This window comes from Sipha flava, unplaced genomic scaffold, assembly GCF_003268045.1.
Source record: "Sipha flava isolate LNK unplaced genomic scaffold, YSA_version1 522_pilon_pilon, whole genome shotgun sequence".
In the NCBI taxonomy this organism is placed as follows: Eukaryota; Metazoa; Arthropoda; class Insecta; order Hemiptera; family Aphididae; genus Sipha; species Sipha flava.
The window spans coordinates 658,472-730,560 of record NW_020273480.1 but is presented as its reverse complement, the minus strand read 5'-3'; the positions used below and the strand labels follow the sequence as shown (position 1 = coordinate 730,560).

At 29.2% G+C, this 72,089-nt stretch overlaps 2 protein-coding genes across 2 annotated transcripts; both read right to left on the bottom strand.

Moving 5' to 3' along the window:
- Nucleotides 1-13,992: 13,992 nt before the first annotated feature.
- On the bottom strand, nucleotides 13,993-14,451 carry LOC112690854 (tigger transposable element-derived protein 6-like). Its single transcript, XM_025564954.1, has one exon. It carries the CDS (start codon nucleotides 14,449-14,451, stop codon nucleotides 13,993-13,995), a length of 459 nt encoding a protein of 152 aa, XP_025420739.1.
- LOC112690853 (tigger transposable element-derived protein 4-like) lies at nucleotides 14,008-67,170 on the bottom strand. The gene is made up of 2 exons (XM_025564953.1): nucleotides 67,065-67,170; nucleotides 14,008-15,251 (listed from the first exon to the last, which is right to left on the bottom strand). Exons 1-2 carry the CDS (start codon nucleotides 67,168-67,170, stop codon nucleotides 14,674-14,676), a joined length of 684 nt encoding a protein of 227 aa, XP_025420738.1. The 3' UTR covers nucleotides 14,008-14,673.
- Nucleotides 67,171-72,089: the final 4,919 nt, after the last annotated feature.

Below are 72,089 nucleotides of genomic sequence, written 5' to 3'. Positions count from 1 at the left end.
GGAACTTTATTAAGTTCGAAAATATGAAAAGGAATTGTTAAGAATGTTAGAAAGCAATAGAATAAATGCAAATTAAATCATTGATTTAATATTAACTGACACAAAATCTATAGCAGAGACATTTTAAATTACTGTTACTTATACCAGGATTATTAGAAAATAATCACAAAGAAACAATTGTCCATGTGAATCTACCAAAATTGAGTATCAGTTTTTGTCTGTTACCCTGATTCAATAATTCAGTCTATAAACTCATATATCAAAGAAAGATTAGAAAAAAATATTATTGTTGTTCATTCACTACAACACTCTCATCCAGCATTATTTATAAAAATGAAAAAACAAGAACAAGTGCATTAAATGTAGAACTAATATTTTTATAATTTTTATAAAATTGAAAATTTATTAGCTGAAAGTAAAATTTTGTATAGTTTATGGTAAAAAAAAAAGACTTCCAAAATATGGACATTATTAATTTATTAGATAATATACCAAAATATGTTTGTTTGGCATTATAATTGAATTAGACATTTTTATGTCTTTTCCAGCTAAAATTTGTACAGTCAAAAGGTCATTTAATTCTTTACGAAGGGTTATAACATAGCGTTAATCTACAAAAGGTGAAAATCGACAAATAGTTTATGTATGTTAACTGTACATCGCGAAAGAGTTAAAATAGAAGAAAATAAAAGTTAATGAACAGTTAATAACAAGATTTTCCATAGAACAATTGCAAAGACTCTTAATAAATAAATAGCATATAATTCTGAAATATTTTATAATTAGCAAGAAATAAATTTCTTTTAATTTTCTTTTTGGTGATTAATTTCATTATGCTCATCTCAGATAAATGTCTTGCAGGTGCCAATGCGAATATGGTGTTTTTAATAATATTAATTATAAATAATAACACTAACAATACTGAAGAGTTCATCGAACTGCTGAAAATCAGAGCCACGAACGGCGTATCTATATTATTATAATATTACGTCACAGGCTTGATTTGACTCCCATCGCTTGAAGTATTACCTTACGATTTTTCCAAGAAGCGGGTCTGTAGCCGATTTCATAAAAATAAAAGCTTGATTTGACGAATGCAATAACATTTTTCGGTTAAAATATGTTAAATTTTTATTTTTTTTTTAAATAATACCACGTAATACGATCAATAATTATTTAAGATTATCATTATTATTTTTGCATCTTGAAGTTTAATACTGTTTAAAAAAATTAAAATAACCTTATAGTAAATCTGATTTTTAAATAATTTAATAATTTTATGGTAATATTCCTTAAAAAAGTTGAGTCGTTTATTTATTATGACTTATAATTTAATTTTTAATATATTTTCAAAAAAAAAAAAAAAAAAAAAACAGAAAATCAGCAGAATAACCCCTATTGTGGCTATAGGTAACAAATATTTTTAAAAACTCGTGTTTCGGAAACGTTCGTTTTGATTATATCTTTTAAAATTGTAAAGTAAATTGTTATTTTTTTTTTCTATATTTTTGTTTGAAAAGAAATAAAACTTATCTAAGTACAAAACAGTGTTTTAATAATAAAAATATTAATTAGAACAAAAGTGATTGTGTTTTTCAAATCATTTTGAAACACTCTGTATATGTCCATAGTGTCGGGCATATCGTTAGAGCTTTGCATATAGTGTAATATACACACACACACATATATATATATATATATATATATATATAAATACTATTAATGTGTAATATTATCGTATATTATTACACAGCATTGTCACACACACACACACACACACACACACACACACACACACACACACACACACACACACACACGCACACACACACGCACACACGCACACACGCACGCACGCACGCACGTACGCACGCGCACAGCTGGTGACCGTATAATATGTAAAACGCATGATGAGCTTACAATGGTAGATACATGCAGGTACACAGGTATGTACACACCGAAGGAAATCACCGCGCACATTACGTATATTTCGTTGCGTACAATAGCCGATCGACAAATTTGAATACGCGTCTGTGTCACCGGCGCCACCACGCAGCTATATTTGTAAATAATTACCGTTTACCGGAGAGCACGCGAGCCTCGAATATTATAATCACGGTGTATCATATACGCTGTGAAGCGTATAATGAATGAAATTCAGTATACTTTTGGTAGAAACGATTTTGGTTCGATTTTATACGTACAAGTTTTTTACCCGGTAAAACTATGTAGTTTTAAGACCCTTAGTAAGATGTACACATTGGAAAAAGATGCTATGGATCATATCAATGATTTATACGAACGCTGCGGTACAGGAATACGATAACAGGCGACAAGCAAACCAGATCGGTTGAAAAAAAAGGAACCGTCTCGACCGTTCAAAATCGTTACAAACAAAAATAATTGTTGTTTTTAACGAAAATTAATGTTAATTAATTAATTATATTGTTACGATAATTATTATTGTTTTGGTATACATTATATAGCATGTATATTTGGTATGAAAATATTAGCGGTTAATCATATTTTATGCCCTCTGGGGGTTCGATAAATAAAAATTATTCCGAAACCGTTATGTGTTGAACTTCGTTTACAAGCATATGTATTTTTATCCTTTTTGTTGCTTAAACCTTGCCTACACGATTATTTTTATCAATAATAATTTTTAACCGCAGAAAAAAATCCAATATTTTATGTATTTAACAAAGCGTAACTCATACTCGATTTCAACCAATTGACGTTAATTTTCCAGCTAATTTCAAAAATTAAAAAATCAAACGTTTGATTTCAAAACTGAAAAAACATTTAAACATTCCAAGACATCTAATATCAGCCAACCAATTATTATTAATTTGTTCAGATAATATTAAACGGCTTAAGTGTAATTTGGGGCATTCTGATCGCTTAAAGTTGGACGAATCGGATTTTAAATATTAATATGTATATCTCAGGAGCCTACATGTAGTAGTGGTATGACAACCGAGAGTTTTTTGTGCGCTGCAATCAAATCGTGATCTATTGAGATATATAACATTAGGTACATTTATAACCTATCCACAAAAAGTACACAAACATACACACACACACACACACACACACACACGCACACAAAATTGGTTATAGCAGTGCCGACCACAAGAGAGTAATCGATATTGGATGTTGGCCAAACGTGGAGACAAGCGAATTGTTATTTGTTATTTGCATTGTTACCCAAATTAAAATTACAATTATAATAATAAACGACGTTTTTTTTTTGTCTCTTTCCATGTGAAGTAGAATGAAATAGTACACATGTGATCAATATCATTTTGTTTTTTCGTTTGTAAGTGAAATGAGTAGTACATTGTGGATTTTCAATAATATCTTTATTTTTTTGAAAAATATATTTGTGTCTGTTTACACGATATCAACCAGTAGGATTGCTCCGATCATTGTAATCATGAAATATTTGTATTGGGAAAATTTGTCCAGTTGGTAAGAGATGTCATTTTTTTTAAATGTCCCTATAGTTTTCTCAAAATAACTTCAAAAAATTTAAGACGATTTATTAATTAAAAATTTTCAATTTTCCCAAATCGTAAATGTTTTTATTTTATGTAGCAAAATTTGGAACATTAAACGTTCAACTTACCTTATTATCAAATTCGAGTTTTTCACATTATCAAACAAACCTTTAAAAATATAAGCTAACCCATCCGACTCTCGCTCATCTACCCATATTATTATGACCTCTCTTATTCAGAATCGATTTATTCGAGAGTAATGATATATTGGTTTCAAGTTTAAAAGCCTTACATGGAAATACCATTCATCCACTCCTGTATCTCAACCGACCTAGGAGTTTTGCTCTTTTCATTTTCTTTAATTGTTTGGCAGCCATCGTGTCGGATTAATTCGTATCGAAGGTTTTTGGCGGAGTGAGTATTATTATTATTAAATTAGTCTGGTTGGTGGAATTTCGGTATCGCTCTTGACAAGTGTATTCCGCAACGACCGCGTCCCGGATGTAAATTTTGATTTCAAACCCATACGGAAATAAGTGCATCGCCATCAAATTAGGAGTACAGTCGCGTTTTGACATGTAATAACGAATGCCGCCGTCTTGAAACGCGTTACAACTGAAATTTAATTCGAGTGATGAGAATAGCGAGTAAGATTCAATCGAATCGTGTACAGAATTCAAGAGCATCTAATATTTATCACACAGTGTAAAAAAAGCTACCTCACTATTTTTGATGAAAACTGTTATTTTTAAAAATCGAAATTTGATGGAAAATTGTCGTACTAGCAACTCTTTTTATGTAATAAAAATCAATGTAAATTCAGCTTCACTTTTGCTCCACCCGGATAAACCTACTAAAATCATATTTTAACAGTTTTTTTTTTTTTTGGTGCGATCATGTTTTATAATAATAACGTATAACAATAACTATGCCAGCTTGTACACATGACAATAATAAGGTTATTTCCCGCATAAATCTGCAACAAATAATAAGAAAACAATAATAACTTTTTCAACAAATTCTAGCCGTGCAATTAGTTCACTCGAGTGACATCGATAAAATAACGCCTACGTGCGCTGTCTCATTCTTTCAGAGGTACCATATTGCAAAGCTACGTTCACTAGAATTGAATATAACCGTAAGCTTCGAGTTGGCCAATCAATTATTACAATTTATTATTAAAAACTGCAGTCTACTACTGCTGTACGTTACAAGGCGATAAAAACTCAGAACTTGTTCTAGCTGATTATATTCTATAAAATTTGGTAATTTTTTAAATTTATATGTGAAATATAATTAATAATTATAACATTTAAATATAAGTTATAATGCGCAATTTAAAATTTATATAATGTAGATAATAGTGATTTTAAGTGTATTGCTTTTCCATAGTACACTTCTATCCTATCCGTTTATAATACGTTACTGACTATAATTAATAGTGTGGTACATATAATTTTGAATTGTGATTTTCTTAAGAGCGGCATATTTTAATTTTCCCTGTGGTGGCTACATATCTTAACGCGGCACTGCCTCTTGGCTCACTGTTTTAAACGCCGGGATAAATTCTGCTCGTCGTGCATACCGCTAATAGTATATAGATAAATGAATAAATATATTTCCGCGGGGCCTTTTTCGTGCACACATATTTTATGTCTTTTCAAGTGCTATCCATAGTTCAGTTTATCGCTTTTATTACAACAAATAATGAACAATGACATGGAGCCCGCTGGTTAAACCTTTCGTACACCTCTTTAGGCGGCAATGACACGAATTATTACATAAATATTCATGATACATTTTTACGGTATGGCGTTTGCCATTTCAACTGATATTGTTATGAACATACAACTAGAATAATCATAGTACGGTTATATTAAACAAACGATTTCGGTAATGGTAGGTAATCATTTAGGTATAAAAATTTGAGTTTTTTTTACGTTGGTCACAAAAATAGAGTTAAAAATTAAAATATTGAAATCATTATACGCAATCTTAAAGAAATTGATATATTCTATATATATATTGAAATACATTTTACTATCAGTTATTCAATGTGTTTTTACATTACAATAATTCGTATAAATAATGATACTTTATATGCATTTATGTTTGTGCATATTATTATACGAGTGTTAAATTGTTATTCACACAGTTCGAAATATAAGCTAACACGAGTTGTGTTGCATTACGAATTTTTTGCTACATCAAAAATACAATAAAATCATTGTTATCTATGTTATGCTCAAGAGGTATTATTAATAGCTTAACGATAATAATAGCATAATAAACCGAATCATAGTATTGTATCTTAGCGCTCTATTTATACCTATCTCGGTCAACATTGTAGTCCTTGTATGAACGTTTATAAAACTCAATATATCAAACGTTTATATAATTTGAATAAAGCAAAATAAATGTTTATAAATGCAAACGATTAGCAATGTTCTACTTAAAAATATAATATATTGGTTAACGGAAATTAATATTCTAATACTCATCGACGAGAATATCAATAATATTTGGTCGAGTAACGTAAAATTAAGGTCCATTTCCCCAGCACCCCCACTATCAAATTTCGGATCCGATCCGGTCCCAATCGTTTGTACCTCGTTTGTACCTGATTGTACCTTTAGTCTCTTCGTTTGTACCTCAACAGTTTTTAAGTTATCCCTGTTTTACTTGGGAGGATACAAGTAAATCACACTTTTACTCTACAAAATAAAAAACATTGTGTGTATAGTTTAATTTTGTCTATGATACATACATTAACTTAGTTTAAGTTATCCCTATTTACTATCTTGTACATTTTCAACATTTCTTAAGTTCGTGCGGTTAAAATTTTTAAAATTTTGCGGAATTTTGCATTTTCCGTCTCAGATGTATTTCCATGACTAGTGTAAGCTTAGACATACATCATATTCAAATTTACAATATATTTTTAATAAAAAATGAATTAAAATACAAACGGTTGAATATAAATAAATGTGTATGTAAATTGTGACGAAAGTTATACTAATCAACTTCACTTTAATTCTGTTTTAATAAATTATATACGTAATTTTTTTTGAATTCACTATTTAAAATATATATTTATTTTATTTCTTAACAAAAAGTAATAAGTGTCTTATTAAAATATATCCAATGGTATTTATTTTGTTATAAGAACTCCAATATTGAAATATTTTATCTTGTAGTTTGTGTAATAATTATTTAATTATTACACAAAATATTTGTGCCTATTTTTTATGATTTATCAATTATCTATTTTTCAATTTTAATACTATTTTTCCTTTTTTAGATTTTCGTAATCTTTATATACCTTCAGATATTTATTGCATGTTATATTGTATCCTATTGTATTTGTATTCAAACTATACTATCTGTACTATTGGGCTTTGGCCCGTTTTATTCTACTGAATAAACTATTATTATGTTATTATAATTTTATTTAGGTTTACGTTATTTTCCGTTCGGATTATGACTTTGATCTGAAATATCTTTTTGTAACAATTTAAAATTAACACATTAAATATATTTAAGTCAAACCCCGATTTGAATCTTCTTTATTACTTATGTATTGTTTTTTATTTTATTATTATTATTATTTTAACAAAAGGACCGACGACACGGTTTTATTATAATCCGACATCATCTGATCGCCGGTAATATTATTTTATCTGTGAAAAGATTATTCCATCAAATACTAAACAAAGTCTCTATAATTTTTGGCTTTTAATTTGATTATTATTGATGTTATTAAAATTCAATAATTTCCCATTAAATATAAGGTCCATTTTCCCAGCCTCGCCACATTGGAATTTTTAATTTTTTTTTTTCATTCGATTTTACTACGTTAGTGCCTTTTGTTCTACTTGGTCCCGCGTTTGTGTTGATTTCCTAACCCTAACTAAATTATCCGAATTCATTTGAATTAATTTTTTATCAGAAATGTGTTAAATTGATAATGAATTGGTTATCACATAATATACATATATTTATTATATATTTACGTAATATTGTAATAATAATCATTAATAATAATAATAATAATTAATAATTATGTTAAGTTATTTTTTTCATATTTAAAGTATTTTAGATTTTAAGTATCATTTTAGAAGTTTTGGTGCTATTATTTGTCAATAAACATAATAATATAATGCTTTATTTAGAATGTATCATAAATATTATTTATAGTGACTGAAAAATAGTATTTATTTATGTATTATAAGAAAAATTCCTACATTTTTGTTTTTTGTCCCGATTTTTTATATTGTTAACAGAAGATATATTTTTTTTTTTCTAATAAATATTCATAAAATTATTATTGTAGATACCAGTAGTGGATTTAACGGTCGTTTAGTCAGCGAATGCCCTTCCTAAAATGTTTATTGAGGCCCAAAAAAATTAAAGTTAATTTTTTTAAATTTTACCACAAAAAAATTTAAGTACAAACTGTCATATCGTTTATAATTACCATTTTTGTTTATAACAAAATAATTTAAAAATACGGGAAATATTCAGGAATACTCCGAATACTTCAAAAATAGAAAATTTTATTTCTGAACAAAATAGAAAAGATCGAAAATAAATTTAGTTAGAAATTCTGTAAACATTGATTATAGAATTTTATATAATTTCTAATTATGAATAATATACGAGTTTATGAACAATGATTTTATTATCAGTTTCGTTGCATCATTTATTTTTAATATATCATTTTCTATTTTCGTATCGCGGAAACGCGAGTGTAGCGAGCAGCTTTGTAAAACGTGGCTAAGAATTTTAGTGATATATTTATTACGAGGCCCCTCTTTTGAATTTGCCGACTTCATTTGAACTTTAAAATCCGCCTCTGGTAGATACTAATTCAAAAAATAAAAAAAAAACTTTCCGTTAAAGATAAGAAATAAAATAAAATTTTAATTTACTTTTCTTTTTTTTTTATGTTTTTAGGGTAAAGCATATTTTAAGGTTTTTCGGTCATATTAGTCATATTATTGTGCGCATTGCAATACTTTTACATATTATGAAATATATTATTAGCCCTTGTTAACTATGATTCACAGATAATAATCATTATAATATAAAATCAAATTTTTGGACTGTGGTACTTGTTACATACTACCTACATAAATGTCATAATTTTGATAAATATTATTAATATGATTAATATGTATATCAATAATATTCTATTCTACGGTAATATTTATACATTTAGGGGATAAATAAGTATAACAATTTTATTATATAAAAACATATTTAATTATTTTCCTGAATTTTGGGAGGGATTTGAATCCCTAGAACCCCCCTTGTGTACGCGCCTGGCCACAGGTGTAGTTTAACAGATAATTATTTGCATGTTAATTTATACATTTTCATTATATATAAAAAATAATATAATACATATATAATATATATAATAATATATATATATAATATTATATCAATTTTACTGGGGTTTATTTTGATAACATAGTTATACAATAATTGAAGGGTGGAAATGCAAAAGGTGATATTGCCAAAAACCAAATTGTTCACAAATCAAGGAAAACTGTAACACATTTCTAAATATCTAATTGTAAACATTGTTTTTAATGCTTTAAAAATGTCATGTCAGACCAAAATGTGTTATTGCCGATAGTAATTTACGTAAATATAAATTTATAATAAATAGTATAAATAATAAAAAAAAATGTAGGCAAAATTGTTTATTATAAAAAATATACGATAAAATATTTCAATATTGGAGTTCTAATAACAAAATAAATACCATTGGATATATTTTAATAAGACACTTATTACTTTTTATTAAGAAATAAAATAAATATATATTTTAAATAGTGAATTCAAAAAAAATTACGTATATAATTTATTAAAACAGAATTAAAGTGAAGTTGATTAGTATAACTTTCGTCACAATTTACATACACATATATTTATATTCAACCGTTTGTATTTTAATTCATTTTTTATTAAAAATATATTGTAAATTTGAATATGATGTATGTCTAAGCTTACACTAGTCATGGAAATACATCTGAGACGGAAAATGCAAAATTCCGCAAAATTTTAAAAATTTTAACCGCACGAACTTAAGAAATGTTGAAAACGTACATGATAGTAAACAGGGATAACTTAAACTAAGTTAATGTATGTATCATAGACAAAATTAAACTTTACACTAAATGTTTTTTATTTTGTAGAGTAAAAGTGTGATTTACTTGTATCCTCTTAAGTAAAACAGGGATATCTTAAAAACTGTTGAGGTACAAACGAAGGGACTAAAGGTACAATCAGGTACAAACGAGGTACAAATTATTGGGACCGGATTGGACCCGAAATTCGAAAGTGGGGGTGCAAGCATTTCCCCAGCACCCTCACAATTAAAACAATTATAACTTAAAAACTGTTGAGGTACAAACGAAGAGACTAGAGGTACAATCAGGTACAAATGAGGTACAAACGATTGGGACCGGATCAGACCCGAAATTCGAAAGTGGGGGTGCTGGGGAAATGGACCTGTAAAATTATGTTATTAACACTTGAAAATGAACCTTAACGGCCGCCGATTTTCAAACAAATAGCATTAAAAATAATGTATATTTACGGATATATAAACCGTCTGTTGGCGATGGCGTTGATTTTATAACGTCTCTGATTAATATTTGAAAATATAATAAATATTATTAGTTGAAAAAATGAAATTCGGTTTGCGTACACGCACTTTTTTGCGAGCTCCGCGGGCACTCCAATATTTCGAATATTGTTACACTGTTCTTCATGTATATACACGACGATAATGTTATTTATCGATTGGTTTTGAATTTAATAGCTGTCATCAGTCATTATATCAAATACAAATGAAAAAAATATACCGAAAAGTAATTTACGTATTATTTTCTCTCATGATGTTCCTACAGACAACGGTTGACGAATTATTTCGTCATTGTGTCGTATTTCGCGAGAAAAAAATGAAGCACAAATATTTACCGAAATCCAATATCATGAAATGACTATCCTGTTATTATTCGCAACTCTTTATCATGGGCTAACACAATACCCAGTTTTCTTTTGTTCGCACTTAGTTCATCCACATGTGATTTATAAATTAAGTGCAATATTTTTGTTTACATTACCGCCATCAACAGCATTCAGCTTATATCGTATAGGTACGTTGATTTTAGAAAGAAATTAAAAATCGCTAGCAGAGAAATTAAGTTGTGCGACGAGTCATGTATTATTCTTAAAATCATATTTTTTAAAAGAAAACGTTTTATGTGAAGTCTCAACATCGTTTAAAGCAATCCGACGCTCTGCATATGTACAACAGGTATTGAGTAATCACTATTGTTTAGTAACAGCACTACACAATCAGTTTTAAATAAATGCTTTGGGATGATCCGTAATCCCAAGTTAAACATGATTCTTCTAAAAATATATTCGAGAATTTATGTAAATCTTTCTGTACTTGTATTGGGATCCGATTCTCCGATTCTACGACATTTGTATTAAATGCAAGTAACTGTTTTTGTTCTTCCGATGAATAATACATTATAACACACTTTCGAATTTCGTTGTACAAACTGTACATTTTGTACTACACAAAGTGTACACGATCGACCAAGTGCCGGGTGTCATTCATACGAACAGTAACGATACTAATAATAATTGTATAAATAAACGAAACGGATAAGCGATTCGAATTGCAACGGACGCGTACGCTAAAGTCAGCGAAAATGGTACGAAGTATACGTGAAATAATAACGAATATAAAGCGAGTCTTTCAAGAAAATGTGATGATAGTAATTATAACAAAAATAATATAATAATTACTGATAATTTAATTACTACGTATTATATTATATTTTTCTGCGATGACTGTATCGTCAAAACGGTATAGTTCCAAATACTACGGATCAAACAGTCCGTAGAAGATAATATATTATACGAACCGAAATCATTTCACCGCGAATGTATTCAAAAATATTGTATTGACAATTTATGTAAATAAGTAATGAATTTACCATCGTCTTGCAAATTGCTACGCCTGAAACTTAAGAATATTTCTGCGACGGATGTTGTTTTAGCGATTTAATTGATTAGGCTTAAATACCATGAAATCACCCAAAGTACGGAATTTCCTTAAATAATTACAAAAAAACAATCGTGTTTTTCTAGCAACGTTGTGGTATTATTTCACAACAAACAAACATGATATATTATGTTCACAGAGTCTCCGCCAAAGACCATCTCTGTATCGCAAATAGTTGCTTTACATGATATTTAATTATGAATTACAAAAGTTAATTAATCAAAATATATACGAGCACGTATATATAATTCATAGCATTATAAGTGTACAATCCATATTGGTAATTAATGATGACAAAACGTAATGAATTAATTGTATACAGGAATCGAACAATTAACGCGCATCTAAGCAAATTAATTAGATAAACCCGAAAATAATTTATACACAACCAGCAGTCATTAGTTATGTATAACGCTATAGTATGAATACATAATAATTACTGTTGTCATAAATCGAAAATATTGACAAACAAACTACACAATTGATTACCATTGATGTGATGCATATTACAGCAGTCAAGTGTAATGGCTAGTGGAACGTTTTCAAAACGTGTATTTATCATGAGTCTATTATTATTCAGAATCCATGGCATACTATCAAATGCAATACAACATTTCATCTGCGATCCAGTTTATAATACTGAATATAATATTTTAATTGTGTACACAAACACATTAAACTGTCAATTACGATATACACTTCATCAGTTACGCGGGTAGTAAAATATTACAATCATAATTATTGTGATTTGACATTACATCTCTCGTCGTTTTAACGCTAATGCAATCTAAAAAACGTTTTGCGTAGCGAACGGAAAATTTATTCCATTCGTGAGGAATAAATGCGATTTAGAGCAAAGTTTTAAATAACGCGAAAATTGCTTTATATAAAGTAAAAAATATATTTATTTTCTTTTCCATTATATATATATATATATATATATATATATATATATATAAACGCACGCACACGGTAAAAAGAAACGAAAGAATTATTATTCACAACTAGAGTTTTAGATTTTTAGAAATCACGTTCAACATGTTTCACGTATACCGAGTAGAATATTTTGTATTCTAATTGTGCTCAAATACGTAGCAGTAAACAGTTCATAATTTGTATATCTCCTAGTAATATCGCAACAAACAGAATTGCCTTAACTCTGTAACAACAAGTTCATTCGCATTGATTTTTCTAATTTTTTTTTTCCGTATCAAACATTTACGTTTTCAAACTTAGTAGTACTAGTGCATTATGTATATACAGTAGGATACCTATTTCATAAAAGAATCCATCGTATTACGCGTATAGTTATCGAAGATGGTGGCGTCCAAATTTGTTAAAATTTTGAATCAAAAAAGTATGCACATATGAAGTCTTACGTTAAATTATGAAACAGTGGCGTATCGTGTGCGTATGCTATGTATGCACAGCATACACTTCACAAATTAAAAAAATAAATTTTTTTATTCACTAATTATGTTATATTTTTACAAACAATTTTTCAACTTAGTATTTCTTAATATAATATTTTAAGGATTTTCTTCTAAGCTCATTCAACATTAGGACTGATAAATGCACAACACCATGGCCGCGCCCCACGCTATGGTCCTTATATCTGATGGCTAGTATCATTGATTTTAAAATAGATAGTATATAATCTATTGTAAAATCAATGCTAGTACCTACCATGTTTATTATGTACGCAGTATGCACATTGGCGATTGCATACGGGTACATACATTCAGTGACGGTTATTTATATTTCTTATCGATAATTTTAAATAATAACAAAAAAGAATGCTGGCAAAAAACAAAACGTGTATACGTATCACGAGTATCACTATCGTCAACCGTTGTCCATCGCATTATTTTGTCAGCTATAATAATTATTATAAGTTGTAACGTACGTATTAACTGTATTATGAGTGTGACATATCAATAATGAATACAAATAATACAATATGCAATTATGCAAATGAAAAATTATTTTTAAATCATTTTTTTAACCTTTTTTTAGTTCACTACATTTTTACGAGAAAAAAAGTATAATCAAGATAGGAAGACCCACGCCAAAATTATACTATTGAATTACAAAATCAAAAAATTACGTTCGAACATTTAAATACAGTCGACTCTCGATAATTCGAAATTGACGGGACTGCTAAAAAACTTCGAATTACCGAGAGTTCGAATTGTTGAGTAGTTCGAAATAACGAGAGGGCAAAAAAAAATTCGAATTATAGAGAGTTAAGAAAAATTTTTTTTTTTTTTATTATTGTACATACATACATACATATTAATTATTTTAGTAAAGTAGGTGATACGGCATACATATTAGAGTTATTTATTGTTAATATTAACATTTTTAATTATTTATTATTATTATAAAAGATTATTATTTTTTAAAGAAATCTGTTATGGTTTTCTGCTTCATTGAATTTAGTTTAATTTTTTCAATAGTATTTTCTATAGTAAATAAAGCATCAAAAACCTCAACAGTGACTTCTGACTGGAGCGAGAAATTTCGTAATTTTTCCAAGGATAAACTGGCTTCTTTTAAAGTCACAAGAGGTAGAGGACTGGTGTCATCTTCATTGTCTTCATCAATGCTTAATGTATTTTCCAAAATTTCGGCATCAGAGAAGACTCCCCATACAGCAACATCTTCATCTATATTGACATAATCAGTGAAAGATACATTTTCTTGAGTTGGCAGGGAATTCCATTGTATCGATTCAATATTTAACTGGTCGTTTTCTGTTTCATGAATTTTTTTGGTAAATCCCGATTTTTTAAAACACTTGAGTATCGTAGAAGGAACCACTTTTTTCCATGCCTTATCAATAAATATCATAGCAGTCAATACACTAATGTTTGGCGTTTGTTCACTTTCAATGCATTCCAAAACATTCTTTACAACTTCTTGACGGTAAAAAGTTTTACAATTCTTAATTATACCTTGGTCGAGTGGTTGCAACTTCGATGTGGTGTTAGGAGGAAAAAATTGAAGTTCTATATTAGTTAAAGGTGGGGGGTTATTATGAACTGTACAGTTGTCTAAAAACAGTAGAATTTTTCATTCCTGTTTTTTCATGTCTTCATTGAGTGAAAACAACCATTCATTAAATAATTCTGTCGTCATCCATGCCTTTTTATTTGAACGATAAGTTATAGGAAATGAACGTATGCCATTAAAACACCTAGGTTTGGCAGCTTTTCCTATGAGGAGTGGAGTTAACTTTTCGGAGCCGTCCATGTTTACTGCTAATAAAATCGTTAACCTGTCTTTACTATGTTTCCCGCCGTGGCATTTTTCTTCTTTAAAAGTGAAAGTTTTATCTGGTAAACATTTAAAAAATAGAGCGGTTTCATCTGTGTTGAACACGTTTCGTGGCTCGTAATTTTTTAACAAAGTTGAAAGTTTACAATGCCACTCTGAACACACGTTATTGTCAACACTAGAACTTTCTCCACAAATTTTTTTGAAAACAATACCGTTTCTTTTTTTAAAATTCGTTAACCATCCATCACTAGCTGAGAAAAACGGGATGCCCAACTCTTTGGCGAATGATTTTGCTTTTTCTTTGAGTAAGAGGCCACTTACAGGCACATTTTGCCCTCTGCATTGCCTAACCCATTGTACTAAACACTCTTCTAGTCTTGGTTCTTACCTTTACTGTTTCGTTTCCGACCACCGCTTGATGACGCAGTGATGATTTTATTTTTGTCCTTCAAAATCGTAGACAGTGTACTTAAAGGAATGTCAAATGTCTTAGCCACTTCGGTTTTTTTGTCACCTCTTTCAACCGCTTCAATCAATTGTTTTTTTTTCCGAAATCGTCAAAGATTTGTATTTTTCAGAATTAGACGCACTCATCACATGAACTTGACTTTACAACCGACCAAACGAAACTAAAATAAAACTACATTCGACTGACGGCTATCGACGACTCGACGAGTTAAATTACGATTAGAGACGATTGAGAAATAAAACGATAAGGTTCTTACAATAATATTCTATAGTTATCGACAGTAATAATCTAAATTTCTACACGATTGTATAGTATTTATTAATAAAAAGATTATAAGAATACAGATAAAATACATTTGGTGAATATACTTCGAATTTCCGAGCATTAAACGAATGATACTTCGAATTGTCAAGTGTTAGTGGCCAGTTTTCCCAAAATTTAATTTCGAATTACCAAGTGTACTTAAATGCATTGTTTTTGTTCGAATTACCGCGTGGTTTTCAAGGAACCGAGTATTTACTTCGAATTACCGAATGTTTCGAATTATCGAAGGTTTGAATTACCGAGAGTCGACTGTATATGTATTACCTACCGTACATTTAAGTGATTATCGGGTTGTAAAAAATCGAATAAACTGTATTGTTGGACTTGTATTATTTTTTCTCAAGAAGAAAATGTTTGGACGAATCACGGTTTCAACGATCTTAATAACTTTTATCATTTAAAAAGTCATCATGAAGCCTCTAAAAATTACATACAATGTGATAGATTTAACTAAATTTGATAAAACAAAACTTCTTTGATTAAAGCTTTCAGAAAAAATATCTAAAAACATAATGCTACAGTTAAAAATAATAAACATATATGTATATATTAAGTGGTATGATAGATTCAACGTATTCAAAAATTTGGCATTTAGAGGCAACGAGTCGGATTCATATTTTAATAGGGGTAATTATGTTGAACTTATTTACTTAATGGCCCAGCGTGATTAGCTGTTAAATATCCACCTTAAAACTCCACTATATTTACTTGTTTATCTGCGGTCATTCAAAATGACTTCAATTCAATCAATTTCAGACGTTCTTCTCAAACAAATTGAAAATGAAATACGTGATACTCCGTTTGTTGTAATAATTATGGACGAAACGATCGATGCTGTTTCAAAGTCATAGTTATCAATAGTTTCGCGTTATGTTAATACCGTTAATGGTAACGAAGTTGTCGAAAGATTTTTGGGATTTACTGATGTTAGTGAAGATCGATCCATGAAAGCATTATCTGAACATGTATTTCGATTTACTTTAAAGTATTGTTGTGGAGAAAAATTAATAGCCGAAACGTATGACAGGACATCTGTTATGTCAAAGTAACATAATGGTTTGTAATCGTTAGTGCGTTCGAGATATGAAAATACTATTTTTGTACATTGCACATAAACTAAATCTTGTTTTAAAACAGTCAGTTGAGTATATTAAAGAATGTAAAATATTTTTTTCAACCGTTTCTGGTTTATCGTCATTTTTTTATTTTTTTAATTTACCAAACGAGTAAATGCACTTGATAATGTAGTTAAAACACGTTTTTTATCAGTAGCTCCAACAGGAAGGAATTATATTAGTCGTTTTATTTAAATTATGATAGAACATAAACTAGATGTTATAAATCTAATAGAATCAATCATAGAGAATGGCCAAAATTGGGATTCGGAAATAAAGTCTTTTGCTAAAAAGTATGTGGAAATTCTTCAGAGTTTTGATTTCAATTTTTGCATTGAATTATTTTCTATTATTTTACTACAAACAATGATTATTTTTGAAATCCTACAAAATTTATTTTTGATATTTCTTATTGCTCAAAAAATATTGACGGTCTTATTGTTTATTCAATAATTTCAAAAACCTAATATTCACGATTTTTAATTTATTTAAAAACAACAAATTTAGACGAAAACATACCACAAGTAACAAAATTGATGTTATTGATATTGACTATTCCAGCTACTAGTGTACCAGCAGAGTGATCATTTTCGGCCCTTAAAAGGATTAAGTATTCATCAATAAATTCCCAAGAACAAAATCCACTTTCATCATTATCAATTATTTCAATAGAAAAAAAGTTATTGGTAGAGTTGAAAAAAAATTTAAGTTTTATGATGAAGTAATCGAAACTTTCCTTATTAAAAATAGAAGAATTTATTTAATATATGTCATTTTTTAGTATATAAGTTTATTTTATTCATAGGTTTTATGAGATGCGGTTATTAAAATAAAATAATTTTTAAACAGTGATTTATTATTTGTTTATTAAATATAATATAGTATTATGTACTAGGTAATGTAATATAATATATTAATAAATACGTAAGACTTTATATGTTTAAAGTAAAATTTTAAAAACAGTATAGGGGGGGGGGGGTTCCTTGGCCCCCACGATTTAATTAACTTACTATTTCAATGCATACTCTAAGCTGAAACCCACGCTACGCCACTATCATATAATTAATTCTGTACACATTATCAATAATTCTTTAACCGCTGGTCAACCGTATCGTTAATTTATTCAGTATCCATTATATAGGCATCGCTATTTCTTTTTCATTCGTAGTTTTGATGAATGCAAAATAAACTATCAACTATGTATATATATATATATATGTATATATATATATATATATATATATATTGTGTGTGTGTGTGTGTGTATACGGATGTATTCACGAAGGTTAGGTTTTGAGTTTATTCAAAACGTTTGAAGGGAGGGAGACTTTGACGTGAAAATTGTGAACAAAGTTGTTGTTTCAAGTTTTTAACTTTGTGCGTGGGTGGATGATGTGCGCTCTTCGGTAACTCGATATACGCACACCCATTATACAAAAAGTAAGAATACGTCGTAAAATTTATACATAAATCGTCCAAATTCGATCTTCTATGTTTAATAATAAATAATAATATATACCTTATGCCGGGGCGTCCGGTAGATCAAACTTATGTTTCATATATATTATTATACGGTGTACACGCGTGTGCGCAAGTAAATTTAAAAATAATCTCATATCGTATCCGTGTAATGGATGACCGTTTTTGAGCGTACCATGTTTTCTAACTTTTTTTCATCCCCGTCTTGATCACCACTCACCAGAACTTCGTGTACTGGAGCTTCGTGTATCAGCCCTGCCTACCGCGATTTGCCGACTTTTTTTTTTTATTTTGTTTTTTGTTTTTTTTTTTTTTTATTATTATCAACATTGCACTGTGATAAATAAAAAAAAATATTATAAAACTTGTTTTTATTTGAAATAGTTGTTTTAACAATTAATTTAAATAAATTATATATATAGTTAATGTGAACGGTTTTCAATTCGTATGACAGAAGTTTTTCACTTTTTACGATATCTATTGTTCATATTTCTGAAACGGACCGTTTTAAATCAATTATATTTCACGTTTCGCGGCCATTTTTTCACCCATTTTTAGTCATACCATTATAATTGTCCATCAAGTTTGAAAACGCTTGTTTAGAGAGTATCCATAGTTGTTTTTGCGGTTCTTATCGATACGATAGAATTATAATATGAACGTACCTACTTAAAATCTGTACTTAGTACAATTTTACTACCACCGAAAATATATATTATATTTTAATATCATACAAATACTGTGGCGATCGAAAACTAAGGCGAAGAAATATTATGTTGATCAATGATCTTCACGAGACACAGTTTACCTGCAAGAAAATTTTTGACATTTTTCTTGTTTTGATATATAATAAAATTGAAAAAAAAAAAAAAAACCATTTTCCTCTTGAATCTATTACCTAATTTATATTTCCCACATTTTGATATCAAATCCGAATTTCATTGTTTTCGTTCACAATAACGAACACAAATATTCCGTTTCAGTTGTTCATCAGATAACCATGGCTGCGAGCCTGAAGAAATCAACATAAATATAGAAGTTCCGCTGTACTTCGATACCGCATGATATGTTGCTAATCGATTGATTATACAACAACAATAGTCGTAGTTGTAATAATATTTATATATATAAAAACTCGCGTCAGATTGCTCTTTGCTTTCGCTTTCTATTTTGTGAACGGATGTAATTCATAACTAGGCCAGAGATCTTTTAGCTCTAAAAAAGCTTTAAATATGCAAGCACTTATGCACTTAAAAATTTTTTTAGCCTTTTTATTTAAAAGTATTAATAAAATAAATAGCATTAAAAACAAGGCAAAACAATTATATAATTTAAATGTATTATATACCATAGCCAAATAAATAAATTACATTTTACTTCATTTTCTCTAAAGAAACGACGTTAGATCGTTATCACTTCTAGAAAAAATGTGTGCCCGCGGATAGTCAAAAACCATATTATATGACAAAAATTAAAAATAAATACATTTTTATCCAAACATTTTGACTGTATTGTTTAAAATAAAAATGTCACTTTGGAAAAAATCAATTTAAGTTAAATATGTCTTAAAAAGTATAAAATAGCGTATAAAAGTGTAAAATATGCTCTAAAAACAAAAAGGACTCAAAATATGCATTTATATGCAAAATAAAATTTCAAAACTAGCTTTGTGAGAGCATGAAACGTATTTGTTTCGTTCTCTGCGCTATTTTTTTGACTGTGCAAAACAAATATGCAAATGCTTCAAGTCCTTTGCTCTACTCATAACTATTTTATAACCGTTTCGACCACGTTTTTCAGGACTATTAGAAAACCTCAAATACATTGTTGGTCAATAAATACGTTCACGATTTCGTCTAAAGTGGTTCAATGTAGCGTGCAAACATGTTCAATGTGTTTAAATATTAAAATTACAATATATTATACATATAGCATCGATAACAATGTTTCAAAAAAACCTTAATGAGCTCGCACATTTGAACAGTAACATTTGGAGTCTTCTGTTATACAACACATAAATCTACGAAGGTACAGTACGTGTGTGTGCGCGTGTGGAAGAAACGTTGTGTGTGGACGGGGTGTACTGACGAATTCAGCGCTCATATCGATTCGTCTGAATAATGCATTGGTGACCCGGAAAACGTGGGCAACGCTGTAGGTCACGGGTAACCAAAAGTCTGCTTGGAGATTTTTAATAAAACGGATTACTAGAAACGTGTTCGATATAAGATATTGCTAAGTATAGTATATTGTTGTGCGTTTCATGGATAGATTTTTATCGGTGAAAAAAATGCATTTTACATCTGAAAATGTGTATACTCTTCGCTTAGAATGAACAAAAATCGATTAGTGTTATATCACTATAAATACACATATACACACATAAATATGTATGTATATTTTGAGTATTGTGTAATGATATGTACAAATGTTGGTCTAAGTGACATTTATGAACAAACATGTTACTAAACTAAGGGTTTAACACCTTTTTTTAGAGTATAAGTGACACTAATTATAATTATATTCGCCAAATGTAAACATAAAGTGCTTGATCTGTACTATTATCACGTATTACCTTTTATAATATAGCTTGATTTGGTGCAATAATAATTGTAATTTATAATTATAATTTTATTTTTGTCGAAATATTATTTTATTTTTAAGTAGGTATAATGGCTTATAATTATATTTAATAATAAAGATTAATATCCTAAAAAAATATTTGAGGAATATTTTAAAATGCACTCTAATGATAAGATATGATCATAATTAGTTTATGTATGATAATCAACCAAATGTCACAACTTTTATGAGCAGTAAATCTATTATTGTGATAAAAGTAAAACTATAACGATCGCATTAAATATATTGCACATAATCAACATTATAAAATGTAATGAGAAATAAAAGTAAGGACCAAGTTCCATACTTTATTTGTTACTTAACAATTATAATTTTAGTTGCTGTTTGTATCGACAATTTTAAAATAAATATCTCATTACTAAATGGTCAGAAGAAAACTAGCACTTGTGTGATCGAATGCTTAACTGTCATTTATCCCGAAGTATACACCATTTCATTTAATTATTTTATTTTCCTTTTACCAGTTTATATTATTTTATATGTAACATCGGTGTAGCTTGTGATTAGACCTCAAATATAGTGTGATCTCCATTGAGTTCCCAGAGACATGGTTTTGAAAAAAATAACAATTGCTTCCAATTCGTTTTATCCAAAAGAATCTTTGAACTTAAATAAAATATTGTATTTCAAAAATAGAATAAAACAATAATTTTCTCATATTTTTCACCGTTGGAAAAATATATAACATATGTAATATTAAAAAAAAATTTTATCCGGGCAGACGGTTGGGTTACCAATACTGGATGTATGCATACATCTCCGGATCAGTGTTTAACCTACCGATTGATCGTTGCAGATGACTAAAAGTTGTCCGAGTCACTTGTCAGAATTTGATATTCTTCATAAAAATACTCTCGTACCATAATCGAATGCCAATAGCTAACAATAATACTATACTGCAGCCATACTATGCAATAATTGACTCTAACCGAATCGTATTTAAACAAAATAACTTTACGTTTAAAAATATCGAAATGTAAGGAGAAAAATAAAATCACTTGTACAGAAACCTCCATAGATTTTTGATTTAAAAAATGTTAAAATTGTGATGATTCTTCGACCCTAGCTAGTATAGGTATATAACTTTATATTTACAAACACGTTCGAGCGAGTGAGGTACGGAACGCATAATTAATCGTCTTCGTACATGAGTACACATTTAAAGTACGTGTGTTTGGCATTGATATCGAAAAAAAACGTTAAAGAACACTTAAAAAAAGTCTTATGAATTACCTATATTTATCTGCGTATTCTCACATACGCGTAATGAATACACTCACGAGCTGAAAGAAAATGTGTCGCTTATATCTGTAGCCATTTTTTATTTTTTTTTTTCATAATACATATATTCCTTTTGCACAAACACACACGCAGAGATATATTCGTGTGCGCGCTCACATCACACTGAATCACGCCAGGAAAAATCTCGTACTTAAATGCGTATACGAATAATAGTGCTAAAAGTTGTTTAATTTTCACACGAGAAAACCGCTCGGCATTTCTACATGACTAACTTACATTTACATATATTCGTTTATAGTTTATAACGAATAATATACTGGTGGTACCTACATGGTTACATATAAATACATACAATAATCAATAATGTTTACTGCAGCAGCAGCAGCAGCATTATTGTAAATACAAAGTCAAAAGAATCAGTGCAAATGTGCGCCATGTGATATATAAGAGCATGCAAAGGTAACTTTTTCCTGCAAAAATTTAAAAACATGAATCGGATATGATATATATCGACTAGCAAAAGGTAAAATTACCTAAGTGACATTTCAGTGCTTTTATCGGTAGAATAAATTAATTTTACATGCGAATTATCACATACATTGCATGGAGGATAAATAAAAAACCTATAGAGCTTATTATAAATACACATACACACACACACTTATAAAGTGGCTGTATCAAAGAGGCTATAGCCCTTGGCCGCAAGTTGAAAGTTGCTACAACGGGTTTTATAATCGTTGGTAAACAAATATAGTGTTTTATTAATTCATTGTGACTATACTACAATATAAAAACATTCTATATTAATTTTAATTAATATTTACAGCAAATAGCTTAATCTGAATAAATAAAATACTAATTACTTAATTATTAGAGACTCAAACTCCAACCAAATTGTTATCTGTCCAAAATCGTCTTTCTTGTAGGAAATTCCAGAAGGATAAAAATAAAAATAAAATGCGTCTGATTGTTACCAGATAATACTCCTTACAATAGTATTCCGATTGCACGTTCATATGGATGGTACTGTTTTATAACTAATGAAAAATTAGAAAATTCATGATATAAACATGTCCGTAAAATGGTTCATTATTATAACTCAAAACTAATTAAAATACGTAGCAACACGTTGAAGTGTACTGCACGTGAAGTAAGAATGCTAAATTCAATCCTTCGATATCTTGCTGTATTTATTTTCAAAAAATAAAAATAAAAATCATTATTCACCAACAATAAAATAGTCTTTTGATTTATTACAATTCACTATTAAATGTAACGTACGCATGAGATCAACAGCTTCTGCGCTTGTTGCCGCTTCGACGAGGCGTAGGTCTGTTCTTATATATATATATTGTATATCGCACGAAATTCGTCGTAGTCGTGTATCGCGTTCAATGACAGTTTTTATTAATAGCATCATTGCAAAATTGCCGTTAAAAATACGAAAGATCGGTCCGTTGAACAAACGATCTTTTTCCGTTCGAACACTATTATCCTCGTCGTGCACATTATTATTATTATTATTATTATTATTATTATTATTATTATTATTATTATTATTATTATGATTATTATTATATTATTCACTTGGTCCAACTCATACCACATAAATTATATACAGAGTGGTTTCTTAGGTATGCTCACTCTTTTTGATGCTTAAATTATGCGCATTTTTTCATTTTCTGATTTGTTGAAAATTTACGTGTATAACTATAAAAGTATTTTTTTTTATCTCCTAAGAAAAATCTTGTAGCAATATCAATTTTTGTTTTTTAATTGGGAATACCATACTTGTGTTGTTGAAAATAATTATGTTAGCTATTTCGATTTTTTTTTGTAACATATCCAAAATTTGAATCAATACTTTCGGAATTATTCAAATTTTAACGAAAATATTATTATTATATTGTATTATTTAATTATTCAAAAAATAATTAAAAATTGAAATAATGACATCATTGGCATAGGCAATGAAAAAATGAGAAAATCTTCCTATAACTTGTAGTTAATATTAATATTAATTTATCCATACATATATTAATATCTATATTATGTGTATATATACGCGAACCAAATTCTGCTTTCTATTATTTATTGTTTGCTTAATCTTGAAACTATACGATAAAAAAAAAAAAAAAAAAAAAACAATAAAAAATAAAAATCATCAATGTACAAATTATTTTACACCTTTCATACGCATTCTTAAATTGAAACATTTTCAATAGTGTTGGCCCAAATACTGACTGTGTTATATAAAATATTTCAGAAAAAAATTAAATATTTATTTTCGTATTAGAAAAAATAGTGTTTGAATTTGAAAGACGAGAGTTTAATAATAACACATGATAATACTTTAGAGGTACCTATAAGAAAATATTTAGACACATACATTTTTCACAAATCAGATTTTGAAAAAAATGTATAGTTTATTAGCTTATTAGCATAAACAAGAGTAAGAATACGATTATGAGTGATATTTATAGTGATACGCTAAGTGAGTTCGTATTCGTACAAAAAGGTTTTTTTCTTTTTTTAAAACTTGTAGTCCAATAATTTGTGTTAGGTGACAACGCAACTGGGGTTTTATTCTATTATAATCACAAATCATGTCTGACTGCAGCTACAACTTTGTCTTCGAACGTTAGAAAGTTATATTGTTATTTCCACGTAAACATTATAATAATATTACGGGTTTATATAAACAGGCATTCTTCAATAAATTTTAATTCGCAATATTGTTCCAATTTTCGTAGGTTAAATCACAATAGCAACTAAATTATATACGTTGAGAAATAGACGTTAAATATATTTTATTTAACTGTGATTCGAAAACATGTGAGCTTATAAAAAGTATGATATCGATAAAATTTTAAAATCACCTACTCGGAAACGTCAAACGCATTCCGTATATTTGGTAAAATATTTTTCAATGTCGTTAAAACAATAATAACATTGTTCGCTTAGAAAAAAAAACAATACAAATTATATAAAACGGTAGCGGTAGCGGTGGCGGCGACCGTTTCATTTTCGTAAATGTTTGTTTTCCATTTGATCTTCGAACGTACAATATGTGATTCGTAAACATGCATGGACATTATAATGTAATATATTTCAGTTCATTTTTTCTTAATAACCTAACAAACGGCAAACCGTAGTACAATATAAATACAACGTAGATACAAATAGTATCTGATAACGAAGGATATTTCTTACAGATATGGCACACTCTCTTCGGTTAATCACTGAGAGATATTTACGGGACGATGTAATAATATCGGATAATTTTTTTTCGATCTGTGGACAGAATATTCATTTTATTTCCGTATTTTTATATATTTTTTTTTTTTCATTATTTTCATAGACCGATCAATAGTTATATAAACAACAATTATTTTTTTCACTTTATCGAACGAGACTTTTATTTTCATCATTCACATGCAAACGGTGAACAATTGAATTTAGTTAATGATAATACGATATGAAATAATCGACGAATAATAAAGTTATAAGCTGTATATAATCGACAATTATTATTAATCATATTATAACTTTCAAAATATATATACGTATACCGTTAAAATGTAGAGCGATCAACATTTAACGACACCATTACAAGTATATTTAATGGAAAAATATGAAATCTTTATCTGCTGAGCTTGTAGAGATTGACCGTGATCATGTAACAGTGAATTATAAATCTAAAATTTGAACAATATCAACACAAATTAAAAGTAGAAGAAAATCTCTACCCAGCATTAGGACCAGATATATAAAACAACAAAAACCCTGTTATTATATTTTATTTGGTTTTGCTGTGTTATTTAATTTTACATCAAAACAGTCAACCCTCAAAATTATTAAATACCTAAAGTTTAACAATCCATACAGTAAAACATAAAAATGTGTTTAACTCCTTACTACCATATTTCCATATGTAATACTACTAATTTACAACCCATAAAACTAATGGTCTTAACTTCTATAGTTTTTTTTTTTTTTTTTACGAGATCGTTAAAAAAAAATTAAATTAAACGTATATTGTATCGAATGTGAATATTTTTTAGTTAACAAACTGACAACAACGAGTATAAACCAACAGTTCAATAGACAATATTACTAAATATATTTTTTAAAGTAAGTTTATGATTGTATATTTGATTATTTTCAAAACGAGATGTTGTTGTGCTTTGTAATCCGAGAGCGAAAAGAATAATTTAAAATCAAACTTTAAATACAACACGATGACAAGAGATCATCACCGAAGATTATTTATAAAATTGATAAAAACCGTTAAAACATTATCCATCACGTCTTATAACTCATTAATCAATTGCGTTGATTATTGCTAACTTGAAAAGTCCGTATCAAATGCATAACGTCAAAATGCATTAAGTAAAGCGCATCTTAAAAATGCACATATTATACTTACACAATGTACATACTTCACATACTTCATATAAAATATAGGTCCTTTTCTGCGGCCTTCCTAAATTAGAATTTTTAAATTCCGATTGAGCAGATCGCTTGTGCACGAATGTATATTCAGTCCTCTAAGCAAAAAAATAATGTGATTATCCTTAAATCAAATTAGGGGGGGGCGTAGAAACGGCAGTCCCTCAAATTTAGGATTTTGAAATTCTGTTTAAGCAAATCGTTAGTGCATCGTCTGTGCACGAATATGTACGGAGTCCGATCGTTTGTGCACAATTATTTACGGAGATATTGTAAAATCAAATTTTGTTCGCTCAAGTGCAAGCGTGTCACGTCAAATCATGTATACGTATTTTTAAAACGTGCACATGGTATAAGATTTAACGTGTTGTAATAGGTCAAAATAGTCAAAATAGCTAACAACAATTTATGTCAATAATTAACGTCGTTTTGTTCATAAACATACATAAGTTATAAACATTGGATAGCTCGAGAGGCAATGAAAAATATTATATTAAAATTTAGTTTATTGTTATTATTATTATCATCATTATTATCGTCATCATAATCATAATCATCATCATCATCATCGTCTATTGTATTTTTTACAATAACCTATCTGATTATCTACTGTAAGTATATCGTATATGAGCCAACATTACGCCGTAATCGTTATAATGCCATATTAGAAATTAAAATATAACTAGTAAACATAAACATTTTATTATTTGAATATAAAACGAAAAAAACCAACTCTAAAGTATTTACGATTCATACGGAATTCTCTGTTAAATTATACCTACACAACATGATATCGAATGATATAATATAATATAATAAATAATATATACTATGTATATTGAACCGTAATACAATTTTAAAAATTACTTTATAATAAATTTGCAATAAATATTAATCTTTAAAGTACCTATAATACAGGTCCTGTATATGCGTAATATAATATTAATTTCATATCTTTCAAGACAGTACGTTATAAGAATGAAAAAACGACGAATATGATATTAATACTTATATAAGATTCTAACGCAACTTCCATAGTATTGATGATCCCAAACATTCATATAATTTAAATAAGATATTACATCGTTTAAAAACTACTGTACATCTATTCAAACAGCCATTGTTTGCAAGATATTTTCTTGCGTATATTTTACGAAATGTATTATATTTTTCAAAAAATTATACATTTGGTTCGTAAGTGTATATGTGTTTTAATCACTTTTCGGATTCAAAAGAATAATGCTCCAAAAGTTTCATATAGTTTTTTACAGATTTGAAATCGGATACAGATGGTACTTTATAGAAGTTATTTTTTTGATTTTCACCGCAGTTTAAAAATCGCATTAAAAAAACTATGGGGGAAAAAACGACAAAATTTACGGCTCTCTCATTTTTCGACCTCTATTTTTGGGTAAATCCATGAGCTTTGCTCTCGAAATCGTTATTTTTTTATGTACATACAATGATTTATCGTTCCTTTCAAATTTAAAATAACAATACAATATAGAACATTCTGTGCGGGTTAGGTGATACTACCTACCTATACATAGTAGAATTCCCGGTATAATAATAATATCTTTTTTGGTGCTTACTTTTTTTTATTATTATTTTTTTTTTTTTTTTTATAAATAAAATGTGCTGCTGCCATTTTAAAAACATAGGGAACGAAGCGAATTTTTATGGACGTTGAGGTGATGTCATCTATATCCATGTATATAATTTAAAAATAATTAAATACCACGTTTTTAATTGTGTCCGTCACAAGTACATGGACAACGCAAACTTTATATCTCTGTGCACCTTTCAATGCCTATGACTGCGTAACGAGTAAATCGCGTTTAAAAACGCGTAACTGCGTTTGCGAGTAAATCATTAAAATAATAACGTATAACGAAACTATGTATTTAAACGTTTTCCGGTGTCGTATTTAAATAATTTGACTTCAATACGCACGCATTGGATTAAAAAGCCTTAAAACTGTTGGTTCCAAAAGATATTTTTCGAAAATATTGTCACTGTCATGTTTTTAATTATTACAAAGCTCTACACGTGCCCGCAGGTATAATAATAATACATATTATATTAAAATATAAATCTGCACCGGGTGCGCCGTAATTGAACGTGGAAAATGTTTGATAACTTTATCGTGGCTTTAAAATATAATACGGTTTTCTATGTTGCAGCTTGTTAAACGTGAACGTTGGTTTGGCGACTTGCCGATCGCATAAATTTCCACTCGCTCGTATAAAAAGAAAAAGTAATATAATAATAAATTGTACTCGTTCCAAGGCGAATTAATCTAGTGAGTACGCACGCGCTGTGTTTTAGTTTTGTATACGCGTGCAGAACAATATAATTTATTATTATAATAATATGTTCATCGATGTTTCGTGAATTAATCTAACACGCGTTCTTGTTGGACGTTTTTCTAATTATGATTTATCCAACTAATCGTACGCATTAATGCTGTCGTTGATTTTTCAATAATTACACGCAAATAAGTAGTAATCCTACATTATTATTAAAATTAGGTTAATTACGTACTAGAAGTAATAACCGTTAGTGTTAAAATCGATAAAAACAGGTTTGTGAAAAAAAATAATAATAAAGTAAATAGACTTTTCTATTATAATTTTTAATTTACATTAAATAGTGTACTATTTTTATAAGCCTTTTTACTTTTATTCCCATTCATGTATACATTTTGACTTTAATGACACGAAGCGTATTGATGGTAATTTTTTATTTTTAAATAACTGCAAAATTACATTGTTCCTGTTATAAGAATACAGTTTATTGGCATTTTTCTTCATAAAAAATTTCAAATCACTCAAAATGTATTATAAATTCTAAAATATCTTCTGCCCTCTTCCGCTCTGTTTTTTCGAACTGATCTTAAAAATAAACTACTAAAATTACTATTACGATTTCAAAGTCAAAAACCACTCGTGTATTCAACACGCGGTTACGAACGCATGTACACGGTGAATGTACAATAAACATTAATTTTATTCCTTTGTAACGATTTGCATAAGAACATATTTAATTTTATCACGCGAACAAAACTGAATATTTTTTTTTTTTTTATAATTATCACGTGATTAATTACACGTGTACAAAAGAAGATAGATTTAAGTCCAGGATAAAATTATGCGGTTTGGACGCGCGGTACCTGGGGAGGTATTAAGAATAAAAGAGAAAATATAATTAAAACTCTTGCAGTCTACTCTTACTGTGATACAGTAGTTAAATATGAAAAATTGCTGATGACAAAATATAGCTGTGCCGCACACGTCATCTCCGCAGTGTGCGGTCGGCAAGAAGTAGTAATTTACAGATAAAGTATTTACTTGTCAACAGAAATCACACAGCTGCGCCTTCGGGTTATTTTTTATTTCATTACTCTTTTTCCGTTAAGTTTACCCTACTCCTCCCAAAATAACTACGGCTATCGATTTGTACACGTTTTAATTAGATTTCAATTAATATTCGCATCTTTATATAAATGCGCATCTTGCCCGGCTCAAACACTTGCACGGTGTCATCATTATACTATATACTCTTGGCCGTTTTACATGTTTAAATTTCGGACGCGAAAAATAATAACACTGCATTAATTTCGTTACTCGTTTAAAAATAATAAACTTGCCAGAAATTGATTCGAAAAACATATGTGAGGGGTAGACGGAGGTGGGAATAGTGCGTGATTCAATTAAAAACCTCAGTGGATAAGTACAGGACCGTAGAGTACACAAAAAAATATTTAGCGGAAGATTTCATGGTTTTCAAGGACTAATTTGACAACAATTGTTCACGAATTACAATAAAATGATAACTACATGATTAATTTAGTTACCTTAACCTATCTATAATACATTTTACGTTGACAACAAATAAACCATTGGTCGTCAATTAATGTGGGTCTAAAAATATAAACACATATTTTCTTATAAACTTATCCAAGAGGGGGTAAACCTCTAAACCCCTCCATTGTATACACGGTTGATGGTCAACAACGTCTGCGAGATGATTTTTGGACTAGCTACAATCATTACACCGTCAAACATGTCAAATATGATGGATATCAAAGCGTCTCTCTTGACAGTGCGGCTAATAAAATATTATTATAATATAGCTACAGCTACGTAGTATATCAGGTACGCTTCATATAACCGTCTATTTTTGTCTCTCCGTATTCGCTGTACGTTTTTATTTTGACAACAACAATTAGCTCTCGATAAAATGACAAACGTTGGCGCACGATGCGCGCTCATTATAGACTGTTTGGTAAGGACTCTGTAAAAGCTATAAAACTGAAATGCTGCGATTATTTACACAATAAATTGTACTGCGCCCACACTGGTACGTTTTAAAAGCCCTTAAAACTATTTGTGTATAGTATAAACACGATTTTAGCGATTAATATTAGAGTTTGAAAGTATTTATTTACATATATAATTGTCGACGCGCAATCAATCATGGAACGATACATTATAATGTGATAAATAACTCTTAAACAATAAGGAATGATGTAATATTTTATTAGTGTTAACTTCGATCAAACGAAATATATATTGCACATTTTTCGTGAAAATAACTTTAAAATCAAATAAAAAAAAATTTATATAAATCGCAATATACAGTGGATAGCCCTTTTGGACCAGCATGAAGTGAATGTTATAATCGAATAAATCTTATAGGTGAAGTGGTAAAAAAAAAAAAAAAATTTCAATATACTCGTAATTAATAACTTTATTTTTCTTTCACTGCTATATTATATATTATGTTATACGTATAACAAAATAAATATTTTATTATTAACGAATCACATTTTTATATTTATATCATTATTATTTATCACAATTATTTTTGATATCAGTTTGTTTTTATATTATTTTCAAATATTTTGGAAATATACGGCTCGTACTCATATTGTAAATTAAAATTAATACCTCGTTGATGAGAAACTCTTTTCGAAAGATCTAGAAAGTCTGCGTTTGATGGTAGTTCAATATCGATGTCAACCTCTTCGTCATTTACAAATGCAATATAATTTGTTCTGTTTTCGGAACGTTCACTTAAAAATTGAACTCATTCACATTCACGTTCAGAGGGTTAAAAAAAACTCGTTCACGTTTATGTACATTTTTTTTTAAAGTGAACACGTTTATGTTCAAAAGTTCTATGACAAACTGAACACGTTAATTTGATCGTTTATTTAAGTTTTTTTATTTTATATCTATGAATCACCTACCTACATTCTGCATAAATGTAATCTCTACAAAATGTATTTGAAATACTTTAATTGATGTTTAAATTCTATACTTGAACATATAATCAATACTAATTAATTATACAAATATTTTTAAAATGATAAATACAAACGTCATGTTTACGTTCTATTAAAAAAAAACGAACAACGTTCGCATGTCGTTCACAAAATATGAACATGAACGTGTGAACATACGTTTACGAACGACGTTTTTTCCAAACATAGAATTTGTCGTACGTTTTCGGTTTATGGCATGCTTAAAAATCAGTATTAAGTAATAACCAACACAATAGTTTATTTACTACAGTTTTTCTTACGACATTTGAATCTTATATTCGAAGCGGAGAGTCTTATAACCGATTTTTTTTTTTTAATATATTTGGTTACGTTCTATATGATTTCGAGTCTATTGAGCGATTGAACCTTATATCCTAGAGTCTTATAAATGGCGTTTACTGTACTTATATATTAATAAGAATTGTGTTATTGTCTGCTACCTTATGATAAATAATGAAGGAATTAACCACAACAATTTCAAGCATAATAACGATTTACGTGTTTTAAAGCGTACAACTTGTTCGTACCTTGGAAATAAATTCCAGAAAATGTTGATTTATTATATTAGTTCCTTGATAAACACATCGATAGCAAAAAAGAAAAAAGCGCAATGACTGAAGTAATTATTCTGGTCCTAATACCACACGTACACTGTTGTTTAGTTTGTTGGCTTGTCGGAATATATAATGAATCTTTTTCATAGATTTCAACTGTATATAATATATATATATCTTATTCGTATTGTTAAATAATATCGTTTTATGTGAGTTCTACATAATATTTAAAATCGTATATACATTATTACCATATTATGGCGTGTTTTACGGCTTGTCGTAACGAAAATATTATATAAACAATTGGTGTAAAACCAAATCTATAAAAATAACTTTTTAATTTTTATGCTATTTATTTATTTATATATTCATCTTTATTATTTTTCACAATAATTATTTTTTATCGTTATATTTTTATAATTCAATAATTGTGTATCTATCTAACTGAGCTTTTATTTTCGTAATAATAATAATAGGTAACTAGGACTCGAAAGTTGATGAATATGGCGTTTTTTTTTTTTTTAACTTTTTAGACAATGCTCTGCTAGCCACAAATGTGTTTAATTTGCATATGAATCCGAATAACTAATTTTTATTTTGAATTATTTGGTGTTTAATACTTTTTAAATCATTTTCCCACATTTTCACACTTTTTCATTTCTTATCGTTTATTGTCGACCATTATGCCGATAATTTAAGACTTGTCCGATTTTATCTCACTGATTACATTCGTAGTTGTCATATTGTAGTGAATATTATTATACCTACATTTTATTATAATTTCCTAATATTCCTAATATTCGATTAATATCCGATTTTGTCTCATCGATTATAGTTGTCTCGTTGTTGTCGTGTTATAGTGAATAATACCTATTATATCTAAATTTTATTATTTTTTTGTAATATTTTTGAAATGACAAAAATTAAAATGTCAATTAGTGCTCGTCTGCATCTCCCAATCACTTCAGTGGACATGAAGAGAAGTTATAGTAAAATAGAGCGAAATATTTAAAAAATTGTATTTATATTAATGTAAAACAAATATTTGTAATTTTTATGTAATTTTTAAATATTTTTAAGATCATCTACTTCCGATCGCTAATAATAAACAACCGGAAACGAGATCGCGCAAAACTAAAATGTAAACCTGCATAACAGTTTGCACGTAAATAATAATATGGAAGGACGAGTAATATTAAATTCCTCGATAATTCGATACATAAGCTTTCTAGAGCATCAGAATCGGTATTTTTTTCTTTCAACAGTCGCAAAGAGAGAAAAGCATAATTTATTAATGATAGGAGCTTCGTTATTGTTATTGGTTCTGAATCTGATCCATTTAGACGGTTGTTGTCATAAAAATTACTTTTAAACTAAAATAATCGCAACAACCAAAAAAGTTATTAACGAATTGAAAAGAATGAAAGAAAAAATAATAACAATGATCGTATCTTAAGCACGTTCAGTGTAAAATATCTGTAAACACATATGCAAATGGTCGTGCTAGATTAAAAATTGAAAACGTGTCGGACTACGAGCAACGAAATCAAGGAATTCAACATTGCCCGTCTTTAGTACATCCATGTGGTCTGTTGAAGTCGAAATTCTGACGAAACCGTTCTGTGAAATCCTGAACCTTAAACATCGACACGTTGAACAAAAATTTGCACTAGTAACCACAAGACATCGAATCAACGGTAACAGCTGAATATTGCGCGTGCAAGCAGTTGAACGGTAACAATGTTTTTTGATTCAACAATCCGCCCGAAATCGAAAAGGCGAACAGATGTGTGCGTTCGAAACTGTGGCGTAGCAAAAGTATGGCAAACTGTGCTTACGCCAGGGGCGCAAAATTGTGCAAAAGTCATATTTTTATCCTACAGTCAAATCGAGATTTTCCATTATACTTTTTGAAATAAAAAAATTCATATGAAGAAATTATCGATGAATTAGCTAGTCGTAAAGCTAGAAAAAAAAATGTTCAAAGTTTAAAATTAACACTGCAACGATAACTTATAAATATAAATTGTATACTTAAGAAAACTTAGTAAAATTAAGGGTTAAAAAAAAATTATGGTGATATCAAATTTTAATTGGTTAAATAGCGTTTTTTCCAAGTTTTCCAGGGGCGCTAGCGAGTCTTCCTACCCCACTGGTTCGAAATTCACAACGTCTCGTACTGCGGGTACGCTTTTGTCGAGGACAACAGCGACTCGGCAACGTTCCGCGAAACGCGAACAGTTTCCTGGACGCGGTGTCGATTAATAACGTTTCCTCGCCCCCGGGTTAGAATTACGCGACAAGGGCTGGCAGGGCGAAAGAACCGGTAAACCGCACCACTGCGCAAGTGCACGTAGCCCGTGTTATTCGATTCACGCACCGCTCGTCGTCCTATCCGCCTGGCCCGCGACTGTTTGATGGATGCCCACCGCCGGTGCGCGTCTCACATCTCGCGTGTACGTTGGACCGTTCACGCGCGACGAGAATCGTCTAATGTTGCGCGCGCCCGTTCGATCATGTTTAATTCGCGAACGACGCGCGCTCGCGACATGACGACGATGGCCATGTGTTAAAGTTCTCATCTGCTAAGACGAAATTGTTTGTTCATTACGTCGTTCTGATACGTAACGGCCGATCACTGTCAACTGTGCGGTGTATACGTCGACGCGGTAACGTTTCGAACACGTGCGCGAAATCCGACGAGAAAATAATCATTTCCCGTGTATAATATCATGTGTGCACAATATATGTATGCGTACGAGTGTATAATGGCTTATCCTCTGTCGCCACCGCACCGCCGAGGCTATTATTCGGAACGCGAAAACAGAGAAATTACATTTTCCGATACATAATTCCTACCGAGTGTATCGCGAGCATGTTATTATATTTTACGTTATGTATACTAATATGTATTTAACTATTATGTGTTAACGCGCGTACGGTTGTATTCCGTCCGGATACGTTTTGTCGTTGATTATACGTTGCCGGTAACCGCGTAATCAACGGAGCCGCAACTGTCTACAGCAGAATATTCTAACGTCGAATTTTCCGTTATCTCGAGCTATACCTAAGGTGACTGTTTTGAACGGGATGGTCCCGTTGTTCGTATACTTGTCCCGTTCTCTCTCGAGGAATTTTCGGCACACTGCGATGTCCTGCTATCAGAAAGTAGTGAAAAATAACGATGGTCGATTTTAATTCGTAGATGAATTATTATTTCTATAGTATTTAACTAGTATGTGTGCATGCGACTTGTATACACTGTATTACTATACGGTTGACGGTGACGAATGACGAAGGCGAATGGCAGGGGCTGTGTGTGGTGTATTGGGAATCAATGATTTGTTTGTTCCTTAAAACCGTAATGGTACTTAATTTTGTTAATAATTATTAATTAAAAAAATATATAATTTGATTGTAATCAAAATTATAAAGATATTTTTTATGTTATCCCGTTTTGACTAAAAAAATGTTTGTTCAATTTATGTATACCTCCTGAAACTATCATTACCGGTAATAAACTATTGCGTACGTTCATTATCGGGGATACCTTTTTAAGTTACACGTTTCCGTACAATTTCACCTGATTTTAACTACACGATTGCGTACGAAGTTGATATCAATTTTCAGACCGATATTGATGCATACCACATGCTTGTACGAGAAAATTTAAAAAAGTTAATAAACGCTTTGTGTTTTATCGCTTTTATTACCTATGTATATTATTAATGATATCAAATATATCTTATATAACGAAGTTTCGTTAATTCAGTTATACAGGGTGCGTCCCAAAAGTCATGAAATATATATATTTTTTTAATGATTTATTAACATTATAGGTATATTGTATTAATAATTTTCAAAGTATTGTCCATGAGCATTTATACACTTTTTTCACCGACTCTCCCATGTCCGGTACGCCCATTGGAAGGCCTCGACGGGAATCTTTTTTAAAGCTGTCGTCATGGCCGCTTGGATAGCTTTAATGTTGTCAAAATGATGTCCTTTGAGTGCAGTCTTGACCCTCGAGAACAAAAAGAAGTCGACCGGAGCTAGGTCAGGGTGGCTGCGGTAACGTTGCCATGTTCTGCTTTTCTAAAAACTCACGGACACGTAGAGACGTGTGGCTGGGCGCATTGTCGTGATGCAACACCCAGAAAGCTGAAATGTCTGTTCGCACGTGGATGACCCTTTTTTTCAGTTTTCGAAATGTTCAGAGTCTCAGCTAATAACCTAACACTTACTCGACGATTAGATTAAACAAATTACATACATGACTTCCATTTTCATCGATTTGGCTGGTCGACGGCCGTCCAGGCAGTGGTCATCTTCCACCCCTTTCTGGCCCTCCTTAAACTTTTTCACCCATCTTGTAACTCGCGCATACAATAGAGCAGACTTCCCGTAGGCTTGCCTAAGCAATTCGTAAGTTTCGGCAACTTTTTTGTCGAGTTTTGTGCAGAATTTGATCGCCCAGCGTTGTTTCCAAAGTATTTTCCATTTTCGTCGTGACGTAGTCTCAAAAGACGGGTGTACTTAATCAGTGACACTGGCGCAACCGATGCTCGGTACAGATTGACCTTTGATACACTGTGAAGGTGATAGTTTCCCACACAATCTCCAACCAGTCCAAACATGTCACGACCTGTAGAGGCTCAACAAAAAAATATATTTCATGACTTTTGGGACGCACCCTGTATTATACGTTATTTTCCGAGTTTCGGTAAAAATAGTAGATACGTTTAGATGTAAAGGAATCCAGATTTAAGAATTTTCAAATAATTTATTAACAATCATTTTATTAAAATAAAAACTGTTGATTCGATTTATTTACTAATTATTTTTCTTTTATTTAGTTATCCTCATTTTATTATTTTTTTTATTATTATTATTTTTTTTTTTTATGAATTATTATAGAACTTAACAATTAATAAAAATAATAAATTATTTATTTATTTATTTTTAATTTATTTTCGCTGTTCAAATTGTGTAGCTAACTGAAAATTTAAACTATAATTATTAAGATTAAAAAGATTGAGATGTCAGGACTATTTTATCCTAGCTAATATTTTTGTACAAGAGAAAATGATTATATTAATACCCAGTTGCGTATTTTCAATTTTTTTCTGGAGAGAGGTCCAACAATTTTTTAATTTTAATACTGAACATGTTAGAAAATATTTATCAATACTTATTATATGTTGACCATTCGTTAAATACCTACTATAGTTGCTGTACACGAAAGACACATTTGATATAGACGCTGTTGTACCGTTTCACGTTTTATATTAAAAAATATATTTGACATAACAATAATTGTTATGTCAAATAAATATATAATATTTTGTATTTACATAAGTAAGTTGTTGCTCTAGCTACCGTTAATAGTTCACCGATAGGTAACGAAAGACAAAATAAATTATATATGAGAAACGTCGCAGTTTTTGTATTGTCGACAACAGCTGCATATTAATAATTTAACAACGGCCTGTGTGTCGGTCGTTAATGTTTTGTAATAATAGTGTTTCAAAAGTTATGCATTTTTATTTATAGTGACATTTATATTTCTGTCCACATTACACCTAAAATATCTTGTGACGCTTTCTCATCGCTACTGTTCAATATTTTATTGAAGAAAATTGTATACAGAGGGATACTTATGGTATTGAAATCAGCAAAAAAAAGATTAGTATTTTAGGTTTTGCAGGTGATCTGATTATAGCTGGACTGTGTCGCAGAGTACCTCAGCTCTCATCAATAAAGCAAAAGCCATATAATTTGAATGAATTTGAATTATAATAAACCCAAAGTGATGGAGCTATTAGCAAACAAGAATTAGGTTTAAAATGTAGTAATTCAAAGACATACATTTGAAAAGCTGCTACAATTTACTAGGGGCCTCTATCAGTGATAATAATGACTGGTCCGTCGAATTAAATAGCCCAATCATCAAGGCAGAAAAGTTATCATTTTCGTTAACCAAATACCTAAAATCTAAACGGTTTTCTAGAAGAACCCTAACATATAGATGTGAGGTATGGCCTTTAACAAGCAAAATGGAACAAAAACTTATGTCGTTCGAAAATAAAATACTAAGAATCGTCTGCGGCCCAGTATACGACAACGAATTGGATGCTGGCGCAGAAGAAGGAACAAAGAGATCTGAGAGTTGACAAGAGTTCCAAGGATAACCAACTTTATGAAACCACAATTGTGGTTTGGGCACGTTATGAGATGGTCAGACTCAGAGTACCTTAAAGCGACGGTCGAGTAAAAACACATAGGGAAGAGACCAAGAGGACGTCCAAAGAAGCCATGGATAGATGGAATAAAGCAGGATTCAGAGAAACTAGAGATTCAAAATCGGGAAGAAAAAGTACAAAATCGAGAAGAGTGAAAGGAAGTATTGGTGGTGGCAAAAACTCTTGAAGAATTCTGATGCCAATAAAAAAAGACCTAAAATATCTTGTACACTTAACGTCTTTGTATAAATATTTTTTATATTATATTATAATATAAAATACAATTTCAATACCATTAGTTTTCTTTTTAATTATGATTCTTTTGGGAGGTCCAGTACCCTTGGACCCCCCACTCTCATAAGTACGCCACTGTTTACGTATTTAGCATGGTGATACGTTACACAGTAAAACATCCCCGACCTCCTACCGTGACCATTACCACTGGTTCGGAGAAACGAACGTTCACATAACGTATTGTATAACCTATTATTGTATGCTGCCGAGATAACCGTTCTAAATATTTTTGTAATATGCTCTTAGAAAATTATCTTTACGTTTCAGAACCACATAAATAATAACGAATACAAATTTAACAGTTGAAATTCACTAAATGGTAGTTATTTCGGGTACGCACTGATGTGTATATATATAAAAGTACACGTAGGATACGTCGTTATTTGGGCTTCACATCAACAGTTATTTGAATAACAATGCGAACAAAAATTAAAATGGATAGAGATACGTTCGTCTCGCGTTCAAGTTGTACGTATATATACGTCGACTATTGTTCTTTTTCTCTCCCGTTTCTGCATTTCCAACATTTTCGTGTTATAACGTTGTGCTATAATATTATTTATGCATACAACATATGAGCGTTATTTGTAGGTTCACCTCAAATGTTATTAATTTGATTAACAACAGCAAAAAATAATAATAACACCTCATCCTTTCCATGAAATTACTTAAAACGTATTCCGGTTTCGTAAACAGCGTGTATATCACGTCTGTACAACGGTGGTTCCCAATTAGTAATCCGCAGTCCCTTTGTGGTTTCCGAGTCGATGTTAAGGATAATAAGCATGTACTCTAACTTGGACAACATTAAGAATAAAAATAAGAATTTCACTTTTTTATAGTTTGAAAACCAATGCGATAACTGATAACATAAATTGGCTATGGATAAAATATTAATAAAGGCACTGTTACTTCAAATTAAACGATTCGTGCTACGTAAAAAATTGGTAATAAAAGAGTAAATTCAAATAAATATCTTAAATCTTAAATTTTTTTAAAAAAAATGTGGTTTCATATTACAGAAATATGTGAAAAAATTAAGCAAAAAAATAAATTAACGTTTTACTTCATAAGCTTTATACAAAATAAATAAAAAAAGTTTGGATATAAATAGAATCCATGGTCCAATTTAAGTTTGGTGCCTGTGACTTCATACTATTAATTGAAAAATACTGCTGTAAAAATATATTTAGATGCACCATGTTGTTACGCGTTTTGTATGTCCATTGTATAATTATTAATTACTGTATGTCATCATAATGTTGTATTATTTAAGTTATATCAACTGATATTTATATTATTTTCTGTTGCCATATATTAGTTTATTTAATATATGTAAAATGTATTTGCCATTTTGGGCTTTATGTCCGTTTTATAATGATATAAAAATAAAAAAAATTAAAAATATGTTGCGTCGCGTTATGAATTAATAGCCACACTAAAAAAAAATAATAAAATATTTTATAATATTGTAATAATTTAAGGCTGTTCTAGACATAATTATTATTTACATAATTTAACCACCCGTGATTTATAAATGTTTGTGGAAAAAATATGTTCTCAATAACAGAGTGGGAAAAATATTAGTTATTATACTTTTGGTTTAATTCGTTTTCCATGAGATTTTTTTGTTATAAACAATTGCAGAGCTCTCTTCAGAATTCTGCTAATATCGACTCGTGAAATTTTCCTGCATTTTAATTCTAAAAATACGTCATTACATTGAATATATATTGTACAAATACGTCGGTGGCAGCCTGGTGTGTAATCTTCTAAAATTTTTGCGTGTGCAATGATATCTTCTTTCTCTTTCTCTCTCTCTCTCTCTCTCTCTAGTTCTTTTTCTCAATACACCACCCACCACCCACCACCTTCGCCGCTCACACCGATTGACCTTAACTTACACGAACTCTGATTGACCCTGCGTGTTACCTCCATTTCGGGATCATTATCTCCGTCACACATACCCTTTAAACATAGATGAATTCCGAAAGGAAATTCAATTTTATCGTCAGGGTAGATATGCCTATATTAATTATACTTCAACACTCCGTAAGCAACGAATACACCACCATTTGTTCCCCGGTTGATTCGATATTGGCTTCGAACGCGCCTATAACAGTAGCTTCATAACCTCACCGTTTATTACAACCTTCCGTTTGTCCTGCGACCCACAATAAGCATCTTTGGACCAATTTTCAAGAGTTCATCGATGTTGGAAATTTACGGAAGTAATAGTTAATCACGTTTCTTTGAACCAATCGCGCATACCTCATACAACACTTCTACAATAGTAATATACACCATCAAACGTCGATTATTACACGTTCAACCCGATAATAATACGAGTTTATTGGATACACATAATATTTTGTATATATATATAATTCATAAAATCCTACAAATCCTTCTATACCGGTATAAGTCAGTATTCTAAAAGCTATTATAATGGGAAATATGGTAGTAAATTCCTATACGAGAGTAGCAGGTAATTAATTATACACGTTTTTTTTTATTTTTCTATGAATTGCTTCTAGTATAAAATTATAATAGCTCAAATTCATACGTTAGTTTCTACAGTTATTATGTGTTAGTTCCTACTCAAAAAAAAAAAAGGTTGCATCAGTCAGTTCCTATACGGTGGAAAAATTACTCTGTGATTATTAAATCCTTCGGACTTGCGATGTAAAGATCTAATTTTAGATTGGTTTTTTAATTTTTCTTGTAAATTAATTGTTTTATTGGATTTGTATACGCTGGTAAGTACAATTTCTACAATTTTTTTTAAATAAACTTCACTCAAAACAAAATGTGTGCAAATATTATTTTATTATATTTATTTCTGTCTTATAGGAATTACCATACTTACCTAGGGTTTATCGTATTTATTTTTTGTATTAACAGCCCAAGGGCTGGTTGGCAGAATTTCTCCATTCTTCACGCTTTTCCGTTTTATGCTTTAGTCATAATATGTTCCACGCCCTATATCTCTCACTACTTGACTTATGTATTCGAGTGGTGGCCTTCCTCAACTACTCTTTCCTTCAATTTATCCTTCTATTATTGTACCTTGTAGATTGTCATGTTGTAGTGTATGTCCAATTAGCTTAGCTCTTCTTATCTTCAAAGCCTTTAGAAAACTTCTTTTCTCTCCTACACTTCGAAAAACTTCCTCATTTGTTATATGATCCACCCAACTTATTTTGAAAATTCTCCTATAACACCACACTTCGATTGCCAATATTTTCTTTTCTTCAGCCTTCTTTATTATCCACGTGAATACAAATTTCGAAATTTAAATTTAACCGATAAATTACAATCGTTCGAGGAAGTGAAAACGATATTTGCGTGTAAACTTAATACCGAAAATTCACGTATGTCGATTAGAAATCAGCAATTACGATAAGTTAGAAATATTGATTAAACAAATCAGTATGCCTGTTCTCATGTCATATTTTACTATCTTAGTGGAAGTATCATTGTGCGCTCATTTTAAAAAGTACATTTTATATGCGGGACGATACCTTCAATAACGTTCACACCTGTAATTATGTAAATATACTTACGATAATCGGCCGGCGCAGTAAACTATGAGCTTTGATGTTAATTTTGTATATTATGACTGGGAATTTTAAAAATTCACTGCTCATTCACATTTAGAAAATTTGCTAACAAGGTAAGATTGAGGATATGGCCAATCACTATCCGTGGTCGAATAATTGGAAAACAAATATGATTAATTGGATTAGTTTAGATCCTAACTTAACCCATGAAGGATTTATAATACGATTATAAAATAACTCGATTTTTTTTCATATTTTTACGGAACTAAACTTTGATACGCTTATTCTCGTTTACATTTTAGCCGTAATGTAATGTTTTATTTCTCATGTATCTCCTCAAATTATTAATATTAAGTTTAGATATTTTTTCAAACATTTATTCACACGTAATTGTTATCCCTGCTTCACTCATAAAATGATATAAAGTTAAATATTATTGTTTTTATATAATAATTGACAAATAAATACAATAAGAATGTTTTGGCTTAAATATTGTCATATGATTTATCCATTTTCGATATAATATATTTATATAGATAGGACAAATATTGATAATCTTCGGTGTCCAAAAACTATTGACGAGTAAAATAGAAAAATTAAATAAATAAATAAGGAGCATAGTTTTATAGCAGTATGAGTAACATTTATCATAGTTATAATATTAATGATAGTTTACAAACAAATAGTTATTAATGTTCAACAGATCAATATTAAATTGATAACAGTTCTTAAAATAAAGCAATCAATTATCAAAAACCGGTAACATTTTCATAAAGGTTCTTCACTGTGAATTTTTCTCGTTCGATCATAGTTTACTATTTTGTATCCATCATAATAGAATATAGGGAAAAATATTATAATCTCAAATTATAAATAAATATTTAGAGCACTATATTTTTATTTATTTTTTTTTTTTTTTTAGAGATTGAATAAATACTGTGTTTTAAATCTGTCTTTTCTGAAAACACTACTGGTAAAAATTCAAATGTACGAGTAATGATGAGCAAACCAAGACCAAGATAGTGGTAGTCTTAGTCTTGGTCTTGGTCTTTTAAAGCCATTATAGTCTTGGTTTTGGTCTTTCAAAGCCATTATAGTCTTGGTCTTGGTTTCGGTCTTGATCTTCAAGTCTTGGTCTTACTGCAAGACTCTTGCATTACTTGTATTTAAAATTTAAAGAAAAAAATTATATCCTTATCTAGGCTAGGAGTTTGTAGAATTTGATATATGTTTATTATCTCCAAGATAAAAAACTAAACTATACTAAACTAAACTAGTATAATATATATTTATATATATATGTACAGAATATGTATATGATTCAATTTGCCAGAAATCTGATATTTTTTACTGGTGATTAAAAAAAAAGTTACTACAATTACTGTTAGATACAGTCATTTTAATAAATATTATAATAATTGTTTAATCGTTACCGCCGCAAACACTGAAGTATGTGTACGAGTCACTGATACCACGACAATCGATACTATAAACAATTTTAAAGTATTTCACGAATAGCACACGAAACAATAACCTGTATAATAATACCCCAAAAAACCAATTGTAATTAAATCCTGTTATAAGTATAAAATTTAATTGATAGATTTATTTACGAACCTAAATAAATATAACTATTTGTAAATATACCGTATCGCCTATATCGGTGACTTTGGTGTTATTATATGTTTTTGTGCTCTCATATCAACATTTGTGTCATATTGCGTAGTTTAAAATAATTGCATTACGTTTCTGTAATTGCTATTTGTTACAAATCTACTTTATAGTGAATATCATATTCAATTATTTCTTATTTTGTTTTTAATAATTCAATAATTTGTTCTTTTTCGAACACCACGTCATACGTAGAATTTAATATTGTATTTTTATTATATTTTTGTTTTTTTGGGAACATTTTTTTTTTAACTACAATGAAAAATGAAACACTGCAAGACTCCTGTAGAGTGGGTCTTGTGTTGGTCTTGGTCTTGGTTTTGCAGCAAGACTATGACCAAGACTAACTTCGCTTATCATTACGTGCGAAACGGGCTGACGTACGTGAATTATCGTATATTATTGATTATCGAACAATTAGCAAAAGCTCTTTTTGCAGATTATACATTCGTGTCAGTCGCAGATCTATATTTTTTTTTTACAAGCTGCATTGAATGTTTTTATTAAATTATTTACAATTTAAAATTATACTTTCTTATAAAAAATATAAATAAAAAATATATCGTGGTCACTAGAAGCTGGGACGTGCATTAAAAAATGGTAAATTATATAGTTCGTAGCTATACGTAATACGTATGTATCGACTATTGTCGAGTTTTGAACAGTTGACAGAATTATCTTCATCTTTATGGTCGACAGTAATTTTAGTATTATGCAGGTAGCAATGAACGGATAACTAATAAATATAGATATATTTCAGACATTCGAATATGGAAGATATTTTTAAATATTTTTAGGACAAACCCCTATGAGCACAGCAGTTGACGGCTGTTGGCGCTCAGTCGGTCAAAATAATAATATTGTTATTAACAAAATAAAATACGAAGATTTTTGCTGAATAACATAAAAATACATTTACATAGATTACATTTACATTTACTCAAATTTTTAAATTAAAGGAATTAAATAGGTAACACATTTTGATTTTGATATGGCCGACGGGGACGAAAGAATGGCAGCCCTTACCGTCCTTCCCTCCCCACTGAATCCATGCCTAATTTGTGTACGGTATTGAGACTTGAATTTATAATAAAATACTCTGATTTCGTACATTAGAATACGGTCATCTGCGAGTTGAATCGAAACATGGTACTTTTAGAAAATCGATTTGTTCACATACATGCACACACATGTGCGTGCACATTGCAATAGCGATGTTACGTCACAGTGGCTCGGAGGTGGATCACGAGTTTATCGCCGTTGCCGTACGATACGTTAGGTTAAACATTTATTTCACTCGAATATAATTTTGAAGCGCATATTCAACGAGCCGTTAATCCTATAACACCGCGTTCTGAGTGAGTTTTGTAATTTCGCTTGTGATATATTCTCTATAACATCGTACGTTAAAATTCCATTTCTTTTTTAATTTTCCAAAACGTTTATCTTGTTTCAGAAATCCGCTATCGTATTTTTGTTCACGTGTATGTTACCATAGGCGAAAGCTAGCAACGAAAGCTAGATGAGTCTCGATCGTTTGCGAACCGAAAATGAATTCCATAAAACTCCCATTTGCACAACGAATCATTTATATCTGCAGTTTACACGAATATTATTTCAGCAAGTTATGCATTATATATATAACGTATATTGACGTAATAAATTTCAACTATCGGTTTTGCCACTTTCGCATTAAACGTCTTGTTGTATATGATCTTATGTATAAGTAATATTGTTATTTTTATTGTTATTTAAACGATTGGGACGGCACTGCGTGTAGGCAATTTTGATGCATATTATTTAAGCACATAAAGCGGTTGGAAGCACCATATTTATTTCAAGACTTAGACCTAAAAGCCTGGACAAAATTACGTCTATTTAGAACGATCGGATTTAAATTCTGTAAAATGATTTAAGTTTATTGACGTATTTTTAAGTTATTTTGGAAATCGATTTGTAATAAAAAAAAATTTAAATCATTCTTATATATTATTTTAATTTTTTTTTCAAATTATATAAAATTTTCATTTTGTGAAGCGCGATTTACTAAAGTACGAAATTGGTATCGTCATAGAGTTTTTCGATATTTTAAAATTTTTCCTGATGTTTTTTTGTCACATCGTCGCCCACCATATTATTTAATTAGTCTGTCGACAACACGTATGATATTATCATTATTTATTGATATAATTAATAAATGAAGAAAATTTAAACATTTTTGTTTCGTCATTAAGTCCGATAATTTAACGGTTAGTTAAAAAATAGCAATACATATATTAGATGTAATCGTCACTGTGGACAAGGCTTTGTACCCGAATAATTTTTTCGGGTTTCGAGTGTTTAAACACCGCAATACAACATTTAAACAATCGTTTGAGTGTTAATAACCGTTATTATTCGGGTTAATATTGGTTAATACAGGAATTAAGTAGTTAAGGAAAAATATTATTATTATTTTCATTGGTGGAGGGCAGTGGGGAGGCTGAGCCTCCCTCCACTAATGAAATATTTATATTTTTTGTTACCTGCCTACGTAATAAAATATCAATTTCTTATACAACTGTGCAGCAGTTTTTTAGACCAAACTATCATTATATTAATTTCAAGCAATGCTGTATCTACGATTTATTTTCTGGAAAGAGGGGGTTATTTCATATATGACATGTATGAATGTATGAAGCTTATAAATTATAATATCTATTACAATTAAAAATACTAACACTATGTCCTACTCTTAGTTAGTGCGGACATATCGTATGCGACAAAAAACAAACTATTTTGTATTCTGCGTTTGTATTTGTGGCATAGGGCGAAAATCGGGGGGGGGGGGGGTCTTGAGGGGACTAAGCCCTCCAGAAATATAAAGTACAAGTCTTAGCCCCCTAGTTATAAAAACTGTTAAGTGACTAAAAATACAATAATTATTATAATTGTAAAATACATTTTTAATAACTGAATTAAAAAAAAAATATTCTGTGATAAAAATTAAATCAAATTCGTAAGGTTTTACAAACTTCTAGTCATGATTTGGAACGATTGCAATTAATTTAATTTTAATAATATATAATAATACCCGTATAGGTTGTTTAATTTAATTAATAAATAATTTCTGTTTAGAATACCTACTCCAAAAATGTTTAAGATAAGGCACCTTAATTGTTTTTTTTGTTTAAATTGTTGATTAAAAATGTCAAATTGTCATAGTTCGTAAATTGCCTTGTTGAAATAAATAACTGCGCACAGTGGTCTGTATAGGTGTAATAAGCAAATAATGCTCAGCCCCCCCCCCCCCACAAATTTCACCAAATTTCCGCTTTAAGTTTGTGGTGCATACACATACTAAAAACGCACTAGCTAGAACACAGCGTAATGCAAAAATAATAATAATTTGTACTATGAATGTTACAATGAAATTATTACACAAACAAAATTTGAAAATTCACGTCATAGACATAGGTACTAAACGCCATACACTGAACAAATACGAATAACACGAACAACAATTTTGGTAATCATACGAGAGATATCAATTCAATTTCAGACTTACAGTATTGCAATAAATAACGACTCAGTGATTCATAGATCTATTACCTATTAAATTATAATAATACGACGTATCCCCTTGGAATAATTTTAAAAATAGTAACCCAGTTGTTTACACTTGAACATTCAACATACCATACCATTCATACTCACCTGTTAATATGATATATTGTTATTGTTTTTATTTAGATAAATTAAGATTAATTAAAAATTTTGTATATTATTTGTGAAATTATTCCTGTGAATAATAATTTTACTATTAAACAACTAATGACAAAATTGAAATAACCACAAAAAATACCTACATACAAAATAATATGTCGCATAAAGATTGTTAAATAAAAATTATTCGGGTTTCGGGTTAAAACCAATATTTTATTCGGGTTTTGGTTGATTCGGATGTTTAAAAAAAAAAAATCATTCGGGTTATATGGGTTTTGGGTGTTTGATTTTTTTAAGGGTTTTTAGGGGTGTTACGGGTTCGGGTTAATTCGGGTGCAAAGCTCTGACTGTGGGGATCTCACCTTGCTACCACTCAAGTTTTGCACAACTTACTCTCACAATGAGAAATCATTAGGAGCTGTGGACCGACATCGGCTTTTGTGTGTTTCTAATACTGGCATTATTCCACCATCCTGTCGAATATTAAGTGCTTCGAGGTTCTTCATTGTATTTGTCACTGTTTAACGTCGATTTAAAAAATCGCGGTCAGTTGTGGGTGATCGTAATGGTGTAGTGGTTTGGACCATAGCTGTTGAAATAATATATAGATCGCATAACATAATGTAATACTCGTATATTACACATTGGTACGATTATATATAACGCAATACATTTGAATTTTTTTTTAAATCAAACCATAAGCTTATTCAAACCAATGTGTCTGCATAATATTGTTTTACCATCACACCATCTACCGTTCGACGATGTGCGGTGCGCATAAAGTATAATGATACTCGTAATAATGATAATATTACGAGACGGGACCGACGACTGTTTTAATTGGTTCTCAGGGATCTTTTGGGGCTTCTACCGGTTCAAAAGCTAAATCTCCTCACATGTTTTGCTTAATTTGTCTACCGTTGGTATGTGTGAGTTTCGTATGTAAGCGTTAAATCCTCTGAAATAGGTATCATAAAATAAGTAAAATTACATTCATAACAGAACCGTTTTTGATATGATAATAATGCTATAATAATAATTTAATTCCATACTAATCGCGTATTTCATATAAAAAAAAAAAAACGATTAAAAAAATTCCGTAAGGCCACCGGAGTTAATTCAACCCGTATATATATGTATGGGTAGTAAAGTTGATCGTGTGTATCGCTTTGCATTTAATTTGATCGGACATTTAATATTTATAAATAATTATGATGATGTAAATTATATATTCATACTCAGACCGGGTTATTAGTAATGATTTATTACTATATCTACTGATTACGAAAAAAAAATCGATGCAATTCCTATGAAGTTAAATAATTGTAGAAGTTGTATGTGTCCTCAGAAGAACAGTCCTTCGCCGTGCTGATGAAAAAGACTTTGGGCAACATTATTCTTACGTAACCATGGTCATTAAGTTACTTGACGCAAAACTAGAAACAACGATAAACGCATATTTTACTTAGCATATACATTAATTTTTTCACAATATATAATTTTTTTCGAATTATACATTTTTTTCATAATAAATAAAACTAATCGCTTATTAGAAACAATCGGTTAATTGACACATTTCACGTTGGTCCAAAAGTGTTAAGTGGCTTATAATGTATATATATTTACATACAACTTTCTGTAAATGTTCAGTGCATCAAACAAATATCATTGTTATGGATATTAATACGTAATGTAAGTAGGTTTTTTTTTTTTAATTAAGTTTTCTAACTTTTGTCTACTACATTTATTATTTTTCTTAAAAAATTTTATTTTTTGGTAATGATATATGAGTATTATATAATTATCGTATTGTATAATTATCTAGTAGAGACTGCAGAACTCAACTGATATTTATTTTCCCGAGAAAATGAATTGCTTTTGGTTATAAATATTTTATGTATCAAAAATATTTAAATATATTTTACTCAAAGTTACTGACATTCAACTATAATGTTTGTAATTACAACGTTCGCATTATATGTACTTCGAATGAAGATGTTAAGATATATGAAAGGAAAATAGTTAAATAAATAAATGTACAAATATCAATATATTTGTTTACTAACTCTATAATTTTTTTTCGCATATGTACTTGTAATTCAACACTTCAACTAACCAAAGATCAAACTAGAGCAGTACAAAAGTGAGCAAACCATGTCATTAAATTTACCAATGTATTCTATATAAGATAGGCTACGAAATATATTGAAATTCACACATTTAACTTGCTATTAGAAAATACAATGAATGTTATTGACATTCTAAAATAATTTTTTAAAAATTTTTTTTTATAAATAGAATGAGGTAATATTAAATTATTTTGTGTGAATATTTATATTTATATATTAATATATATTATATAATATACATATATATTTTTTTTTTTTTTTATAATTAATTTGGTAGTGTATACGTTTTATAATCAAATACTTTGCGCTTGTAATTTTCAAATATAATCCTAATGTAATGACAAAAAATCACTGCTGACCTAATTGTATATTATCTGCTAGACACCTATACCGGCCGTAACACGTTTGGGTACAAATGAATACACCGTTCGGGTACACCATATCTCTAGAAAAATAACATGTTTGGTTACATAGGACATAGGTATTAATATAACATTTAGAAACACCAAGAAAAATAACACTTTAATACTTAATCATTCATTTTCAATTTTTAGAGCTTATTAGCGTTATCCAGGATACATGTTTTAAAGTGACATGTTAGTAGTATTTGTAAAAATAGGTACACTACTTTCCGAATCCATAAAACAAAATAGTTCATTATTTAAAACGAAATATTTTTTATTTTGAAAAATCATAGTTTTTGCTTCGAATAAAGATTTTGGTATTTTAGGAAATATTTTTCGTCTAGCTTCATACAAACTTTTACTGAATAATCTGACGTCAGAATGACTTAGATGCTCTGATTTTGGGCAGTTACATAGTTCTTGACGTATAAGTATATTTGGCTTCACATTAATATCAGTAGTTACTTTGTGCTTTAAAAGTGACATCACTGTTTGCTTAGTGATTATTTCTTCAACTAATTCATTTATGTTCTATGACTATGTTCTTCATTTATTGAAATTACCGTTTTTAAATTGGCACTTCATTTAGCAGTGACAGTGCATTTACCATTCATTCAACGTAAATTTAAGTTATATTTTTGTTTTCTCTACACTTACTAAATTTATATCTGTTAATCGCAAATACACTTTTTGTCATGTCAAATTTCAAAAACATCGGAAATGTTCACGTCCATAATTACAAAGAATAAATTAATCTTGTCGATTGAAAATCGAAATCGGAACTGAACATTGAAACGTTGAAACATTAGTATAATATAGTATATATATAATATAATACAGTTAGTTTCATAAACCCTTAGATCATATACAATGGATAGAATCATCGCATATCACACCTATAGAATGAGTTGAAGTCAACATAACTATAGGACCGGTGACATCTGCGCATGCGCGCATGCTTATCAAATGTCAATCTGTTTTTCGGCTTAAAATTGAATTTAGGCATCACTAATTCTTAATTTACAAAATATTGTTATCGATCATCATTTTGACGTAGCAAATACAATATAATTAATTATATTATTATAATAATGCAATTAGAAACTTAACAAACACTTATACTTAATAGTTAATCGTTATCTTGTTCAATAATCAATTAATTAATATTTGTGCCAAAAATTAATGATAAGATGCCAGGCTCATGCGCATATCACTGTGGTCCTACTGTTATGTTGGCTTCACAAATTATTTGTATGACTCCATCCATTGTATGTGATTTAAGCATAAACCATATCTTATAAAGATTGTTAACCTTTTTTTCGCGATAACCTATCGCAATTGACAATTAGAGTAGTATGCACCCAAACATGTTGTGTTTATGTGCCCAAACGTGTTTTACATTTACAGGTAAAATAATGTAATGTACCTAAACGTGCTTCGCCCCCCTATACTATTTCAAAATGTTCTAAACATAAGAACGGTAATATTATAATGCTCATAAAAAATATACTCATTGCACTATATTTTTTTTCCCCCGGAAATAATGTATGTCTATTTAACTGTAATTGTTGCTCTCTAGGACGTATTTAAATAATATAATTAAAAATAAAATGAAAAATAACATTTAGACGATTTAGCCACGGTCAAATTGTGAAATGATTAATTGGGGCTATCACTCGTAACATTATACGTATAACATAAGACTGTATAAATTTATTTATACACAATAACTGTCCCGTATCTTGTTGTTATTGTTATTATATTTGTATTGTCACCGAATAGGTTTGGAAAAAAAATGAAAAAACCCGTATACACTTAATTAATATCCAAAATAAGAGAGTACATTGTACTATTCTATTATGTTACGAAAAAATATTTTTTTTTATTTAAGTAGTTGTATGTAGTGAGTTTTACTCAAGTAGTGGTTCATGACCTTTTGTAAAGGAAGTGTAATAAGACCACAGGACAAAATAAAAAAAATGATACAATCTCAAAGAATAACTACGTGGCAGTGAAACCAATCCTTTAATCATATATATATATATATATATATATATATATATATATATATAACTACGAATGAAATGTACCGGAGTTTTTTGAAAGCGTTAAAAGTCGTGTTGTGGCTTTTGTGGAACGTGGTGTAAACAAAGAAGAATAGTCTCATCCATACAAGTAGAGTGAAATATTACAAGCGAAAAATATATCTACGTTAAATTATTTATTTATTAAGATGCGCGCTACTGTTGTTGTATAGTAAACATTTAAGCTTCGAACGTTATATGTAAAGTATGCTCCGAAATGATCTACCATATTAAAGTTTTTTAGCGTCTCGATACTTGGAATCGTATACTTCTAAACAACTTTAATTTTAATACATAGTGAAACCTGTCTAAAATGGATCCTGAATAAATCGGGAACCAACTGTCTACTACGAGTATAAAAATACAATATCTAGTCCCGTCACGAATATTATATCATGGATATTGTACCAGGTAAGCTGAAAACTTGTCTAAAATGAATTACCTATCGAGTCCTACGGGATTCAGTCACCGACGGTTTTTGCTGTAGCTCTTAACACTCAGTTTTTTTTTCATACGTTCACAGTAGGTATGCGCTTACACAGCATGGCGGTTTCGTTGCGTTTGATTTTGATCGATAATGCGACGCAACACTATATGTAGACATGTAATTCTGCGTAGACTACAAAAAACCGAACAAAAATCTTAAGTTAGGGACTAGGACGACGGTTTAAATCGATTTCCTGGCTCGGGCATATAACACGTGTCGCAAACTGTTATTCGAATTAAAAACAACAGTGAACTGTTCGCAAAGCGGCTGAAACACACACCGGTCCGGCCAACGGTGTAGAACGACCGATATTGAAGTGGCAATAATATTAAAGTTGCTTCTAGCCCGCGCGCGTGTTTGAAACAGTTATTTTTCGTACACTCACCGTCGTTTTAATTATTATTCTGCTTTGATTTTAAATCGAAACAGTTGTGCATAAAGTTTATTTTAAAAAACTTCCACCCAACCAATTGTCCTTCCTCCTCCTCGAGGAAACCGAAAAGTTTTAACAGATTTACAACTAGTACGTCCTTCGACACCGGCGTGCTGTGATTTGGCTAATCCGCTGTGAAAACAGTGCGACGAAAAGTTGATAATCGATCCTCGCTATTGTTTTGAATCATTGTGATTCGTTGACCCAGGGCACGTTAGAATATTCCAAGCCATGGCACGACGGGTAGGCATGCGCGTGCACGATTATGATGATATTTATTGAACTACAAGTTCATTATACTATTTTTCCAAGACGAAGTGAATCTCTCCCCTTCCAGCCAATGGATACATCCGTATGCAAAGATATTATATAAATAAATCACGAAATTCGTCTCGTTTAACTCACACGTAAATCGATATGGTGGACAAGAAGGTTTGATGGTGGTTAAAGCTTTCAGTAAAATAATATAATAATAGCGATTAGTAAAACGGTACTGAACTTTCTAAACATGGAGTTGACAAGCATTGCCGTAAGTCAAAAGAAATGGCACTGCACGTTATCTTCACACAATTTTACGGGTCTATATATACATATAGGAATGGTATATATATATACCATTCCTTTTGTTCGGCACATTTGTTTGGTCACGGATTGGTGTTTTGTACAAAATATTCATATAACATTATGTTCTTCTTCTAATTTACGACCCAGTTCAGAAATGTATGTATTATACGAATGTGTTATTTGTAAGTCGAATTTTCAAGTAATCACAACACAATACCGAGTGCCCTAAAAAGTTTCTTGACTTAAATATCAAGTCTTAAAATATAATGTTTCGTATAAGCTTAAATATTTCGGACCGAGTTATATATTTTTCTGATAATTTTGCCTGCCTACGTTACACGCAAAACGTTCTATGCTCTATGTAATTTACATCATTTACATCATGTAAAACACCGTGTAAAGTAGTCGCATAATTTTTTCTTCCGGGATTCTCGTTTGATTGCATATGCTATCTTCTGTAAAGAAAGATCAATAATATTGTCAATATTCGTATAAAAAATATTGATGGAATCATATTAAAGTGAGTATTGATCGTTTAGAAGGATATTGATTTGGATTGTCAATCATTAAGAGAGATTGATAGAAGTTTTGATTGATGCTCATTTACGGTTAAGATTTACAGAACATATTGAACGTCTAGGAGCATTTGCTGTTAATATTTCTGAAATTATGATCATTTATCAAATAGACGGCATGGCGGAACTATAGATATTACTTGGCGACGAATAGGTTGGTGAGCGTGAGTGTTTATTCCCTTTTTGATAACTTTATGCCGTAATTACCCTGAACTATAGCCATTGAGATAAAAAGATTATTTCAATAAACATAAAAAAGCTAAAGCACTACAAACAATTTTGGATACTTTAAAACCGTATAAATCTGATTTCTCGGTAGAGAAAATGAAACAAAAAATAAATATATTTCGCACTAATATTAACAAATGCTACAAGGCGATTGAAAATAAGAAACGGTAAGGTGCATCCGGTGATGCAAATTGTATAATATATATTGTATAACATTGTATTATACAGGCTTATTATACGTCATTTATAAAAAAATAAAATACAAGTGGTATAAAAAAAAAAAAAAAAATCAGTTATAATTAATAAATGGTAGATAACAGTGATAAGTAATAACAATAATAAAACGACGGAGCACGGCCACACAAGTAACATGGTTATTTGTAGGTGTTTGCCGGTTGGCATCGATCATAGAAAAGAGATTATAAAGAATAAGCATAATTTTCCATTATAAAGAATTATTCTAACCATAAACGATAGACCTATTAACTTAAGTTCTATGATTCTAGTCGATATATTTGTAAATCGTAGTGATATGTGTGATAAGTGCTAAGTCATAAATCATAATCGTAGACAGTAGACCGCAGTATAATATTATACTGAATTCTATTAGTTCTATTTAATTACCTACAGGCTAGAAGTTACAATTAATTGAAGTTCCTAAACGTTAGTTACTGTTTCTTTTTACTATGGGTCGACCTAATAAATTCTAATATTATAGATCTTACATTCTTATTACACTCCGGTAGTTATGTATTTAACAATTATGTAAACACCATAACATTTTTGTAAAATACTGTATTATACACGTATAATACATAATATGTATAATACACGTATTATACAATTAAATTATAAAATAAGGTATTTTTACATCACTGGGTGCATCAGTAGACGATATTCCAGTACTCAACGTATGGTTTTATAATGAACTAGGTACTGTTTATCAAGGACCAAGTCGAGATAGCAGAAACTCAAACTTCCGAGATTAGTAAACATCAAATATTTACTTATTTATTTATGTGTATTTTGACATGAAATTTGGTGAAGGATATAATTGAACCATAATTTTATAATTATATTTACGACCTAATTAGTTTTTTTTTTCAAATACGACTGTTACAGTAAAAAATCCACGCGTGACACATTCGATGGGCTGTCGTTGTTTTTCTGCGATAAGTTTTATTTTACACACATGATACAGTTGAATTATTGAGTGTTTTTCCTATTATTGTTTACAATATTGTATTTCGAAATAAAAATTCTATTATTTTGGTATTATTACTATTTATAATCAATGAAAGTAACTACTAAGGTACTAAATAATTGAAACAAATAATGTAAAGGTACCTCGTATGGGTCTCAATCAAATAATTGTTTTGCCACGTAACTGACCCAGAAGAGTTGAAATACTCGCAAAAATCATCTCTTATTTTCTTCGCTTCAGCCGTTGACTTTTCTTTAGTTCTTCGAAGTTCTGACACATGCTGAGTTCCTTGTCACCATGAACCTTTTTATACTCTATCAGTATCTTTTTTTTTCGTAATCAACATCACCACGTTGCAAATAATATCCATTATTTCTTGTTGACAAGTAGTTGTGTAAATGACGGCAAGTCTTCACTATTTTCCGAGCCTTGTGTGGTGCAAATTTTAATATTTTTATTTTTTTTTATTTTTTTTTTTAATATTTTGAACCTCGATGTTAAAATTTCAAACGCATTTTCAACGATCTTGCGTGCTCCGGACAGTCAATAATTAAAAATCCGTTTTTCATCCATGATTACTGCTCTGTTGTAAGGTTTCATACAATTTAGCAGTAGTTGATAATCTTCATCACCGACAAAACTTCAAATCTTCCAAATCCATGCCAGATGATAGGTACCTCAATGTCATAGAAAGTTCCCGACTTTCAAGGATTGCTTTACGCATTATAGTGTCTAGTTTTTCTATTTTGGACCTAACTAGCTCAAGTAAGGTATCAAACCCTTCTTGGTTCATTCAGAGAAAAATTTTGTAATCTTCTGGTTCTGTATCTCAAAGAACGTTCAATAGTAATTTTTTATGTGTAAAACAACTTTGCAGCCTAATTCATTCTTTTGACCAGCGTCTAGTTCTTTCTTTTTTTGTTTTCTCAGTACCAAAGTCACAGCTAAATTTCCCAAATCTGAATTAAAAACCATTTCAAAATATTTAAACTAACACTTCGAACACGACACGAATACTTTTAAGTCCAGGATCGAATGAGTATTGACGGCTGTGTTTGATGAGATGATTGAAGTACATTTACGCAAGTGTCAATCTAACTCTTCAATATAATTGAAAATATTATTGATCATGTAGGGGTTTATTAGGGGTTTTATTTCATCATGTTTATGTACACCACCCGCCTACAGTATTATTTATTATTTTAACAGAACCACCATGGCTCCCATTCAAATTCGTTGATAAATATTTTACACAGCGATCAATGTTACCGTTTTATATCATTAGGAGAACGCATCTTGTCTTAGCCAGAAGAATTTCACGTATCGCTTGTCTGGCAAACGATTGTTTCTTGAACACGATAATTTATTCATAAAAACATTACGTATAAATTATTATGTATCACCGAAAGGGCCTCCTTTAGAATGGTTTATGTTTGTCGTCTTTCAATATTACATAATATAATACTCTGTCTCATAGCTTTTGTTTTATAAAATTATTTTTCCGTTTCTTACAAGCTTTTTATTTTTTAATAATAACCCAGACTAAGCATTTACTTATTTATATATTAGTTTTATTTTCACTCCATTTTTAATTAAGCTCGAGATAAAAATAGTTCACCTATTGTAGATCGATGAAAATCGAATACGTTACAAAATTTTCGACTTTTGTTTTGCAATTATTTTTACAGGTAGAAACATATTTCAATTCCGAAATTATTGACTTTTCCTTAGTTCTTGATGTGCTATAAATCAAAATACATCTTATATTTTCTAAACCATCTATATACATCACTGTTATTGTTAAATTTCTTTCCAATGTTGGTATTTTGATTTTATATTATTATTAGTCGTTTGATTTAAGCTCACCGAAAATATCACTTCTTTATCGATCAAAATTAATAATTTATGTGTTCTAAATTGTATCTATTATATTTTTGATGTAATTTTAAATTTAAATATATTATTCACATGTAGATAGTATAAAAATTTTCAGTTAGTATTATGGGGTGTATAAAATACATATAAGGTATTTATCGTACTTATTTGGGTTTATACATTTTTTTATTTGTCTAACCTTTGTCTCTGGTATAAATGTATAAAGTGAAAATATTTACTAGTAGCAATCAAAACTAAATATTTTCAATATTATATTCTATTATATTTTAAACACTGTATAGTTATTAAATTAATATTACCTTAAAAAATATACACACAATTTACAATAGTTAATTTAACATTATGGTATTTAATGTAATAAAAATGTTCAGTGTATAGTATAACGAAAAAATATTTTTAAAATCTATGTACATTATTATTATATATATAGATATATATATTTATATAAATATAAATATTCACACAAAATAAATTAACATTATCTCATTCTATTTCAAAAAAAATTCTAAAAAGTTATTTTAGAATACCTATAACATTCATTGTGTTTTCTAATAGAAATTTAAATTTATGCATTTCAATATATTTTGTAACCTATCTTATATTGAGTTCATTGTTAAATCCAATAACATGGTTTGCTCACTTTTGCATTGCTCTAGTTTGATCTTTGGTTAGTTGAAGTGTTGAATCACAAGTACATATGCGAGAAATAGTTTTAGAGTTAGTAAACAAATATATTGATATTTGTACAATTGTTTATTTAACTGTTTTTCTTTCATCAAGATAAATACCGTCGTTTAAAGTACATACTCGTATAACGCGAACGTTGTAATTACAAACATTATAGTTGAATGTAACTTTGAGTTAAATATATTTAAATATTTTTGATACATAGTATATTTATAAATATAAGCAATTTGTTTTCCCGGAAAATCATATATCAGTTATACTTTATAGTCTCCACTAGATAATTATATAATATATCGTTTCAAAAAAAAAAAAAAAAAAAAATGTTTAAAAAAAACATATTTACGTTACGTATTAATATATATATATATATATGTATATATGTTACGGGCAAAGTATACAATTTGGGCATTTTACACAATGCCCGGGTATTTTATACATTATCCGGACAGTATATAAAATGCCCTTCGTATATTGGGCAATATAGATGACGGATGATATGATTTAGTAAAATATGATAAATCGTAAAACATATTTAAAATAAAGTCAAATTATTATCTGTAACTAGTTTGTTTGTTCTTATCGTATTTTACAATGGGGATGTCTGTTTTTATCCAAATATTATACGTGTGAACGTGACATAATATATTATTACTATATTTACTGATTTATAAGTTATATTATAAGTAGTTGTAGTGATTATCGTGCAGTCGGCTTTTTACCTATTCTCAAAAATGAACTATTTAGTAACCGCGAATCGTTTATATAGTGCAGGTTAATTCATTCAGTGCGTACCTAACTACTTATTCAAATATGGAAAAGTTTAATGAAGATTTCAACAATTTGTTAAAAAAAAAAAGTTCAAATACTTCATTTTTTTCCAAATTAAGATATGATCAATTAAAAACAATTCAAAGAAAAAGGAACTGAATGATTGTAAACTTTTAAAAAAATATAATGTGTTAAAAGTTTCTGATGTTAATAAGTTAATTGTACCAGTATCTAAAAACAACGAAATTAAATATTATGTACATAATGAAGAGTTATTTGATGTTATAATGTTCATTTATCGATTGGACATTGAGGACGAAACAGGATGGAACACAATGTAAATACAAAATATAAAAATATCACTAGAAAAATGATTATGCTATACTTAAATACTTGCAAATCGTGTAAAAAAAAAAAAAAATAATAAGCACAGCCAAGAAAGGATTAACGGTGCAATTAATTATATCTACTGAGATGAATTAATCAATAATATAAAATACATGTCATTATTCATTGATTTATCATATTTCATTGAATCATATTATTTGTTATCTATATTACCCAACATACGAAGAGCATTTTATATATTATTCGGACAGTGTATAAAATGCCCAAATTGTATGCTTTGCCCGTAAAATATGTATATCAATGATATTTGTTTGTACATGTATACTTTGTATTTGATTTGCGTCGAGTAACTTGATGAACATTGCATGAGAATAATGTTGCCTAAAGCCTTTTTCATTCGCACGGTGCAGTCCTGCTCTTCTGAGGACACAAAACTTCTACAATTTTTTTAGTTTATGGGGATTGCCTCGCTTTTTTTTTCATAGTCAGTGACAACATGTTTGAGGATTATTTGAGGATTTATAACCGCATTACAGATACCTTCTTCCGTTGGAACCTCTGCAACATCGAGGTGTAAGTCCACATCGAATCAATCTTCCTTCACTTGTTCCGAAAGTTCGACTGGTTTCGATCGTAACGACTTAAGATAAAGTATATTGTAATTACAATACATTGAATATTGCTAAATAACCAGAATTTTTCAATGACCTTGGCCCTCATTGTTTCAAAAAACCTATGTTTTTTCAATAATCCGATTGATTTACAATGTTTTAATATATTGCCGATCTGTCCTCAGACATTTTGTTTCAATAACGTGATTGTATCAATTATCCGTGTTCCTAATAAGGATCATCATATGATGATATAATATTATTCGAAAAGTTGAAAAATACGTGTTTGGTTTTATTTTACTTTTTATTTTTTTATTTTATTATCGTAAGAAAATGCACCATGCTACAGTAACGAAGGAAATAATCGAATCGCGTTAAAAGAGCTGTATTCCTCCTCTATCTGCTGATATTGAAAATGCGAAGTGCCACATAAAACACAACACGTCTGCTGTCAATATATTCTGGTGCTTCGATGGATCCCTATCCGTGTCTTGGTTAACAAATATTTATCCATCCGCTTTTCCCATACCACCCCCACTGGCTATCACTTGCTTACTTATAATCACTTCCTCTCTCTCTATATATTTATCTATCTATCTATATATATATATTTGTCTATCTATCCATCAATCTACCTATATATCTATCTATGATGTACAGAAATTATTATTATTATTGTTTGTTATGATACCAAAATATGCATGATCTAATGTTTTAAACTTACAGATTATTGTGTAATGTGTATTTTAAAACAAAAATTGAATTTTTTTATGTAAATGGAAATTTATGACAGCACGCGGTGTAATACGAAGGACAAAAAAAAACGATAAAGACAAAAGTCCTGTGATGTGATCACAAAAAGTGTTAATATTCTGAAAAATCTTATCGTTGTTCGAGGAAAATAATGCCCATAGTCCCATTTTTTTCATCTGAATACTTTTTGAGATCAATATTTAAAAATTGTTATTCTTTATTACCGTTACGAAATTAATTTACCTTAGTATAATATAATATAACGTCACCTAGCAACACATTTACGTGCATCACAAAATCGTATGTTTTACATATTTTATTAGGTTGATTTTGATAAAACACGATGGTATATAATCTACTTAGTAAAATTTATTATTGCTTCATTGTAAAATAAGGAAAGCATATTTTCAACACATTATTAATTTTCATTTGGATTTGAATTTCTTAGGTACCATCTATATAGGTACTTACTACGTATATGACATATATTTATAGTGTATGTCATGATAATTAACCCTTTATTTCTAAAATACTTTTTTGAATAGTACAAAGTAATATAATGATTAAACTGTATTTCAAATCATAAGACTCATAATATGTTAACTATCGACAATGTTTTAACCGTCAATATCATAGAGTTATTTGATTTATAATATTAACCGTATTCAATATTAAATAAATAAAATAAATATTTATATAAAGGGATATTTGATTGTTTTACAAGTAAATTTCGAGCTGAAAACAACGAATCATTTTGCTTATTTTACTTAAAAAATAATGTATAACTTTCTTGTACACGGTAATACATACTTGTATTATATACCTGTATAACCTACTTGAGAATTTTGTGAAAGTAAAAACACTCGTTTTATAAATACAAATGTATAGTACCGAAAAAAATTAAAAATTCTAAATAAAATTGCATCCACACACCGTTCTCGTTATTATCATTTAATTTAATTTAGATTTTAAATTTATTAAATAATCCAGATGTACATAATATTATTATGTAATATATTTTTATTTTCTATCTAATTAATTTCAAAATTATTCATTCATTATATTATCTTAATACCCAAGCCCACTTAACTGTAGTACAATACACCATAATTTGTAATATTTATGTACTCATATAAACATATGTGTATTGTATACAAATTATTAGATAATAAGTGATGTAAAAATATGTAATATTTTGTAATAATATTATAAAAAAAAAAATGTTTAATACTAGTAAATTAAGAAATACAGAAATAAATAAACATATAATTAAATGTCTAGTTTATAGTATAATTATATTTATAAAGTATGTTGATTTTGAACTTAAGATTCATCATTAGGTATATTATACAAAGTCAATAAAATCGTAACTTTATAAATATAATAATATTCTAGGCTAAGCATTTATTTATTTTTTTTTTTTTCTATATATAAACTATTTATTTATTTATTTAAATACAATATTATAAAAATACATTATTGGTCGTGAAGTTTTATATTTTATATGTATAATGCATGTATGATGCTAACTTAACTAATTATAAAAAAACATGTTTAACTTATGTAGAGAAAACTCGTTTTTGTAGATGAACCAAAATATTTTGTTCGTTAAGTAAAACATTCAATGATATATGCGAAAAATGTTTTACCTAGCTTTTTTTAGTAAAAGTACACTACCATATGATTAAATATGCGACTGAAGCGTCATATCATAACATCGTATGGTATTATATGATCGAAAAAATTAAGATTTTATAAATATATATATATACATTTGATTTTTCAAAGATCTTTTGTAATAATAATAATAATTATCAATTATTCAAATATTCTGTACAACCTTAAATTACTTTTTTCTCTTTTTACATTACATTTTAATTTTTAATAATTATGTATGTAAATATAATGAATTGATTTATATACAGAAAAACTTTACATAACAAATTATAAATTCTATAACTTATCCATAATTGTAAACATCATTACGTTTAACCATTTTGTTTTTTTTTTTAACAACCTCTCATATTGTTGGAAATAAGTTGTTGGTAATGTTAACCTAGTGAAAGGTTTATAAAAATTATAAAGGTCACTTGGATAACCTTTGAAAAATGAAACTTGTCTGATTTAGTTGTGACGTGATGAACTGTAAACGATATTTTAGATTCACAAACATCCTTATGAATTCACGCACATAACATAAGTAAACAGTCACACGCTTTTAACCATTCATAAACTAAAACGAATACCTAAGTATGTTGATGGTTTACAACATGGACTAACAGTAGCTTATGGTGTGCAAATATATATTTACGAAATCTGGTATTGGAAGTACATTTGTTTAACTACATTACAAATGAGATAATGACATTAACCAGAAAATCAAAAGGCTGACGACCGATGAGCTGAATAAACTTAAGGCCCCCGGTGTCAATATGGTTTTATCTTCAAAAATACACTCGACGGAAATAGTGATTCTGTCTTATAAAATAAACCTAATTTGATTTATATATATACCTATAGAGAGAGAGAGATAAATATTTTACAAGTCACATCGAACTCCGTTATTTCAATGTTTATTCTCAATTTTATTAATGGGTCTTGAATAAAAAAGAAACTATAAGCTTTTTTTCATTAATATTTTTGTCACTATATGAAACACGAATTTAAAAATTTATGTCAGCCAACTGTTTGTTAGCTTCGTGTACTGTCGGCCCACTGGTAGTTGACTCTGTTTTTCGTCCTTTACCTATCTCCAGTATGAATTTTACGGGTATTTGTTATGAAAACCGTCTCTTTGGGAGACGATAAGAGACGAAAAATTATCAGATACAGACAAGATTTAATTAAAAAATTGGATTATATTTTTTTACAAAACAAAATTATATAACACAAATTAGGTTTTCAGTCCTGAGTCTGAATAAAATAGGTAGATAATTGGCATTCGTTATAATTATTATTCGTGTAGGAACTTACATAGACACATACAAGAGTGATTTTTACTTGCTATATATTGCGTGGGAACTTACATTTTATCGTCACCACCTGATCATATAAATATTATTTCGTGCTTTAATTTTTATTGGTCTAACAATTTTCCCCAACACGCTCATAATATACCACGTATACCTATTCGTATGTCCATTGGACGTGTTTTAAACCAAAATAGTATATTATAACGCTCTCATAATTTATAATTAATTCAAATGCGTGATATATGCGGTTCGAAGTATATTCTCATGGTAAATCGTTGCCCGTAAATATATTATACATGAGATGACATTAGATGAGCGCAAAAGTCCATTGTAAAACATATAACGGCAGACGGTCGTATAATAAAATTAAATTCAACTAACATGACTTCTAGTGCTTTGTCGATTACGCACCGATATACGTCGATGATAATATTACTAAATAACTATGAATACGTCCAATTCTATATAATGGTGTCCCAGTTCCAATGTAATAATACTTGTTATTGTTATAGTTACGATGTATAATATTCATTTTCCCATGGATATTTTCTTTCGCCATAAATGTTTACGCGTTTAATGATTTCGTTATACTATCATAAAATATTAAAACTGTAGTAGAATATTATTTTAACTATTATGAATATTTATATCTTAGAAGCAGGTGGAAGAACATTGTATACTTTTTACATAGATCAATGGTCATGAAAATTAATAAATATTGTTCTCTTCGCTGGTTAAAATCTATTATTATAACTGCTAATGCGCAGTTGGTGGTGAGTCGATGATAATTGTTATAATTATGCATTAATCGAGTTCGTGGAAAGCATATTATCCCTAATACCTCTCCATGCGGTCGACTTGTTTACGCCACGGGCAGAGAAGTTCTGCAGTATTCACTGTGTGTGAATTAATAAACGCAGCCGAGTTTGTAACCAACATCCGTCCGCATGTCAAGACCAAACGCCAATGGAAACTAACAGAAATTTTACTATAATTATAATCATTAAAATTATTACTTTTATTATTCGTTTTAGTATGTTTTGATTGTGATCCGATACGTTAACATTTATTGTATGAACCTACAAACTTACATATATTTTACCTGCACTTCGAGTTGAGCTCGAGTTTTTTTCCGACACGAAGACCACATCTGCTTGTACAGAGATCTACAACTTTATTTTTAAAAGTTGAAGGAGTTTGATCTTGAATTTGATAGTTTCGAGATCTAAAACGATAAAACAGGGAGAAACCAATGAATTTCAGTGAAACAAAAATATTTTACATCAGTAAAAAAATTATTTGTCAAACCATTAACCAATTAGAAGAAAACAACTATGAAGGCATTAATTATTACTTTATACTCTTTAATGGACGAGTCATATAAAAACGCTCAACTATAAATCTGACATTATTTCTGCATACCAGAGCTGAGATTTTTATTTTGTTTTGTTAATAAAAGACATAACAGAAAAATATGTGAGGGATATTAAAAATTACATATGTATACCCATTTTATCAATTTTGATGATACAATGGTTTGAAACTTGTTCTTACAATCATGGTTAGGTTATGTTAGAAAATGATATTATTTTATAAAAATTTATATATATATATACAAGATACCAAACATAAAACACTGCAATACTCTGTTGTTTTCAAAATTATATTCGCACATGTAAAATTAAATGTATAATATAATAATATAAAATGATTTTGCTTGTCTTCTCCTGGAAGAAAATTGGGTGTGAAATGGAGAGAGGATAAAAGTCCGACAACTGTTGTTATCGGAAACGGTGGCGGTAACGAGTGCGAAGAATGAGCATAAAACATTATGTTCCTATACAAAATATTATCAATGTCAAATAAATTCCTTACAAAACGTAAAAACATAACAAAAAAATATTACTTTTACCGGTATGCTTTTTATACGCGTCACAGTCATAATTCGATTTGCCGCACACACACACACTCTCATTGATCCTAAAGTTATTATTATTATTATTATTAATACTATGCTGTTTTATTGAGTACACGATTCGTTTAAGGATTAGTCTAATAATGACGGGTGGTTCCAAAGTACGGAACAAATCACTTCAATCGCAGATGTTTTGTGATGCGAAAAAAATGTTAACAATGACCGATGTTTACTACCTTTTGTTTTATTGTTACAAATTATTAGAGTAAGGCAGTAATTATTTAAAACATTTTTTTTCCCAACCAACTTTTTAAATAAATATATAAAAGTGTATTTATTTAAAAAGTTATGTATAAGTTTTATTTTTTGCATCAACTACCTATGCCATTATATATTTTATCTACATTATAGAAAAGAAAAGCAAACAATAAATACAAAGATGCAAGAAAACCAATACAGAAGATAAAGTAATTATGATATTTTATAGTAATAAACTTTTAATAATACTGAATGTATGAATGGGGAAAGAGTTATAATTGATCAGTCCGTGCTAAAACAGTAATGAGCGTATCATTATATATGTTATTATAATAATGCAATATACGTTCTGTATCGTTAGTTTTACAGTTAAAAATCTAAAAAGAACATATACATTTGGAAACATTTATGTTCAATACTCTTGAGGCGCGGAAAGAATTCGATTGATCAAATGTATGTATTAAATAAGTATTTATGCTAAATTAATTGTCACAAATGAAAGCTATCATTAATTTGGGATGGGCAATGATGAACGTGCATTTAAAACGGAAGGCCATCGTTGATCAGATGTGTCAGAAATGTGTCTTTAGCTTTAGTAATTCCAAATAAAACCTTCGCGTTGTCTTACGACCCCAAGAACAATCTGTTGAAAATGTAAATACGTGTATACTTTGATTCCAAAACAAATAAAAATATGCATCCGAAATCATAGATCTTGTGAATGGTTCGACGCATCATCGTTAAAAGTGCAATGATTTCTACGGATCCAGAGAATTGTCGAAATACCTGTTAATCGCAACAGACTTCGATTCGAGAACACTTCAGCGTCAATACGAGCACGTTCAAGATGATCATCAATCATCATGCCTGCTGGTGCAACGCACGTGTTCATTCTGACGTGTACGGCTCGTGGTTTGAATATGGAAAATACCGTAAGTAAGACATGAAACAAATACCATTCGGTCAATTTAAACATGACGGCAATCATGTGTACAGAACCGGCGTAACAACAGTAGAAATTATTTCATCGGAGAAGATGAAAAATTGTACCGTTTCTGTACGAACCCTCATATTTATTATACCGAACGAATCGATAAACGATACTCTATATGTACATGTAGTTATACCCCAGGTATAAAATATTTATATAAGTGTGGAGGGGAAAATATTAATTTTTTTTTTTTTAATAAAACGTCGTTCCACTCGATTTTGTATTTTTTTTTTTTATTATTAATAGTATACCGTTATTGCAGTTGTGGGTTCTTTATTACGACAAAAAATCTTGCCTACCTCGTACGTAATATTGAAATACGTTATAATATATACAAAGTATTACATATATATATATATAGTCGATTTTCAAAAAATCGAAAAGCTTGACAACTCGATTTTTTTCCCTCTGAAAACTCTCATAACACTCAATGTCTTGTTAACTCGGATATAAAATCGTGATAAATAGCTCAGTTGAAGTTTATTATATCTTTTACGCCTGGCTGTTTTCGTAAATATTTTGTGTTTCATCCACTCGGCCGTAGAATAAAGATAATTGTTGAATGGATAGAAACCGATTACTAGCGCGTGCACAATAACATAGGTTGGTCAGTGGTATACATCAACCTAAATGTGCGTCCGCAGCAAACTTTTGTACTTCGAATTTTGAAAAATTAGCCGAAATGGACGGGGCCGAATACATTTTTGTGCGTCGCGTTTGTGTTCGTGGCATACAACGCACACAATCCGAACGACTGTCGATCACCGGGTCGTGATCAAAGGAATACGTGTTACGCGACACTCAGTTCAGACGATTTTATTTTGCCATGCCCGAAAAACGAATCAATTATTTGAGTCCCATAGTTTTTAAATTGCATTTATTAATGAAGTGGTGCTAATATAATTGCCTCCCGCTGATAGAACAGTACGAAAAACGTCCTGTGTTATGGGATTCAAAATATCCATAACATTTTTCTTAAATCAAAAACTATGATGGATGGTGGTTTGCAATAGAAAAATAATTGATCGCAAGCCATAGATGAAGTCAAAAAGTTTCAATCGATCCTCATTACTGTGAATTACTAGTGATTGTGACGGGGAATTCACCAAAACTAGACACTATACGGAGCGCATCGTAACGGCAACCTCACCATTTAGTGCATGGCGTATTTTCTATTGTATGCAGTCAGCTATCTATGGTGTATATAATCATTGGTTATAATTAAAGATCATAAAATAAGATAAACATTTTAACTCGAATAAACATTTTAAAATGTACTTAATAAATAACACTAAACATTTTTTGATGACATTCCTGTCCCCTAGATGACATTTCCAGCCACGCCTTAATGCTATAAATGTTATGATACACAGAAAATCGGTAGTTATAATACAAACATATAATTATAATAAAAACAGAATCGAGGTGGGTGTTCTCCAAATAAGTATATCGGATCATTATTTTATAGTATTGGCATTAGAAACAGATAAAAAATTGTCAAAAAATAATATTATATATAAAATAATAAATTATAATAATTTAAACGATGTTTTATTTAAAGAAACCTGGGCTGATATATAAGGCGTAAATGTAAATAAATGTTATAACAGTTTTATTGATAAAATTATTAATGCTATAAATAAATCTACAACCACAAAAAAATCTAATTCAAAGAATAATTAAAAAAATAGACAGTTAAAAGAATGGATGTCTTCGGGTTTGTTATGTTCGGCTCGTCGTAAAATACGTTATCATTAAAAGTAAAAAAACATCCAAATAATGAAAAATTAGGTTCATACTATATAAAATACAAAAATAATTTTACGAAACTTTTAAGAACTGCAAAAATTAGTTTTTACAAAAAAAATTTCGTAAAATTTCATTTAGTCCAAAATTAACTTGGAAAAAAAAGAAATCATAATTCATAAAAAATAAATAAAGAAAAAATAATAAAATTGATACGACATAATAATGAAATTCTAATTTCATCAAGTGATCAAAAAGAGCATCAAACGTTTTTAATATTTTTTTTACTAATATTGGAAGTAGTTTAGCAGATAAAATTAAACAATCAAATTCATATTATATTGAAAATAATACTAGTGAATCGTTTGATCTACATTTTAAAGAAAAAATGAATGATCATGAAATTCTAAAGATTATTACAAATCTTAAAGACGATACTGCTGCAGGATATGATGAAGTTTCAGTAAAAGTTCTAAAGTCTATATTCGGAAATATAATCAAACTCCTAATATATACATAATCTGAGTTTAATAGAAGATACATTTTCAGACAAACTAAAATTAGCTGTATTTAAGCTCCTTTTAAAAACTAGTGATGCTTCGAATGTAAATAACTATTAACCGATTTCCATGATAAACAATTTTGCGAAAATTTTAGAAAAAATAATGAAAGGTAGACTAATAAAGTTTTTAGAAAATAATAATTTGCTGTCTAAAGAACAGTGTGATTTAGACCTGGTTTGGGAACTGAAAGTGCCTTGCACAGTGCTAGTAAATTTATATACAACGCACTGAATAGTAGTAAAAAAGTAACGGAAATTTTTCTTGATCTTGCAAAGGCGTTGGATACGGTATACCATCATGAAATAATCAACTTATTACCGAATTTCTATTTAAAAAAATATTGGTCTAAATTGGTTTATGAGCTATTTAAAAAATAGAAAGCAAATAGTTAAAATCAATGATATCTCAGGTGATGAAATGACAATAAATTGTGGGGTACTACAGGGTAGTGTAATGGGCCCATTACTATTTATTTTATATATTAATTCTATAAGTGACATAGAAATTGATGGTTAATTAATTATAATAAGACTAATTTTATAAATTTCTCGATCTATAATGATGATAAAAGTTTTGATAATTTCGAAACTCTTAATAATTATAATATGGACTTAGGTAATACGACAATTTATAAAAAAAATATTTAGATTCTCTAGTATAAGATACTTTAGATTAACATTCGATAAAAATATGAAATGGAACTTTACATGTACATAATATTGTAATGCGTATGCGCTTATTATCTCATTTAGCTATTATAAATTACGTTTGTTTCTACCAATCCAAACTATGCGCATAATTTACTTATTGTTATTTCAAGCAATATTCAAGCAATATCAAAATGCATCTAGACCACAACAATATTTACAAAAAAAATTATTAGGATATGCTTAAGTAAAAATACTTTAATACATTCAACTAAAGAGAACTTCAAGTTATTCAATGTGCTTCCATTTGAGTCTGTATATAAAAAAATAATTATTTTATATATTATCAAAAACTTTGAATCCTTTATGGATATGAAAAATTTTATAGTTAAAAGAGAACACAAGGCATTAAAATTTAGTATACTAGAAAAGCGTTTGGTCGACAATTCTTGAGGTATCTAGGTCCTAAGAGTTATAATTTAATGCCTATAAGTATAAAAAAGAAATATACTATATGGAGGAGAATCGTATAACTACAAAGATAAAAAAGTAAATTCTGAATTGGCTATTCTCAGTATTGTAATAGGTAATGAGTTTAATTGTTTTAGAAATAAAATTTGTAATGTATATAACAATAAAAAATACCATGTATATTATACTCATATTTTATTTTATTTTATGTTTCTCTTGCTGTATAATTCAATTGCTTGAATAATCTTTTGTAAATCGATTAGTATTATTTAACTATTTTGTCAAAACTAATTGTTTATTTATAATTCTCTATTTAATCATACAATTTCAATCATGTATACTATAACTCCTTACACCGCCACAAGCTTTGATTAAATGTGTAGGTAATTTTTCTATTATCTTATTATTTTATTATTTATTATGATACTTAAAATTGTATTTTATAATGAAATGGTTGATAATAATGATAATAAAAAAAAATTAATTAAAAAAAAAAAAAAAACATTATGGATATAAATGGTTTTATGTATTTAATAATGTAATAATAATAAACCGAGGTAACTCGTTTGCACCCATTCAACATTTTTTACCAGTAAATTGACAATTTGTGCAGAGCGAAACCTGTCCTGAAACTAAAAACAAACAACTTGTTGACCAAATACTTAAACTATGAAAATTTAATACTTAAAAAATAAAAACAATGATTATGCAATTGGGGAATTGATGAAATCTTTTTTTGGATTAATTTACGTGTATCAAAGAACTATGAGAGGTATAAACAATGGATGACTTCTTCGATCACAATATTTATATTATAATAGAATAGAAAATATGAAATAAACCGGCCCATGAACCGCAAATCAAACTATTTTACCTCTCCTCCTCCAAAAAAAATTCTTTGTTTTGCATCAATTTAAAAAATTTGTTTAGTTTCACCCCTAAATTAGTAAAATTTACAATAATTTTACTATAACATACTTATAGTTATAATAGTTTTGGGTAAGTTACATAATTAATCAGTTCCAACTTGAACTTGAAGTTTGATTTTAATGCATCTTTAAATATATATTTATTTTTTTTAATTTTTTTATTTATTTTATAAAATAAAACTTTTTTTTGGTGATTATATTATAATATAGAGCGGCCCAAACAAGGACCGACCCATCGGGAGATTCCCGATTTCCCGATAGGCCAATCCACCCCTGATTATTAAATTATTAAGTATTTGTTATTTTTTATCAAATTAGTTAACTCAACAATATAATTCAAATAATTATGTTCTTATTTATTTAAAGTATATATTTATTTTAAATCATTTTTATTTAATATAACAATAATATAATTATTTTCGATGTTATGGGTTAGGTTAATTTTTCATCATATTTCACTAAAT

Bases quoted from the DNA above. Each gene is read 5' to 3' on its own strand.
- LOC112690854 (XM_025564954.1), bottom strand. From the start codon at position 14,451: ATGATATTTATTGATAAGGCATGGAAAAAAGTGGTTCCTTCTACGATA.
- LOC112690853 (XM_025564953.1), bottom strand. From the start codon at position 67,170: ATGAACACGTGCGTTGCACCAGCAGGCATGATGATTGATGATCATCTT. The intron at 15,252-67,064 runs GTATTTCGACAA...AACCAAGACTAG, and splicing joins AAGTCTGTTGCGATTAACAG to AAGAGTGTTTAGTACAATGG.